Genomic DNA, 60,130 nt, shown 5'->3' with positions numbered 1-60,130 from the left:
TTCTATCAAGATTGAAATTTCAAAATTCGAAAAGTATAGAGACTTAAAATGATCCAATTGGAGAATATGGACTAAATCTACAACTATACGCATATATAGTACAATACTAGTAATTGAATTTAACCAAAATGGCTTAATTGTTACTGTCTGAGTCAGGACTAAAATTTCAAAACTTGAAAAGTAAAGGGACTAAAATTCATCCATTCAAAAATTATAAAGACTAAAATTGATGAAGTTAAAGTATAGGGAATAATAGCACAATTTAATCTATATTCTTTTAGTATATGTGTTCTTATATATGTGATTAATACTTACTATACTTTTTTCCCTCACAATCATCCTTAAAAAATTGTTACATGGTTTGGATGAGTGATACGGTGCGATGCGTTTAGCTTTCTTTTTGTCTCACGCTACAATATCACTATAGTATCTAATCTCACAGTCACCACTGTTTTTACACTAACCGCACGTAAACGCACCTACCATCCAAACCCACCATTAATCCAATTAGTTCTAGTTTGTTGGCTTTAGCCCGTTTGTGCGATAATAATGTGGTTAATCAAACTTGTATTTGTAATTGTACTATATTTGTTATACATAAAAAAAAAATACATAATAAAATATCTTAATTCGGCCCTAAAGTCTGAGTGGGAAGATCCGTCATCGATTAATGGGCTTCTTCCATTGCAGCCTGCACATCCCTATGTTTCCTTGGCAGCAGCATTCATTAATACGTACGGATCCAGCCCAAATGTATGTCAACAAGAACTGGCAACGTAATCATCACCATTCATTACACTATAATCACGAAAAATGGACGATCCAGAATGCCTGTGATTGAAGATTATTATTAGCATCATTATATTTTTTTTCCCCGTGAAAGTTTCCACGAAAACGAGCGATCTGTTATTATTTGTTTTCATCTCCATAAACTGACATCCAATCTCAGAAAAACTCTTGGGAGTAAAAAGGTTCTTTGTTTTCTGTGATTTGTTTAATTTAATCACTTTAGTTTAATCTTGAAAACACCCACCAGACATGCCTTCACGTTGCGAAATTTGCTGCGAACTGTTGATCGCCATTTTGCTCCCTCCTTTAGGAGTTTGCTTAAGGCACGGTTGTTGCACTGTAAGTAATTAAATTATATTTGTTGGATTCAAAATAAAATCTGGGTTTTGATGTTGTTTTGTTGTTTTTTTTGGTGGGGGTTTGCAGGCAGAGTTCTGCATTTGTCTAGTGTTAACGATACTGGGATATATACCAGGGATAATCTATGCTCTTTACGCCATTGTTTATGTGGATCGGGATGAGTACTTCGACGAGTACCGGCGTCCACTTTATTATTCCAATGCTTAGCTACCACCCCAACAACCCTTCTTCAATTATCTCTCTCTTTTTTGTTCTTTGTTGGATTTTAAAAGTGCTTGTTTTTAATTTAATTTCACTTTTGCTGGTTTTGCTTTAATCATGTGTGTGTGTGAAATGATGTATAATAGCAACATGTCACTGTTTTTCCTTGGATTTTGAGTTTAAGCCTTGGGATGAGATAAAAACAGAGATATCAGTGAAATCAATTGTTGTTGATTCAAACTAAACTATAGTTATGAGGTTTCATTTTGTAGCTGACATTTTAAACTTGATATAGATATTATTGATGTGCAGGAAGAAGAGAGAATGTGGGAGAGGCGAGGGTAAGGGTAAAAAGAGGATTGAGGTTCACACTAATATTGCAGAGAGTCTCTGATGAGTAGGAGTTCTAAACACATATATTAGTATATGCGGATATAATGCCTAGAATTACTGATAATTTTTTCTTAGGACTCAAGTTTCATTATTGTGAGCCAGTAGACTTCACGTGTATCGCATGAAGTCAGGGAGGATCTTAACTTATAGCTAAGTAGTAAGTCATGGTCAGATGATGAGGTCTCCAATAGGGTGAGGTGGAGCCTGGTCAGTTCCGGTAGGAATGTATATAACAGATATATATATATATATATATATACACTTTAAACACGACCGGTAATATATGAATATTATATCTTTCCTCATTGAGAAAAATATATGAATAACTTGAACATAAGCAAGATACAAACCCGATGCATGGAAGCATTATACTTCAATAAAAACCAAAGCTGGAATCAAAAGAAGAAGATAGTGGCGAGGTGGAAGCCAATTAGCAAGAGGTATCTAAGCATAAGTGGTGAGGATTTGAGAAGTAAAGAGTTGGCTCCACTCTTTCTGGCACGAGGCCGAAGAAGGTCCCCGCCGCCGTAGGTTCCTTTCCCTTTTTTGTTTTCTTCACCTGCATCCTCCCTAGCGTTAATTTCTTCATTATGTAATGTCTTCAACATTCTTCCATGCCTTTTAAGAACATCTGCATTTAAAAAAAAAAAAATCATAATCATTACTATTTTATATTATTATGAATGAAATATATCATTTATTTGGAGTCAACCAAACCCTTAATAGGTCGATATTATTTTCAAATCGAGTCGAGATTTTGTCATCCAACTTCATCTAGAGCTCAAATTTAAAATAAGATGTGCAAAGTAATAATACCTCGTCGGATTTGCTCGATAGGGTTTGAACCCTTAATAGGTTGACTCAAATATATGAATGTGAGATGGATAACGTACTTTTGTTGAGTTGTTTTCCCTCCATCAATGGGTTGACATAATGATGACCTGAAACTTTTGATGATGAGATGAACGGCACAGCTTCACTCGAGGAGTGTACGAGAGAATTGTTAGAACAAATGACGACGACGACGAAGAAGAAGAGCAGCCATTTAACAACTCTTCTCTTCATGTTTTAGAATATAAAATCTCAAGTCCTTGGTGGCTCTTGCAAATTTTTTGGCTACTTGTTTCTTATTTTGCTTTGGACTGATTATTTATAGGCATTCATAAAGGAAAAATTAAAGAACTTTTTTTTTCCTGATTAAAAGTCAAAAGAGATTATTCTCTTTGTTTTTCATTAAATCAAGGAATAATATATATATATACCTCAAGAAACTTTTAAATTCACACAAATGGAGATGGTATAATTCTATGGTTGGAAACCCAATTCTCACAAGTTGATTTAAATGATTCCATGAAAAGTAATTTGCAAATTTGTACTATCTATATTATTATTAGAATTTTGACTAAATGTCAAAAATAATCATTACCAATTAAATTTTAAAAAAAATGTAATTTTTTTTAAGAAGTGATAAATATTATTACAAGGATGTTTTAATTTTTTAAATAAAATTTATATAAAAAGTCAATCTAAAACACTAATATATATATATATATATATATATAAGAAATTATTTTTGGACTCTTTCCACCACATCATCCTAGTCCTTCCCAATTATTTAATGACATTCTAGTAAATTTTTTCATATTATTGACATATAATTTTGGGGTTTTTTTTTTTACTAGAACCCTAAAACATGAACCACAAACCTTAAACATAAAATCTTGAACTCGAACCTTGAATCCCAAGTTATGGGTTTAAGGTTTGGGATCGAGGTTTAGTGATCGAGTTTAGAGTTTGGAATTTGAGTTCAGGGTTTAAGGTTTGGAGTTTGAAGTTCAAAGTTCAGGTTAAAAAAATTATGAAAATTATATGTCAATTACATGACAAAATTTGTTGAAATGCCATTAAATAATTAGAAAGAGACCATGAATAATGTGATTGGAAAAATCCATAAAATAATTTCTCATATATATTCATACACTCACATTACTACAAAATCTAGTGTAACACAAAATAAAGTTTATTAAATTGATAAATATTTTTATTAATGTTAACCATATATTTATGATTTGTTTGATATTAAAATAGAATCATTCAATCAATGAACCAAAATTTTTGAAAAATAAAGAAGAGATATCCATTTTTTCTCAATAAAAAATAAATAAGTTAAAAAATAGCAGCAAAGATGCTACTACAGTCGCGAATGTTGAAAAGCAGAAATATGAATTTGAGCTCTGAATGTTTCAAATAAAAGCTTGCTTGAGAATTTTGAAAATTTCTCCTCCTTTCTTTGATTTTGTCCATTAAATATTAAGCAAGGCTTAAAGAGGATTTCATTTCAGCCCTTTCAAATAAAAGCTTGCTTGAGATGAATGCCAAATAAAAGTGAAAGAATAAAGGAAACTTTATTTATTTTCATCTCAAAGAATCTAATAAATCCACTTTAATAATTTAAAAACTATTTTTCGTTTTATTTATTTTTAATTTTTCCGTTAAAAATATCGATTAAAAATATTTATGATTTCTTAACAGTTATTTATAAAATCAAAATAATCTATCGTTAATATATCAAATAATTATTCTTATTTAATGAACTGTGTTATTTTTAAACTTGAAAACAAAATCATCATCATATGTGTATATATATATAGGCAAACTAATGTAGCAAATAATATCTTTATTTGATTTATTATTATTTAATTAGCGAAAGATCTAAGCGAATCAGATGCTTATCTAATTGCTTAGTCACTCTGGGAAAGAGTTTTTCTTTTCTTTTATATATGAACAATTATAATTGGAATTAAGTATTATAAAGCACAATTCAATTAATCTGGACCGGAATAAATCTATTAAGTTAATTACGGGAGTTCAAAAATAAGATTAATGTTTTTTAAAGTTGGGATTAGTGTTATACTAACAATTAATTAATAAACACTTTTACGACATTTTTGAAAAACACTTTTCAATTGTAACAGCAACGGAGAATTAGGCCTTAGTTGATTAGAGATGTTGTCTACACTGACTTTTAGTTGAAATAGATTTTAGAATTTTAACCCAACTTAATGCTTATTGGCATTGGGTGAGGATTCTGAAGTCTAAGTGCGAAATCATGATCACCAACTGTCTATTTTGAGACAGAATTCTCTTTCGAAAGTATGGACTGGCTTTACCACAACACAATTGTTAGTCTATAGGAGACGCAAGTGAGTTAGATTGTAGGAGGACCCTTGGATACTGAAATTGGGGCTTTTGCATGATCATGCTGTGGACGATACTCGAGTGTGTGATGTGATTGATGAATGATGATAATGGTTGCCTTTTCGCACATTGCTGTGGATTGTGTTGCAAGAGTGACTTCTTACCAATTTCGGACGGTGTTGCCATTTATGTGGAGCTGCCATGGAGACTAACTTGCATCCTCTTTGGGAATGTATTTGTGTAAGGTCTGCACGGCAGCACGGGTTAAGGTTGATTCTAATAAAGGTACAAAATAGTTTCATCTCTAGTTCACTTTGCAAATTGGTTGATAAGAGAACAATGAAAATGAATTCAATCTAAACATTGCATCGGGAACCAATTTTTGCCATCACTTGTTGGAAGCAACGTAACTTGATGCTATTCCGTCCAACAAGACAGCTGGTGTGCCAATGCTATGTTGAGAGATGTTGGGAGCCGGCATGCATGTAGCGGTCTTGGTATTCAATACAAATTAGAATGTTTCAGTACTAGTTGGTTGGGGTATTTTGGCCCTTGGATGGGTGAAAATGAATACTAATGGAAGGATTGGCATGGCTACCGGCTATGCAGCTGTTGGGGGTATTTCAAGAAACTAACGACTAGTTTATCATTGAGATTGAAAAATATGGTAATAAGAAGTAAAAAAAGTTAATTTTATTGAAAAGTACTTTTTAAAAAAATGAAAAGTTAAACATTTTGATCTTTTGACTTGACTTAAAATCTAAATTTAAAAAGAAGTTCGTTATTATTTACTTTATTAACAAATAACCTTAAAACAAAGTTCACACGATTTAATTTATCAATAGCATTAAAAATTAGAAAGACCTCATTATAATTAACAACCACACAAGTGGGATTCATTAATTCATACCGAATCATGTACTTACATTGTATGAATTGCTTATCTAATTTATACCCCAATCATACTATTTCTCTAACTCTTGGTTGTCTTTTGAAGTGTGAGAAATACTATCACCACCATCAATAACCTGACTCTGATACCTAAATGATGTGATCCAAAAATTGTTCACGAAAGAGAAGAGCGAATCAAGAGGAGATGGAGAAAGAGGAAAGAATTTGAAGAATGATTTTTTCTGTGAATCACTAAGGTGAAATGCATCATTTCACTTAATAATTTGAAAACAGAAAAATAATAGAATTCAACAAAAAAGTAATAACCAAAGCAAAATATGAGAAATCTTATACCTTCCTTTGCTAGCTTATCTACTTCTTCATTCAGGCACTTTGAGGTTTTTGCTGAAATATTATATGAAAATAAGTAAAATATTGAAGGGTGTTTGGGTAAGAAAATTCTTCTGTTTAGAGGGTAAAGATGAGAATGTCATTCCACGATTTTGTTGAATATGGCTTATTCCGCTGAATACCAATCCCATGAACCAAACTATGCAATAAGAAAATGTGTCGAATAGAGTGCGATTCAGTTGGCTATTATAGCCAATCAAACACACTGTTAATGAATAAGCAATGTTTTTTAGGTTTGGCAATTTTTTAACAGATTTCAAGGGTATTCTTGAGCGTCTTCATAATATTAACCAAGCACACAAGTGTATTTTCATTATCTTTTGAATAGTATATTACGGACCCAAATTAGAATTTTATAAATTAAGATATAATCAAAATATTGAAGCAAAATCAAGTTGAAATCTCTAAACACATCCAAATCATAAAAATTTAAAATGTAAGTCGAAATTAAATAATTAAGTACTTAAATTGCAAAATAAATTAAAATTATAAAACATATCAATAGGAAGGGCATCTAGCTGATTGGCTATGGTCGGAACTTCGGCACTGCCTCAGTCATACAAGCAGAATTGAAAGCCATATCAGTCCTACGAAATGAAAGAGCTAGAAAGCGACTAGCATAGAAAATAAATAATTTGGCGGCGGCCTAGTTTAGCTTAGCTAATAGCCAGTAACAAATTAAATTGCATATTAATCTTTGGTTTCTTATCTTAGACTTAGTGGCTGAATAGTTATCTCATTACCCATCGATTGGAACACATCATCAACCTTTAAAATGTGTTTATCTGTTAATTATATTTTTATATTTTTTAATATATTTTTATAAAGCGTCGATTATTTAGAGTTAATTAAATTTAATATTATCTTCGTTAGAAAATTTGCCTCTCAATTTCATTGAAGTAAAAATATTTTGAGGACTGCCTTAATTAAAGAGGCCGCGATCGATGAAATTTAAACCCGTACCTTAAATAAATTTTATGCATCATCCGAATCCAAAATAATTTTATTTTATATGATGAAGTTTACATTCGCCATGCGCAAATAAAAGCCATCATGTAATTGGATTAGCTTCATGGCTAGCTTTTGCTTATATATAAATTTTATGTGCATACTCGTGCTTTATTTTATATTTAAAGACAAGGTGGTGTCAGAAAAACATAGGAGATAAAGGAGAAAGTAGAGTTAAAAAGGTTATAGGGTTTAGGGTTTTTCACACGTAGCTGTTTTTCTTAGGTGTCTATCTTCATCAAATATATAATACGCACTCATCATCATCATCATCACCATAGATTATATATAATATATCTATGTATCCTCTGGTTTATCACATTGTGACTCCAAAACCAGCATGTGAAACTCTTGAAAGAAAGAAACATCCAATATCATTTATATATATATATATATTCTCAAATAACCTATAATTTCAGTAGTAAAATAATGAAAACCAGTTTTAGCAGCCATAAGCTTCCGAAACCTATACCCTACCACTCCAGGATGCTCATCACCTCACCACCATGCATAATGGAAAAATTAATGGAAAACCAGCAATGCAAGTATGCTCGTGCAACCCAATACCTTCTGTTAATCTGTATATATATATATCAGTGTGTGACAGCCGCCCCACGACCACCCACATTAAAAAAAAAAGAGTCAAATGGGCTAAACTCAAGCATGCTGCTTCGATCTAAAGTATAAATAGGGTTGGAACAGAGAAGTTTATCGCAAGAAGACATGATAAAGGTGGGGAAACCAAAAGGACAGCAAGTTATGAGGACAAGCTCAATGTCGGCAACATTTTTGGTAATGTATTGCGTACTACTATTTGATGTAGTCGGTGTCTTAGGAGATGTCGGGACGGCAGCCTCCTATGGTCCTCCTTACTTGCGTAAGTTACGGTTTTATTCTTTCTATTTTAATTTAGTTATTTTTAATTTCATATTTTTTAAAATTTAATATTTTAATTTTCACATAAACCATAATTGTTAAATACATTAAATTTAATTCTGTTATTTCTTAATTAATTTTTATGTCCCAAGCTTATTATTGCATGCCTAATTTTATATAAATTTATTATTTTTACATAATACTAATAAAATGTCACATTATTTTAATTAATGGAGTTAATGGTTACGGAATTAAATTGATATTTTATTTATCACGACTGAAATTTGAATATTTTAAATATATATTTATTAAAATTAATCAAATTAAAGTATCAATACTTAAATTTATGCATAAGAACCTTAACTTCTTTTCCGGTGATATTGGTGTTCACTCCAGAACCTATGTAGAAATAATCTTATTTGTGATGTGTGAGTTCTCTTATCCGAATTTGGGTAGAATTAAAAACAAACAAAGTCAACTCTTAAATCATATTCATAATCATGTATTTATATGAACTGATTTGTAAAGAATTGAATAATGAAGCGACAAGATGCGGTGGATACAGCGAAGACCAATTCCCTCCGGGAGAGTTGTTTGCTGCAGTGAGTGATGGGTTATGGGATAATGGAGCATCATGTGGGAGGAAATATAGGGTAAGGTGCATCAGTGGCCCAAAGAGGCCGTGCAAGGGTAGATCCATAGTCGTGCAGGTAGTTGATCTTTGCTCACATGACCCTTGCCCCGCCACTTTGCAGTTGTCTAACAAAGCCTTTGATGCCATCTCAAAGATAGATACTAAAGTTAATGTTGAATATGCACAGTAATCATCTTTCACAATATTTTTATTTATTTCATTTATATAATACATCGAAAATTAGTATATTAAGCTCTTTTTTTTTTTAATTCTTTGCAGGATATGAAGGAGTTTCGTGTATATATTTCGAGTTTTCGAAGAGTATCTTCTTTAGGATCCTTAGCAGCCATTAACATAGAACTGTTGAGAGTTTATGATAGTGTAATATTACTTGAATAAAGTGAAATATTAAATGTTTTTCTATACAAAGCTTATTTTTATTCATAACCCTTTATTCAGCTTTAAATAAAACGGAAGAAAAGATTGCAAAAACAACAATACTGATTGAATATGAAATTATTCTAGATTTATTTTAATACATAAGTAAAACATAAAGAAATGATTCTCACCTCAAGAAAATGGAAACCTTTATCTAAGTTTAACTACTCCATCAATGGCATATTATGAAACATTTATGAACAGATATACTAATGAAACAGTTAAATTTTGCTTGATATATAAATAGATATACGAATAGTTGTAATTGGGGCAACTAATTAGTGAAGAACAGCAACACCAAAAGTTCGGTTATGGAGTTTGATTTCTACCTACGCATGCAAGGTTTTACTTAGAGAGTTAATCCACTATCTTCAAACACGTACACATGATGATTCAAATTCCATTACTCTCCATTTAGCAACCTCACACTCAAACAAAGATCTAGATTACTCTTCACTATGTTTTTCCCTTGAAAACTCAAATGTAAAATCAAGTATCTCACTTGTGTTTTATTTACAGAATGAACTTTTGAACAAGTTCCTTACTGAACAAAATATAAGTACTAACTGTCATACTTTCTAACTAAACAAGCCTAAGATTGTATAGGAGTTTAAGGCTTGCCAAGATACATATTAATTAACAATCAATTTCCATTCCCTAAAGTAGCCATATTAAAAGGTCTTCAATTATATTCATAAAGGCTAAAATAGAGATCGAAATCTTCAAGATATCCAAAAGTCAATATGATACAATCTTCACATTCAAGAGAACCTGAATTGCATCAAAAGACTTGATTCAATCCTTGTTGATTTGATTCTACATATTTAAGCATCATTGGCCAAAGACACTTTTCAGAGCTCATCTCAAAAGATTGCCAACTTAAATAATGCAAGTTATGGTTTGGGACTAGCTACAGCTCAAGTTGCAATTGTCTTTATAGTGAGAACCATAACTACTACAACAATCTCTTCCGATAGTTGAATAAGACTTTCATATAAAAAGTGAGAATCCAATTTCACTAACTAAGCCTTTGATCTACCCAAATCTTATCAAATCAATTAGCTTAATATAGGAATATAAAAGATTGAAACAAATCTTCATGAAGTGAGCTTATATCTTTTTGTGATTTCATATCTCATATATAAGATATGTAGATCATATAAGGATCCGTAGTGATTTTATATCTTTTTTGTGATTTTATATCTCATATATAAGATATGTAAATTGTAACGCCCCAATTTTCGGGAATCCTGTGAATGTTGGCATAGGTTTAATTATGTTAGTGGGCTCTAGAAAGCCCAAACTTAAGATAGAACCCGACAATTTTAGTTAATTTTTGTTCCATAACAAAAAGGGGGTGAAATTATGAAATAGGACCTATGTGAAAATGTTTGAAAATGCTATAGGTTAAATTGAAGTGACCAAATAAATAGGAGTGCAAAATAGGAGTATTTGCATGACAAACCTCCCATTTACATGAAGTGGCCAGCCATCATGTTGTTGTAGACAAAATGTACACTTGATATCCATAATTTATGAGACAAATTGATACAAATTGATAATAGGTTAGGTAAATGTTCCATGATAATAGGTTAGGTAAATGTTCCATGATAATGGGTTAGGTAAATGTTTCATGATAATGGGTTAGGTAAATGTTTCATGATAAGAATTTCATGTCTTTTGTATTAAAGAATTAAATGGATGAAATATGAAGTTTTATTAAAAGAAAAGGGTAAAAGAACAAAGTTTTGTCCATCTTTGTTCATCATAGCTGAAAGTTAGAGAAGAGAAAGGAGAGGAGAAAGCTCTTGAGTATTCGGTCATTAGGAGGAGGAAAATTGAAGGTAAGTTCTTGGTACCTTGCTTCTATTTTGAGGTTCATGAGTTCTTCTTGATTCTACCTTAACTCTTGAAGTATATTTTGATTTTTAGTTGTGTTGTGAGCATTTGGTCATGAATTAAAATGAAGGAAATGGTTGTTGTTTCATGTTCTTTTGATGAAAAATGGAAGATATGTGAAGTTGAGCCAAACAAATGAGCATGCATGTGCCTTAGATGCTAAAGGGAAAAATCGGCTAACATGTTGTGCTTTAAAATGATGAAATGGAGATTATGCTTAAGTAAAAATCATAGATATGTGATGATTGATTGGTGATATACATGTTTAAATAACATGCATGCAAGATAGGTGTATGAAAGAGTGATTTGGTAATAAATCTGCTTGGGACAGCAGCAGTAACGTGACTTTGGAAAAGTACCATAAATTGTGGGAGATGAATTAGAAGCTGAATAAATTATGTAATTAAAGCTTATTGAGTCTAGTTTCTAATGAAATAAACAAGAATATATTTTGAATTCTGTACAATGAGAAATTTGATTCGTAATGAAGAGTGGTCAGATTAGTCAAACAGTGAAACATGGGAAACTTTGAGAAAAATCTGGTATTGATTGGCTAAACCAAAAATTCTGAAAATTTTATGGATAGAAGATATATGAGTCTATTTTCAGGGAAAATTAACGGCACTTTATTTAGAGTTTCGTAGCTCCAGTTATAAATGATTTAGTGACTGTTGCTCAGGAAAACAGCTTGCAGTGAAATTATGATTATATGGTAAACATTGACAAAAATTTGTTAATGAGTTGCTTATTGATTTCTTATAAGCTTACTATGATCTGTAGGTGTGGTTGGCGAATATTGTAAGGGGTTAATCGTAGTTTGTATTTGAATAGTTAGATTAACGTGTTAGTAATCAATTGTAGGCGGTTCGTGTGTGGATCTCACAAGATATTGTCGCAAATGTGTGTAACTAACACCTCTTTCTTAGTCTAGATCGGCAAAAGTCGAAAATCCGAAATGCCGAAAACCGGTATTTTGTAGATTTGCGAAAAGAATGCTCGTGAGGTAAATCGATTAATGTTTTTGGTAAGCTGCAATGTTTGGACTGCAAAGTGCACGATTTCTGTGCCCTCGATATTTTTGGGCTTAATGGGCCAAAATTGGAATGATGGGCCAACGGGCCCAATTCGGTAAGAACCCTCGGTAGTGATTCTGTTAGTACGTGAAAGGTAGGAATATGCATGAAAAATCCTAAAATAGATAAATTACTGAAATACCTTTAAAAGTGAAAAATTTACGTTTACCCTAGGAGATAAATTACAAAATACCTCTAGGGTTAAATTGACTTAAATGCATGTTTGATCGTTATTATTTACTGCATGCCATGTTGTTATTATCGATGCATGGGATTGGGATATTGACGGAGGAAGTCTCGAAAGTGGCTTGTCCACGATCTTGGAGGCTTTGCCTCAATTTATCGTTAATCGAGCAAAGAATCTTTTAATCTGTGGAGTGTTAGGTGGGTGGGTTGAGCTATTCCCACATGGAGTATATGGCTGGTACGGTGGAGTGTAGTGGTTGGTGGGTTGAGTAGTCTCCCAAATGGGCTTGCATATGTTTATTGATGTTGCATGTAATTTTGAAATGGGCCTATGGGGCATCTTGTTATCTGAATAAGGGGCTAAGGCCTAGTTTATTGTAATCTGAAAGGGCTCGCCCAGACCATCATTACTGAATGGGCTTAGGCGAATAGGCTTGAGTGACTTGGGCTTTGAATGGGTTTTCCTTACACATGAGTTTCCCAAACTCACCCCTTTTATTTTCATCCACGCAGAAATCCCCAACCATAGTGGGCTTGGAGTCGTGAGGGAATTCGGAGTGGCCACCCGCTCGAAAGTTTGATTTTCTTCCGTGAACTGGACATCCTTTTAATTACGTTTGAGGTTTTGGGCTTTTAAATGTAATAAGGCCGCTTATTTATTTTGATGGTTTTAATATGTATTACTAAGGTAGGTAATACTTATTTTAACTGTTGAAATTGAATAGCTTTAGGCGCGCTTTTCAAAAACAACAGTTGATTTCAAAATAACACGACAATAAGCAAAGCTTCCGCAATGAAAGTATTTTCCAAAATTAATCACTTTTCCTAAAATGACTTAATCAAATCGGTTTCCTAGAAATATCCATGACGTTAAGGTGTGGCAATGGCGGTATGCATGTCTAGGATTGGATCCGAAGGAGCTTGGTATTAGCGATCCGATGGACTCACCACCTCTTTTCCTGGTTTCCTACGGTGCATGACTTCCATTCACTTTAACCCTTAATGAATTAATCTTTTGAACATCAAGTACGATTTTCGGACTTAGAATGGAAAATTTTTTTTTAACGTTTTTGATGTGGCATGCCGAATCCGGCCATAACTTCTGGGCCGGGTTTGGGGTACTACATAAATCATATAAGGATCCGTGAAAAGTAACATAGCTTGATTCAATCTCTTTTCAATTATAACCTTATAATTGACTACACAAAATTCTCAAAAAGACGTAAGCGAATAATCAAGATACATTAGTCAGACACTTCTTTATATACATTCAATTCATTTAATCAAATGAAAAAAACTATCCCACCATTGAAACTAAGAACATCAAAATTCAAAAGTAAAATGGGGCACCAATTCATGCTTTGAATAGAAAATTTGCAACCGGGCACGTAATTATGAGAGGGAAGAATTATGAACGGTCGATTAAATTTGAGTTTTATAAATTTGAGTTTTATAGAATTTTAAGATTTTAAATTCGAATTAGTATAAATATATGAATTTTACTTAATATTTATTTTAATTATTGAATTAACTATTTAATTTAGTGTTTTTAATGATTAATTCTATCAAAAACAGTATAATAAGTTAAAGAATCATAGCTCTATTATAAATGTGTTCATGAGTCAGGTTCGGGTCAAGTCTAAGTATGATATTAACATACTTTATATGCTTGTTTAAATCCGGCCTGACTTGAAATCAAGGCCTAACATTTTATCTAAATCCGCCCATATTTGTAAAATACTAACCCAATCCCATTTTAGGTCCGCCCATATTATTTTTAATTTTTTTAAAAAAATTATATTGTTTTATTTTAATATTTAATAATGTTATGCATTTTTATTTATTGAAAATTTTGTATAGTCATCTTAATATTTTTAAAATTTTACATTAAAGCGTTATTATATATATAATATAAGTTTATTTTTTTTAATGTGTTCTAAATTACATAATATATAAAAATAACATAATATAAAGTATTATAAACTTAAAACAGATCGGGTCGGGCCAGGCTAGAGCCTTAAATGTTCAAGCCCGAGCTCAGTCCATATTTTAAATGGGCCTAATATTTTTACCTAAATCCTTCCTAATTTCTAGATAAGTCTTCGAGCCTAAACAGATAACCCAACCCATAAATAGATCTACTTTCCCTAAGCATATTTATTTAGCATACATTTATCCAATTATTAGTATTTAATAATTTTTGTAGTTTTTTTGAGCAGGTTTAAACAAAGTGATAGTGTGAGACACATGTAATACATAAGGATCCAAGTGAGTGGTTAACAAGCCTGGCCCAATCTATAGTAACATGATAGTTGACTGATGAAAACTAAAGAATGCTAAAAAGTTGTCTGATGTTGCAATTACTTGAACTAAAATCCTAAATTTTCAGACCAAGCACTAGACATTGCATGTGAAATCATAAGGGGGTGGTTGGTTGGTTGATAAGCTAAGCTGGAAAGTTTTGCCCATCACTACCCAATCTTTTTCACTTCATTATATTATGACCTGTAAAATCATGTGACTTCAAATACCTTCCATTTATCTCATGCAGAGACTCCCATGGAAAAAGCGTCCTATTTGAGTCCTGGTCCCTTCATAAAATAGAATGTTAGATGTCAAATTTACCCCAAAAACTAAAAATAATCATGTCACTTATAATCCATATCTTTAAAGTATAATGCTATGTTCGGTCGGAGTATTATTTTTTACGCATCTTTTAGTAAATAAGTTAGCAATAAATTAATTCAATAAGTAATATTTAGTCATTCCCATTATTTATTTTTAGTAAAGAGAATGAAAAATTTCGTTCATTTCAAAGAAGTCTTATTTTTTTTACTTAACTATACAAATTTGTTATATTATTTTAAATAATATTAATATAAATATATAAAATTAATTATTCCAAATATATGTATTCTTCATTCTCATTAATCATACTTTTTCAACTTCGTCCCTCAATAAAAACATTAAAACTCGTAACATTTCCCACAAATATTATGACTTTTGCAAGTGAATTATTTTTTAAATAATTTCATTATAAATTTTAATTATATCTATTCTTTTGACGCAATATTTAAAATTATTTATAGTCCCTCCTCAACCCATAAATAAGAGGATAATACGCTTCAACGCACTCAAACCCATATTTTCTTATATTAACAATAATACTCGTGCAAATGAATTATTAATAAAGATAAAACTCTAATTTATATTTATAGGATTTATTATTCGAACTGCAATAAATTTTAACCATTAAAAGTTATTATATAATAAAAATATTTAGTTAATTAATAAAATTTTAAATAAGTTTTAACCACTAAATTTAAATACAAGATTAATAAATGTTCGAGTTTTTTATGGATACACGTGTCTAGCATAAATGTCCATGATCATCATTACTTTCACGTGGGAATGCTTACATTAAGATGAGACATTCAAAACAGTTTACCCAATTCAGGCCACACGTCTGAGCATCCCACAAATACCGTTAGGAGGCTAGTTTAAAATTAACAGCAGGGTGAATTCAGAATTTTTTTTAGAATTTAGAATTAAGTTATATATTTTTAAATTTTAAAACATTAAATTAAATTTTAAATTATTTTTTGAAAAGTTAAAATATAATTTTATTATTATTAATTTAATTTTTATAAATTATAAAAATTTAAATAAAAAATTCATTTGAGAGGAATCGAATCTTGGAAGCCCTAGATCCGTCCCTACTACCACTGATACTCTCTTTTTGGGTCAAACACTATTAGTCTTCTTACCTCTTACAGTATTCGACTTATACAAAAATAACATAAAATTGTGAGATTTTCATGTCAAAATCAAGACTCCGTTGGTGCAAAAATTGTGATTTTTCTCTTTTTGTTTCTTCACTTCAATTTTCTTTAAGAATTTGGTCCAAAAATTTTGCCAAAATTTAATTTTTTACATATATTTAAGAATTAGAGGATTTATGGATATCGTGAAAAAATTAAAGTAGTTTTACATATTTTCATAATTATTTATATAATTAATATTTTAATAATTTAATTATTATATTTTATGACTTTTTCATATAAATAATGCATGTTAAATTCGATGTAAATTTAAATTTTTAACCATTTATTTTATGTAAAAAATTCAATCGTTGAATTTATATATTAATATATAGAGTATTTTAGATTAGTATGATAAAGATATTGTATTGGCTTGAAAATTTATATGCATGACGAGTACAATTATATTAATAAATTCAACAGGTTAGGTAATTAAAATATTAATCAAGTAAGTCGGTACGGAAGTGTGTAAAACTACTTCAATTTTTACATTTAGTTTTTACACAGTGTAAATGGATCCCTCCCTATTTTAAAGAAAGGATTGTATGAAACAGTGATGCCACGTCATTTGTATCTCTTTCCAATAGTTTTATGTCACATCAGTATTCTTATCCTGAATTTCAAGATTTTATCTGAATTTTAGTATTTTAATTTGGATTTGGTTTTTTTCAAGATAAAATCCTGAAATTCAGGATAAGAGTACTGATGTAGCATAAAACTATTAGAAAGGGATATAGATGACGCGGCGTCACTGTTTTATACAATCCTTTTCCCCCTATTTTAATTTAAGCATATTTATTTTCTATCAATTATATATCAGTCATATAAAAGGACTTTTTACTAAACTAACCCAAAAAAATTAAATATCTACAAAAATGACTCAACTTCAAAAATAATTACTGGAATGACCTGAAATGAATAGTGTAAGGCGGTGTCGACACCCCCATGATCGGCACCCAAATCAGTCAGACACAAATTATTACCTGATGATTATTGGGGGTTATAGAATTAAGTCTCAAAATAATTTTATTATAATAGAATAAATAAAAATACTAGAATTAGACCCCTTAAAGTATTTGTGGAGTATGCTTCGCATTTCAGAATAAATAGTGTGTGACGTCACAACTAGGAAGGGCTCTTCATCCGATCGAGCAGCCAACGTCATGACGAGAAAACAAGCTTCAGCCCAACGACGTGACCATACTTCGTCACGACGAGAAGAAAGCCACATCACGACATAGTAAAGTGTTTCTTAATTTTCTCAGCTTTACTTCTTTTAATTACATACTGTTTTAGTTTCTCATTAAACTCTAATTAATGTAGATTATTTTACTATTATTTGACTTATGAATTAGCCTATAAATAAGCTTTTTACAACCCTAGAAAGAATAACTCGTTTAAGTTTTGAGGGTTATTATTTTTAGGTTTTGGGATTTAATTTTTATCTCCATCTTTGTACTCTTCATTTTTGTCGATTTAGTGAAATTATCTTTACTCGTGACTTTTTATCTTCTTCGAAAACATAAAATTTATTTATATATTCGATTTTTCCAATTTCATCATTATTTTACTTATTCATCGAGTATTATCCACTAAACTTTATTAGAAAAACTTGCATATAAATTGAAGTGATTAAGAGAATGAATAGAGATAAGAGACCTAACAAGGCTTGATTAAGCAAAATGATGTGGAGGTTAATGATCCCACATCACCTCACTCAAAACCATTAATTTCTTGCCGACTCTTCTTCACATGAATTTCCCATTTTTTCACTGTGGAATTTTCCCTTCTCACCTTTCTCAATCATTACAAATGTTTTTCCCTTGGATTCTTTCGACTACATTACCACCACTTTTCATGTGCAAGTTTCCAATTAAATAGATTATATATATCCATACTCCGCATTTAAATCATTTAAAAATACAAATATCAAACAAGTGGAATTTTATTATCAATTAAAAAAAACGAGTAATTAAATTTCACATACATGAAATTAAGAGTGAAGTCAGATTTTTTAGGCGAAACTAATTTGTATACGTGAGTAAAATTATAATTTTACCAATTTAATATTCGATATTTTTATAATTTTAAATAATTAAATTAAATTTTTATTATTCATAAGAAATTAAAATATAATTTTACCATTATTAATTTAAAATTTTATAAATTATAAATCACGTAAATGAAACTAACTAAATACCTATATTTGTAATATAAAAATAACAAGTTATCTTTTTGTTGTTTATTGATAAGATTTTTGTTAAATAAAATTATTTTATAATGAATTTAAAAAGTTAAAAATTATGTTGAATTATTTTATTTTTGTTAATTTGAAAAACTAATAAAACTCTTAATTATTTATTTATACAATAAATAATTTTAGATTAAATATTTAAAAGAAAATAAGTTGTTTATAATATAAATGTCTTTATTATATTATTGTTATTAGTAGCAGTAGTAGTAGTAATAATAAGATTTATTTCGTTTTTTCTTTCAAAAATTATTTAATTTTTATTTATGATTCTTTATTATAAATATTAATCAAATTTATCAATTTGAAAAATTCAATAACGTTTTTTCAATAAAATAATAAACTATTAATTTATTTTGTTATAATAAAATAATTTATAATACATCTACTTTTAATATAATACAAATATTTTAATTATTTATAATATTTGAATTATTCAAATAATTTATATAAATTTAGCAAAAACCATTCAATTTTATTATTTTGAATAAGATTATCTTTATACTATTTAGAAATTCTTTTATTATTATATTATTTTATATATTTTAATTACGTTAAATGATTTGAGTAATAATTCATTCACATTAATTTTACAAAGTAAGAATAAATCATTGAATAAACTAAAAGATTGATTGGATAAAGTAGAAATAAATTATTTAATAAATTAAAAGATTCACACCTAGTATAATAAAGTGGCTCTCTTGGCACAGGAATATGGTAAAAGTATGATAGGGTGTAATTGCATTTTGTTTCTTCTACATAAAAAAGAGTAAATTTGTATTTATATATTAGATTAAAGAGTAAATCGGTCTTTTTTGTTAAAAATTTCATTCAGTTGTACTGTTGAAAAACTGACATTATTGATGGAATAATCAAACAATGATATATACGAGTGCCACGTGTACCTCATGCTAACTTACAAGAATCAGTTTTTAATAGCAAAAATGGATGAAATTTTTAATCAGAATGATCAATTTGCTCTTTGTTCTAATCTACAGTGACTATTTTGCCTTTTTTTTAGTAGAGGTAGCAAAATGCAATCTGACTCTTATTACAGGGTCCTCCATGGTACTTTTACCATGGGAATATCTATATGTTGAAGACAAGACAGATTGATGTAAGCAACACAATTTTTACCTTTAGAACAACATTTGTCTTTGCTAAAAAGCAAAAGGTGTTTCATATTTGCATTTCAGATCATAATCTTAATGCTCTATTTTCATATATTTGTTTGTCCTTGCCATGAAATCAGTGAAAAAAAGCTATGGCTATGCTGTAAGTGGAAGCGAATAAGGTCCCCTAAATTATTTTTGCTTGCAATATCATCCATCCATCTAGTTAAATTCAAACTCATGTCGTATCATAAAGCTTTGGTTCACATATTTCTTCAATGATTTAACCTTTTTAATCCCATTAATCATCATTAAATCATTGATTAAATGACCCTAAATCAATTTCTCTTTGCAACATTATCATATATTATTCTATGAATTTTCCTTGTTGCTGCAATCTGTAAGATCTAAATCATTGTGTTATTAATATTATTATATTCAATCCGAACATGCTAAAATAGATCATGAATATAAGTGAAATAAAATAAATACAAGCTTGCAGACAATGACAAAGAAAATGGCAGCTTTTGCTTGTGGGGTTTGCAAAAGCTTTTTGCATTCATGGTTCACAGGCAAACTCAATCAACGCTATCATGATTCAATTTTAGCCAACAAAGAAATATTAATTAGTTTTTTTAATACAGCTATATCATCCAATGTCAATCCACCACCTGTAATTTTCTGTGTTTATAGATTATATTCCGTGTAAAGAAAAGTGGGGAGCATATTTATTGTATATATATGTGTGTGTGTACCTATTATATATATATATACTGCTAGCTAGGAATTAATGTAATATATATTGTGGGATAAAGGATAATAGAAACAAAGACGTTTCATAAATGGTGGAGGTCGTTGTAAGGGATTGTAGTGAGTGGTGCCTTGCTTGTTTAAATAGAGCTTGGCTACTCATCTTCTTTAACAGCTTATAGTTGTTCCCTTCATATTGTAGAGAGAGGAGGCTTCTTTGCTTGCCACCTCTCTTTTATCTCTTCAAACACTTCTAAAATCATGGTTAGTGTCTTTTGCTGCTTTCAGTTTTGCTTTATCTTGCCTAATATAAAATGGGGTTTTACCATTAGAAATGTTGTTTTAACTGTGAGTCTTTGTTGCAGGATGAGAAGATGAGTTTGACTGTTGCTGATGCAGTGGACTACAAGGGTCACCCTGCTGACAAGTCTAGAACTGGTGGCTGGGTACCTGCTGCTCTCAGCTTAGGTACACCAAAAAAATGATATTTTCATTCTTTTTTACAACCAAATAATGCTCATGTTTGTGTTATGGATCTTGATTTATGCAAATATTGCATGGTATGGTCATGATATAGAGCTAATGACTGAATTCCAGGACCTGCCCTTAGTTTTGTTGTAGATAAACAGTTTGAAGTTGTTTTTCAGGAATTGAAATATGTGAGAGGCTGTCAACAATGGGAATAGCAGTGAACCTTGTGACTTACTTGGGTGGAACCATGCACCTTCCAAGTGCTACTTCTGCAAATGTTGTGACAGACTTCATGGGGACATCATTTCTACTATGTTTACTGGGCGGCTTCCTAGCCGATTCATACTTGGGCAGATACCGAACGATCGCTATATTCGCCATGGTTCAGATGCTTGTAAGTTGAGAAAGTCGCTCGATTTTCATCTTATGTAGCTATTTTTAACTGAAACAGTTTCTATATGCCTAATAATACTTGTGAATCAGGGGACTTGCCTGCTAGCAGTATCTACGAAACTCCCACAACTGCGGCCACCTCTGTGCAAGTATACCGACGTAACACAATGCGAACAAGCTAACAGCTTTCAAATGGGAATTCTTTATCTTTCATTATATCTAATAGCATTAGGGACCGGTGGCCTGAAATCAAGTGTTTCAGGATTTGGAACCGACCAGTTTGATGAGAAAAATGAAAAGGAGAAAGCCCAGATGGCTTATTTTTTCAACAGGTTTTTCTTTGTCATCAGCACAGGGACTTTGATGGCAGTCACAGTGCTTGTTTACATCCAAGATGAAGTTGGTCGAAGTTGGGGTTATGGAATCTGTTCAGCTTCAATGTTCATTGCACTCTTGATATTCTTTTCGGGAACAAAACGATACCGATACAAGAAATGTTCGGGAAGCCCCATTGTACATATTTGCCAAGTTGTTTCTGCTGCATCTGGGAAAAAGACGGCTAAACTCCCTTCTGATATTTCCTTGTTGTATGAAGATCTCCCTGAGGCATCACGAATCCATCACACGGATCAGTTTCGGTATGCGATCTGCGATACCAAAATATGTCAACTTTTTTTACCGCATCAATCAGTTCAATGTCATATCAGTTCTTAACTACTACCATTTGCTGTTTTTGATTCTTTAGCTTCCTGGACAAGGCATCTGTTGTGACAGAAGATGATTACAGACAAGGTTCCTTCATGATGAACCCTTGGAAGCTTTGTCCAGTTACAAGGGTAGAGGAGGTAAAGAAGATGATCAGGCTACTCCCGATTTGGGCAACAACGATTATATTTTGGACGACATATGCACAGATGATCACTTTCTCGGTGGAACAAGCAACCACCATGGACAGAACCATAGGACATTTCCAAATTCCAGCTGGTTCACTTACTGTCTTTTTTGTGGGAGCCATATTGATCAGTTTAGCTGTTTATGATCGTTTTATTATTCCACTTTGTAAAAAATGGAGAGGTGAACCAGGTAAGATGACTATCATGTCAGCATCATTTGTCGAAACAACAAATGATTCACATTAATCGAGTAATGTTTTTGATCATTTTCTGTCTACAGGGTTTACAAATCTGCAACTGATAGGCATAGGTCTGTTCCTGTCAGCCATGGGAATGGCAGCTGCAGCAGTGGTAGAGGTGAAACGGCTATCGGTGGCAAAGAAATACAATGAAACAACCACACTACCGATAACCGTTTTCTACCTGATTCCGCAATTCTTCTTGGTGGGTGCAGGAGAAGGATTTATATACACTGGTCAACTGGATTTCTTCATCACTCAATCCCCAAAAGGAATGAAAACAATGAGCACTGGCCTCTTCCTCACCACTCTTTCACTCGGTTTCTTCTTTAGTAGCTTGCTAGTTTCCATTGTGAAGGCCACAACCGGAAGCAGCGACAAACAAGGATGGTTGGGAGAACACATAAACAAAGGAAGATTAGATTGTTTCTATGGGCTCCTAGCTGCATTAAGCTTCCTTAACTTTGGATTATTCCTTCTTTCTGCAGTATGGTTCAGGAAGAAAACAGTTAAACAAGCTCCCAAAATGGAGATCGTTGTTAAAGAATCAACGATCGAGGAGAAATGCTAGTTTTCCATACTGAATGTTACTTGAAATCTTCTTTAATAACCAAATTATTACTATATATATATATATATATATAGCTAGCAAAGTTTCTGCAATATGGGAACTTTAAGCTCTTGTCTGTAACATGGTTTTCCTTTTGGCTTAAGATGCAAGAAATAAAACATTTCCACTGCAATTTGCATTTTCTGACATATTCATAACTTGTTTCAACCCACATCTTAATAAGTTCCATTGATTGAACTAAGACTAACACAAATCCCTTGGATTTCCTGTTCCTTTTTTGAGTGTCTCTGTCATGTTTTGATTCTCCATCATTTGGAAAATGAAGCAAGTGAAGAACATTTTTGTTTAACTTGGATCTATGGACATGCATGATTCCTAGTTTATACAACTGGCTAAATGGTTCTCCTTCAGCAATAACAAAGTTTATGCTACATCAGTCTTTTAAAGTGGTAAATGCATCACTACCAGGTCAAATCATTATAAAAGTTGGAATAGAACAAATAACTAATTTGGGATAAATTCTGATATAGAAAGCTCACTTTAACTATCATATCAAAATACGATACGGACATAACATAACACGCTTAATACGCGTATTTTATTTGTATTTATCATTGATAAAAATGAAGATGAAGACAAAAAAATTAGACATGAAATGTCTAATCTTATCCAACTTAGGAATATTGGACTGGTAGTCCCAACATCAGGGGAAGTAGGGAACACTTTTTTGGGTATCCAATGCCTTTTCTTTTTTTTTTTGTCCCTTAAATTTGAGATGGATTTCCACTTTTCACAATGACAAGATCAAGCATTTTCTAAGTGCACAAGCTTTACAGAGGTGAGAAAAGATTATATTTTATATATATTATATATACACATGTATAGACTATCCTACCAACCACAAGCAAATAGGTTCCCTCAATAAACAAAATGGGAAAAATCAGTAAGGCAACCTGGAAAGCTACCTGAAGGAGAAAAAATCTTTTATAATAGGAATATAATGCCAATTTCTCAGCAGGGAAGATCTCATCAATCTGAATATAAAAGCCTATAGATATATATATATCCTGAATCCAAATGCTATTTTGTCCATGATTTTCAACACAATAGCTTTTTATCATGTTTGATTTTCATTCTATTTGAAACTGTTAACTCATATTAGGATCAAATTCTAGGAAGAAATCTGTCTTACTCGAATTCTTGGACTCAAGTGTGAGTGTTTAATACGAGAATATGTACAACATGGGAATGTTCGAGTTTTTCGTGTATTTCAAGGGTAATATTCCATGCCTATGTCTGGACATGCCAACATCACATTACTATAAAAGCAAAACAAAGAAACCTGATGAGAAGAAAGAAACATATATCAATAAATAAGAATAAAAACTCCAACAATGGAAGGAGTACTTACAGAAACATTTTGTCAACATCTGAAAGCAGAAGAGACAAAAAAATAAATAATAAACAAATAAATAAATAAAAACAAAATACAAGGAGTTTGAGATTCTTCTTCCTCTCCTAACATATATTAATGGATGCAAAAAGCAACAGATGTGAATCTCAACCCCTTGATAGTTTATATTACTAAAGAAAATTACCATAATAACTAGCTTATGGAAACGGAGACCTAAGAGCAGCATACCCCATAACTCAAATGCAGCCAAAAGAGCAAAAGAAATCTTTATCCTGTCCTTTTTGCCCATTAGAAAAACACCTTTTTGATTATCATCCATCCACACCTCTCTATCTCCCTTTAGTCCTTATTTTGCAACCTCACTTCCCATATTTCATATCCTAAAAAAATCAACTGCCCCATTTGTTTCTAAATTATGGGATTGTTTAGTTTCACTTAACAGATCCCTCACCTTGCCTTTCCTCAATCAACCTCTCTCCTTCCTCATCAGCCTGTCCAACTTTCTTCTCTGCTTCTTTAGCCTTCAAAGCCTGTAACTTGGCATGGTTATAGTAAGCAACACCCAAAAATGCAACCCCATAACCAAATAAGTTGATGGGTGTGACGGTATCCTTAATGACAGACCATGAGAATGCAATTAATAACCAGTCCTTAACAACCCCAGCTACATTCATGGTCAAAGCAGATGTTTTTCCAACGAGAAGGAAAACAGCTAGATTCAGAGCAAAAGCGCAGAAAGAATTGGTTCCGAAAATGATGAAATCGAAATCGAAGCTCGACGTGTCTTTCAAAACTGGGTACTCAACAAAAATCCATGGCACCAACAAGAAAACCAAACAGCATGGGGCAACGTAATACAGAGAAGTAATGGGATTCAAGGTGATCCCTTTAGAAGTAAGCAAGATTTGGATCATAACCAACCTGGTAGCCTCGAAAGCAACGGCTCCCAACTGCAACATCACACCCCATGAATCAAATCTAGCTTCCCCATAAGCAGCAATGGCGACCCCGAAAGAGATGGAAATCATGTTAACCATGGTATCAGTCTTAAAGGTCTCTTTTTTAAAGAGAACCCCAATAGAATAAACAGCCACCGGCATAAGGGCCTTGAGCATTTGAATGAAGGAAACAGACAAGTATATGTAGGCGGAATTGGAAAGCCAGAGGCTGAGAGAATAAAGAGCACCAATGGGAACAACGGAGGATAGGTAAAGCTCACGAGACATGGAAACAGGCTCGACAAATTTGAAGACTTTGATGAGGAGGAAAGCGAGGGTGGCACAAAAGGACATGTGGATCATGGTGAGGGAGATTGGGAAAGGCCAATTGTAAAGCTTCTTATCGAGGATGTATTTATTGTAAACGATGACGGTGAAGCTGAGGAATATCCAGATGCAGACGTAGGTGTAAGAGAGGATGATGTTCTTGATGACATTGTCGCTCAAAGAACCACCTTTGCCCATTGTTGTGTTGTGGTGTTGTTTCTTTCTGGTTTTTGGGAAGATCGAGAGATGAGGGAAATGGTGAATGAAGAGGAAGAAGAGGAGGAAGGGGTCAGAGCGGATTGTGGGGAAGTGGGGGAGCGAAATGAAAATATAGAATTGGTTTTTGTGAATGTATGGCGAAAACATATTAGATCATATGGGTACCTTTCGCTTGGTTTTGTTGTTTTTTTGTGGGTGGATTGAATAGACCATTTCTTCTTGGGCCTTTTCCACGTTTCTTTCCTAAAAAAATTATTACTTACAAAGCAAGCAAGCCCAAATAAAAGGATAAACTATCTGTTAGTTACTTTAAAATAAAGTCATTTCTATTTCGATCGTTCTAAATTCTTTTTAATATAGTCATTATTGTTAGAAAATTTGTTCAAAATAATCACTCGATCGTTGTCTCATTAATGGATTTCTAAATAAATCTACCATTTCAACATTTTTTTTCACCTAACATTCTATTGTAAAAAATACAAAATGACAAAATGAAAACTTGTTCTTTTAATCCCTTTGAAAATCACAAAATTTAAAGTTAATTCTTTTATCCAAATTCATAACCAATGAATTATCGGCTTCCAGGTCATAGTCCACCACTTCCTCCATCACCTATCTAAATGTTTTGACCCAAATGTTGACATCAATGCCTTTCTCTTATTGGGTTTCGCCGTAGAAGACCCAGCATTTGTGGATAGCGTCTCGTGGTAATTGTATAATGTTAGAGCTTGAAGAGTTGATCAGAAAACTCACACCCATTGAAGTACCCAATGTAGTGCTTCTATCATGGAAAACGATCCTATCGACTTCATTCACACACAAAAAAGAATTTACACGAACAAAGGATTAAACTGAAAAACAAAAATCAAAACATGGGTATTTAAGAAATTTACCTCAGTGTCAAGATCGAAGAAGGAAATGGAGGAGATAGTGGGGGAAGACGACAGAAGCATATCAAAGGCTAGATCTGACATCTTTTTATGTTATTTAATGAGTTTTTTATGGACATTTAAAAGATTAACTTAAATTTTGTATTTTTAAATGAGATAAAAGAAATAAAAATTCATCTTATAATTTCTTTTCAACAAAACGTAATGTATATTAGGTAAAAATACTAACGTGGCAAGTCCAATCAATAACCTGTTAATGAGATAATGGTTGGATGACCATTTCGAACTATTTTTCCAACAATAATGACTAAATTGATAAAAAAATTAAACTAATCAAAATAAGAACAACTTCATTTTAGTGTGAATAACATATAGTTCACCCATTTATAAAACATATAAAAACTACCCTTCTATCTAGGTCAATATTTAATTAGATTATTACAGGTGTGTGTGAATAATTATATAGATATATATTTATTAAAAGTTTATACAAGAATGATAAAGCTGAAATTTTTAAAAAAATTTGTGTTATTTTCAAATCTCATTGTGTAGGTTTTATAATTTTATATAAAAGTGTAAAAATATAAACCTCATAATAATTTAACTTTATTAAAAATAATTTTTTAATCATTTGAGTTAGAACTCGATTAATGAAAGATTAAACAATAAAAGATTCAAAGACGGGTAGATATCAATAGCAATGCTTTCTTCACCTTTATTATACCACCAAACATAAGCTTCAAGCCCAAAAGAATCGGTGGCTTTGGTGCATACCCAATGTAGATTGTAAGACATAATTAACAAAGGCTAAGAACACGTCTTAGCCAATCACATGAGATCAATTGCCTTCGGTTCATGCAATTAACGCCCCTAAGAAACTGAGAGGTTTCGAGATAAAGCATCTTCACAGATCATATGGGTGGCATTGTCTTCATAGGATGCTTGCATTCATTCAAACAATGTCTACATTAATGGCTTGTAGTGTGGAGCTCAACTCTACAGTTAATGGTTGAATCTCTCACATTGTCCGATCCAACAAAACCTTCCAGAAAATCAATGTTACCTTAAAACCCAATCCACATTATTCAGACCTAAAATCACTCAATTGATAAATCTAATAAACAATCCAAGCTTAATCATTTAAATAAATTTAATATAAAAATAATATGTATCATAATCGACAAAAACAATTATTTTAACCATCCTTTTATTTTACTGGGAAAATAATTAATACACAAATCAGTCGCTGTCCATGCAAATGATGGCCTTCATCATTAGCACAACTTCAATGAAACCCTGGGTAAGTTACACCACAGACCGCTACATACAACATGATAAGGAAATGCGTGAAGAAACAACCACAACACACAATGAAATCTAAACCTTAAATGAGTAAATCATGGCTCAAATATTTGACCAAAAATCAGATTTAAGAGGTCATGCTCCAAATTCAATATAAAAGATGATATAACATGCAACTCTAAAGAATTGTGAAAAAACAAATGTCCTTAAAAGGGAAGTTTTACCTATCGATATAGCTAAATCCTCAATTGAGTTTTTATAAGGCTACAATACTCTTTTAAGCAGCAGTTCAAAACCACGTGATAGTGCATCTGCCGCTCCCTCCCAAGCAACTGATTTAAAAGGCGTTACACATTAGTTTACAAACAGATACACATCCGCAACCACACTAACCGATTCATGATTTGGGGCCCGAGACTGGTATTGTTGAATGAACCTTCATTTATGATGGCACTACATAAACAAATTGTTCAGCATTAGAAATTTTTTATTAAGGCTGGTGGCAATGAGTACAACAAAACACACAATTGTCAACAAAAGGTGATTTCGAGCATTCTAATCATGCATTTAAATCATTTACAAGAAATAAATGTTTTACTACTTATATCAATAGCAGATGGAAGGCATAAAAAGGAACATACTGTACGTAGATGTATCAATCTGCTCAGGAAGCTCCTTTATATCAACCTCAAACCTCTCTTGGACCTGCAGCAGATTTGAGTAAAATTGGTCAGAGGATGACAAATAATGGGACAATACAATGTTTGGAAGTTCAGACTCAAACCTGATTGAGCACATCAGAATCTGAAGCGGATGAAACAAATGTAATTGCAAGACCCTTGGTGCCAAACCGACCAGCTCTACCAACCTACCACCAATGAACAAAGAAACATCAGTCAGCACAGGCAGAAAAAAGAATTCTTGAATGCAATTGAAACAAACCCTACCCTGTGCAGGTATGTATCAGCAGAATCTGGCATGTCATAGTTGATGACAATGTTAACTCGTTCAATGTCGATTCCCCTTCCAACCAAATCTGTTGCCACAAGAATTCTTTTATGCCCCTCCTTGAAACCCTTGTAGCGAGTTAATCTATATATCATCAATTAGAATTACAACCAAGGGTAAGGTTATATACTTCATTATCAACCAAATATGATTGGAAAAGCCAAACCAAACATCATATTTATGCAAGGAACATTAAGAAAACAGGAAATAATGTGAATAAATATTCCACAGTTCTGATCTACAACATCCACCATAGCAGAATACACAAATTCAACAACTGAACCACCAATACATTAAGAAAACATGATGCATAAAAGACTGCCCTGAAAACTTTAAACAGGGTTCGTTATACAAGAAAAGGACATTAAGTCACCTGTTTTACAAGAATATAAAGTACACAAGTCAAGGTAGCAAGATTGATGCATGATATGTACAAACCTTTCTTCCTGAGACATGCCAGAGTGGATGCATATGGAAGGAAAATTGCACTCCACAAGTAACTTGTTCAACTCAGCTGCTCGGCTCACACTTTTGACAAAGATAACAACTTGATTGAAGTCCAATGCATCAAGGAGGTCATTCAACTTTCGGTTTTTCTCCAGTTCACTCAATTTGATGTAGTGCTGTGATAGAAATCATTTTGGTGATTAGATTAAAACAAACAAATGAGAGGGTGTAAATAAGCCAGCTTTGTGGAACATACCTGCACAAGACCATGAAGGGTCAACTTGGCCTCGTCGTCAACGTAAATTTCCATAGGCTGAAAGGAAGAAATGTCACAGTAAATCATATTAGGTAGCTTCTTCAAGCAAATGGAATCCAGTGCGAAATGAATTTTGGATGCAGATCACTTGAATTGAGATTCCAGTCCATTTGCCTTGCCTCCTCGCAGATTGTTACTTAGTCACAACAAGTGCTATTCTCCCTCAAAAACAAAGATTCTATTACATTATTACACTGCCCCCCAAGTAAGGAAATTCGCAACCCTCCTTTACTACCCAAGTCTTACTTCGCAACCCTCCTTTACTACCCCAGTCTTACTCTAAAGGCCCAAACCTATAGCATAAATAGAAAACAACTAAAAATTTAAGCCAAGGTAACAACCAGCTCACACCAATACACTACACCACTATGAAAACCTAAAGACTGAAAGCCTAGGACTTCAATCTGCAAAACCCATAAATGACTAGCTGAAGCCACTGCATCTGAGCAAAACCAATGGCAAGTATGCAGTGATGGAGCCACCAGATGTAAAATTTTAAGAACTCTCTGAGAAATCTGTGTATAAATTAAAAAGATACTTCTAAATTCAAGTAGTATTGACCATGGGACATTACATCTTGCATGAATTTCTTGCAAACCGGGCGTATTTCTTTGCTGAGTGTGGCTGAAAACATCATAACTTGCTTATCATGAGGGGTCATCTTGAAAATCTCCTGCACATCTCTCCTCATGTCTGCAGAAGGTAAGCAGAATAAATACCAGAGGCAATAACAAAAACTTAAAAACTTATATACACTTATCCAGGTTTACCAAGTGATTCCAGCATCTTGTCACATTCATCGAGAATGAAATGCCTCACATTCTTCAAGGAAAGGTCCTTGTCTCTGGTCAGAGCCAAAATCCTTCCAGGTGTCCCAACAACAATGTGAGGGCATTCATTTTTCAGCAAATCTTTATGAACTTTGATGTTGACACCACCATAGAAGACAGCAACCTTGATATCAGGCAGATAAGTACTGAACCTCTCGAACTCATGACAAATCTAGAGGTTAAAGAGATGACTAAAATGAGATGAAATATATCATTTATGATATAGCTTCAAGAATAAAAAAGGATAATTTTATGGCCAGAAAGCCTCCATAGAAATGTAGAACAAATTCTTACCTGGTAAGCTAACTCCCTTGTATGGCATAAAACGAGGGCAATAACTTGCCCAGGACTTGGTTCAATTTGCTGTAATGAAGATAGAACAAAAACTGCAGTCTTCCCCATTCCTGATTTAGCTTGGCAAATAACATCCATACCCAGTATAGCTTGGGGAATACATTCATGTTGCACTGCCGAAGAACCAAATCAAATTGTATTCTAAGGAATCCGAGGTAAGTAAATATAATCTCAGTGATCCTTTTAATTGAAACCTTATGATAGTGGTATTTTACCTGTAAAAAAATTGCATCAAACAAAAATTTTAGACTGAACAAATGAAAAAGCCCCCATTAAACATACAAAAAAGAAGAGCATACGCAAAAATTGAACATTTTTGCATACAAGTCCCAAGCATGGAGAATCATAACATAACTTCATAAACTCGAATGAACAAGCCATATATGAAATTTAACTTAAATTTGTGGCTTTCAGGGATAGAACTGTATATATTTATGTAATATGTCAGAGAGAGAGAGAGAGAAATGAAACGAGTAAGAAATTTGCCTTCGGAAGGGTGCTCGAATCCAGAATCGACAATGGCCCGAAGAAGCTCTGGTTTCAAAAGGAAGTCTCTGAATCCAGAACTGTGAATCCCAACATAGCCCCTGCAAAGACAAATAAAAGGACAAAATTAGACTTGCTCTCAAAAAGACAAAATTGTATCAAAATTCTTCGCAAAGAATTATTTAGCACCATATACAAAAGAAAAATTAAATCATTTCTGGCAAAATTATTCATATTTATCCAGTGCCCCCCCCCCCTTCTCCTACCAGAGGAAAATGAATACTATTTCATAAACTAAGAAATATCTTAATTTAAAAAAAAACTAAAATGAATAGATAAAAATACAAAAAAAAAAGTCAAGCTCACTTCTTGCCGGCCTCGCCATTGACCTTAGCAGTGACAGAGTCAGGGGCTTTCTCTTCTTCTTCCTCGTAATCGAGGAGCTCTTCCTCGTAGGCATCGTTGTCTCTTGTTTCTCCCATTTGTCTACAAACTCTACATCAAGCAGAAAATATTAGGGTTTTAAATAGGATAGCAACTCGAAACAATTAGGGTTTTAGGGTTTTCAAAGAAAAAAACAGAGAGATTTGGGAGGTTTACTTTAGGGAGAGAATTGAAGTTCTAGAGCTGGGATCTGAGAGTGCGTCTGCAAATGAAAAGGTTAGATCTTAATATGCAAAAATTAAATTTGAAAATTTTTAAACAAAGAGCTTCGAAGAGAGGGAGAAATAGAGGCTGCGAGTTGGACGACTGATCTCTTTTATAAATAGCGAAAAGTTTTTGTTCCCGAAAATGCCATAGCTTATCTAATTATTTTACCTTTTTCAGCCACAATGCGTAACCCAATTTTGGCCCAAAAAGTTTATCTAATTGGGGGAACAATTTATTTTAGGGTAAATTTCATCAATAGTCATTCAACTTTGAGGTAATTGACAAATTAGTTACTTTGATTTTATTCTAGTCATCTAATTTTAGAAAAATAATAAAATATTTTTTTAACCATTTTTCGTTATAGACGTAATGGTAAAGTGACATGGTAGATGACGGATTGTTTGGTGGCATTAACCGTCCAACTACTCCGTTAGCATCAATTTTAATAACCCCTTTAGCACTAAATTAGGGTTTATGCAATAGAAAAAGAAGAGAAAAAGGAGAAGAGAAAAAATGGAAATGCTTCTAGTTTTCAAATCAATCTCATACTGCATCTTTGCAAGTGAGTTTTCCAAACTCCAAAGGTAACGAATTGTCATCCCTATCCCCCAACGTTTATCCTCCATTCTAAAATCAACTTTCTCTCATCTAATTTTTGAAGATTCAGTCTCTAGTTTGTGTTGGTTCAACTTAGCATCCCATTTGATTCCTCGTGAACTCAAATTCATTGTGTTGCTTTATTATTATTTCTCTCCCCAAACCTTTTCTCACTTTTTATGTCAACTGTATTTTCAATCATTATCTATATCAATTAAAAAAATCAGCTTTTTGGGCTTTAAAAAACAGCGGTTTGGTACAAGTTAAGGTTAAGCCAGTCACTGTTTCTCTTGGAGAAAAGGTTGCAGGTTCCTTGTTGTCAAGTAGCTTACCTACTATTGAAAAGGCTAGGTCCCTCAAACCTTCAATTCCAACTAGCAATATTAGCTTATCTCAAGCTCAAAGGGACTTGGATCCTTGTCGAGGGAGCATTGTACAACAGCCAAAACCCGAAACTAAGGCTTAGTTTGGATAGGTGGTGTGTTTACCTCCGGTGAGATTAGAAACAATAGTGGAGTGTGTGTTTGGATTCAAACGTAGCTGTAGCGGTGAGGTGAGAATAAAAAATGACTATTAAGGACATCAGATTAGAATTGATATATAATAGAAGTTTTAAATTATTTTACTTTTTAAAATTATTAAAATATGCGAATTTATAAATTCGCTTTAATAAAATATTAAAATGTATCTTCCAATATTTTATTATAAATATTTTAATGAATTATATAATCAATTTAAATTATTTATTAGATAAAATGATAATTATTTTAAATCAAAATAATTAAAAATATGTGAATTTATAAATTCATTTAATAAATATTAAAATGTATCTTTCGATATTTTACTATAGAAAGTAAAAAATTAACATTTTAAATCAAAATAATTAAAATTTAAAATAAATAATCTAAAAGTAGTTAATTCAATGAATGGTAAATTAAAATTTCTTTTGATAATAATGTATATTAGTTTGTTATAAAATAATGGGGAAAATGTTTATTATTTTAAATTAATAAAATTATCTCACAATGAAAATACAAAATTATTGAAGTAGAATGTAAAATAAAGAAAGAGACAAAAAAAAAAAGAAGAAGAGTAAAATGGAGAAAAAATAAGAGTAAGGGTGTAAAAGGAAAAATAACCACCACCAATGGGATGTTGGAACATTTGACTGGAGCATAATGCTCCAGTGGAGAAATTGGTGTCCAGTGTGTTGAGTAATGCTCCAATCGTTTTGTTCTTTACAATCCAAACGGTTTGGTACGGTGCGATTTAGTCAAAAAGTACTCCAAACGCACTGAAATGAGATCAAAAGGGCATCCAAAGGTAGCCTCAATCTTTAACATCCGAGTCATTATCAGCTGTAGCTAAACATTCCAAGGTGGTTCCAGCAACTAACTTGGATGAAAGCCTGCCATCTAACTTCGTACCCTCTGTCCAAGCTGCCACATTTGAAGAGTCTATGCCAGTTATTGCTAGTAAAGAAAGCAGGAAGGAAAGTTTCGTTAAGTCCATCTCCATAAAAGATCATTAGAAGAAAACGAGCAAGAAAGGACTTATTCAGCCAGCAAATTTTCTTACAGTTGTTTTTTAACCACTTGTAAGTTTTGTTTGCATGTATTTATCTGCTCTTTCACAAACTGGTGTAGATAAGCTCCAAGTTATTCAAAGGTACTTGGATGCTTGTCCAATGTGGCTTTCTCTTGCAAAAATAGCTCCAGGTTCAATGGTCTGCTTTTGCAATAGAGATAAGCTCCTTCCATTTTCCTTTCTCCTTCTCTTTTTTCTTTTCTTCTTCTTCTTCTCCATTTATTTTATTTTTCCCTTTACCTTAACCAATTACCTTCTCTTTTCTTTTTGACTCTTTGACTACTTGTCCAACGTAGCAAGTTAACTATCCACATCAGCAGTTCCATTAAGACAATAATGAAAATGTTAATAACTGACTGATTTGTTATTTTTTGATAACGTTAGTGACTATTTTGTTATTTTTCTAAAATTAAGTGACTGAAATGAAACTAATGTGACTGAGTTGTCAACTACTCTAAAGTTGAGTGATTGTTGGTGTAATTTATCCTTTTATTTTAATTGAAATAAACTTTTTAGGATAGATTTAATTGAAATAATTGTTCAAACCAAATTCACTTTGATTCAAGTTGATATAGTTATATATTTATTATATATTATAAAATATATAATTTTAAATAATATAAAATAAATTATTTCGATTTCAAGATTTAAATATCTATAATCAACTGAATTAATCGATTAAACCAATGTGTAAACCAACCAACCTACCCCACCAAACTAAACCAAAACTGAAAAATAAAAAATAAAAAAAAAACAAATGGGTCAATTCTTTTTACTAAAATTGAAAATTACTTTTACCACATCTTCGGGCTCATATCTTTTTTGATCCCTCCTAACTTACCCTTCCCTTGCCATTTTGACATGTCCATGAGCAACTCAACTCAACGACAACAGTTGTTAGTCTTTTTTGTCTTTCTCTTTGGCAAAATTACCCAATGCGCCATCATTGTTGGTAATGCAAAGTGGGTAATCCCACGTTGGTTGATGAATGACTTCTAAGAGGGTTTAAATATAGTCTTGCATTTTATCTTCATTTAGCAATTAAGGGCTAAAGGCTTAACATATGCTTGTGGTTGTCGTTACTTGACCCAATTCGTGTTTGTATATATGACATGTACCACGCGTGTGTTTTTTTGAATAAAAATTTTGTTCCCTTTATTAGAAATCTTCTAACTGTTGCAGAGTATTTTCAATTGATAAAAATATTCTGCTATTTTTGAAAACTGACACTACCATTTTACCATTTAATCCCTTCAAAAAACAATATAAATAGCAGGTCATTCTTTTCATTTTTCACAGCAACAAGCAAACAACAATCTCTTCTTTGCCTTTCTTAGCTTACCCGTTTTCTGTTCAGAAAATTTCTTCGGTCAAATTTTTTACCAAGTTTTCAACTTTAGTTTCTGGTCTATTTTTTCGAATACTTTTGAGAAGAATAATATCAATTGTATTCCACATTTTTTATTTGGGTGTACAAATATTGAAGTACTATGTTAACCTTAAAGGGTAATGTCCACTACAAGATTAATTTGGTATAATGATTTATTTGGCCTTCCAACTTTATATAAAAAAGTTATTTTAGCCTTCTGTTTTATTTTTCGCCTCTTTTAGCCATTAAACTAGCATTCTTTGTTAAATCACCCAAAAATGGATGAGAAAGTTAAATGTTCGTTAACTTTGATAATGTGGCATCCACGTGGTGGTACACATATATGCCACATTAGAAATTAATTGTTTTTTAAACAAATTAAAATTATAAAATATATATTTTTAATATTTTTAATAAAACTTTTTTAAAAATTAAAAATTAAAATATTAATTAATTATTGATGTGACATTCATATGATAATCCACGTACATGTCGCATTAACAAAGTTAACTGACATTTTTCCATTCATTTTAGGGTGATTTGACAAATAATTCAAGTTTAAGAGTTAAAAAATGCGAAAATTTAAATGGAATGCTAAAATGCAATTTTTTTTTTAAGTTAGAGGCAAAAAAAATCACTATGCCTTTGTTTTTTTGGCTTAATTCACATTTCGCCGTTGAAGTTTACTAATTTTCCCACTTTGGTAGCTAAATTTGTTTTTACACAATTTGGTACCTAAAGTATTGTTCTATTATTGTTTTTAACCCATTTTTTAACCCTTTTTTTTTTAAAAATTAGTGGCCAATCAAATTAGCCTATCTTTGTTTTTTCATTTCATAATATAATTTTAACTTAAATTCATTTTTATTGAAAATAAATATTATATTATCAACTATTAATTTTCTTGAATTCATTTTCTTAGTAACTCTAATGAAAACCACAGAAGACGTAATGAAACCATGGCTTTTTTTGTAGCGCTCTTCTCCCACTTTGATAACAAGAGAAATGAAAATGTCAAAACCCCATATCTAAATTGAAGACAAATTTTAGTCATCGAAGGAAGAACAATTGAAAAAAATTAGGGAAAGGGACCGTAGAAATACTAATAGTGTAAGTGATTGGAAAAATATAAGGATTAACTACTCCAATACTAGAACCCAACAATTTAGCCAAGTAGACATTATTGAACCAACCTTGACCAATCAAAATAGAGAAAATTCTTAGTCAAATCCTTAATCTAATCTCATTATTGACACACAATTTCCCTTTGATGTTTAAATCTTTTCCACTCTCTTTATTAGCCCGACCAATAGCTGTCGTGGGTTTACATTGATTGGGGAAGGAAGTAGCAAAAGTGAATGGAGATCCCATTCTAACTAAGGATTCTCCTAGTTCCGGAGGATCCTACTACAGGAAAACTAGGAACGGCGGAGAGCTTTCCTCCTTTTAACTCTTTGGTATTAAGAAGGGTGGTTTTAAGAACTAGTGATTGCCCTTCTCCGACCCTTACTACCAACCTGAAAGCAGACATCTAATGCATTCCACTTATTGAACAAGGCTCTATGGTCGATCTGCGACCCCTGGACACCAAAGGCATCCTTGGGGTGATATCGTAGTTCTTACGGGGTGGAGATGATGGGGTTGGTCCATTGATTTTCCTTCCTTTAGCCGCATTTCGCTCAAAGGGTTGAAGGAAGATAGTGCACCAAGTTGTTCGAAAGGGCCAACTTGATCCTCTTCCCTAGGGATCCCAGATAGGGGAACCTAGAGGAGCCACTGACTCCAACTACCATCCATGTAAGATCCAAACAAGATCTGACCAACCGCCCATCCTACATCTTCTACGTTCTTGACAATCGATATTTTTCTTAGTAGAGTTTTTCATTAGCATGTTTTGGTCCTCTTCCCCATTGCTTAGAAAAAGTGAGCCACCGGTTTAGGTACAAGATACTATCATTAACACTTGGACAATTAGACATCCAACCCGTAATCACAACGACCCAATTGCAAGAGCGGAGCTCACCAGTTAAAAATATTTAATTATAACTTTTGCATTTTTAGAGATTATTTATTTTATAAAAGTTTAAAGTTTATATGTGTAATAAAATATATATTTTTATAAAATACAGTGTACGATTTGATTGGTTATCAATTTTTTAACATTTATTAGAAAATGGACTAAAAATTATAACGTAATCGATATTTTAAGTCTGATTGAACTTAAAAATTAAGTACCAAAATGATAAAACATGTAAATTTTAAAGATTAAATCATAAATTAAGCCTTATTTTTTAATAAACTATTTTTTAACAATGTCATTATAAGTTCAATCATATCCACTATTTTTGATACAATACTTAAAATTACTCATAACCTAATCCATAACTAAGAGTATAATGTGCTTCAATGCACTCGAACTCATACTTTCCTCTATTAACAGTAATACTCAGACCAATCGAACTAGTAATCAATCAACTTAATAAAATCTCTTATCATACAAATTAATAAAAAATGAATTTTATTGGACCAACATTTACTATGCACTTCTAGAAAAAAAGCTGTGCAGAACAAGCTGCTCTTGGCTGAAATTTTTAGCTTTTCAGAAGTGCTTTTGAAAAACACTTCTAAAAAGTAGAAGCTAAAATTTTTAGTTTTTCCTCTCCCAAAAGTACTTTTAATGCTTAATTACTTTTTCATCCATCCAATTACATAGTACTTTCTCTTTTTTTTCTTGGTACTTAATTACAAATGTGTTAAAATCATTAATTAAAAATAAAAAAATAAATTTTAAAATACTAATTACAAATATTTAATAGTTATATTTAAATATTTAAAATATAGTTTATATATTCTAATTAAATTTTATAAATAATTAATATTTATTGCTTAAAATAGTTAAAATTTATATTTTATATATTAAAATATTAATAAGAAGTTATAATAATTTTTTATATTCTTACTAAAATATAATAATATTAACTAATTTAAATATTATTTAAATATATATTTATTATTTTATAATAACATGTCTAAAATTGACATTTTATTTTTTAAAAGATCTTTTTAACAAAATGCTAAACACTCAAATTTTAAATTAAACTTTTCAAAAATACTTTTCAAAAGTATTACATTGCCAAACTAGCCGGTAGTCTACCAATGTTTTCCTTTTCCTTTATTTTCTTTTCCCCCAAACAAATTTTAATTCAGTAAAAACTTGAAGACAGATTAATTTAGAAAAAAAGAAAAGAAAAGGAAAATAGAAAACAGAGAGAGAAAGGCCCTTTGGTCGAATCAGTGACCGAAGGAAGGCCAAAATCAATCTGTTTCCAGTATCAATAAAATATCCATATCCATTTCTAAATATGCCGTTTCCAAGGTATTCATTTTCATTTTCTTTCATTCCTGGAAAACCCCTTTTCTCTCCTTTGTTTCTTCTTACCAAGAATCGAAGGGGAAACAGTTGGGAAGAAAGGAATTGGAAGGGAAGTTATTAACTTTTTTATTTTTAATTATTGTTCTCTCAGGAATTTTAGTCTTCTCCTTTCTGGAATTAGGGTTTTGCTTTGGGGATTTTAGATGCTATCTTCTGGTTACCTTCCACGTTGGATCTCTGCTCTTTTTGCCTCCATGGGGTCAGTGTTTTTTCTTCATCTCTTCTTATATTGTTTATTTGAGTTGGATATTTATCACATCAGTCCTCTTACTCTTAGCCTTCTTGGATTATAAGACGGGAGTTTTAATGCTTTGTTTGTGTAGCTTTTTAAGTTTGCTTTTGTTATTCGATTTTGGGTTTTTTTTTTTTTTTTTTTTTGGTGCTTACTTGTGTGATCAAAGTATGAGATGAGATGTATGTGGGAGTTTTCGATTTTGGATCACTCTTTACCTTCCCCTTGGTGGGAACATTCAAGGCTAAGTACAAAGCACTTTTCGGTGCTGCCTAGTTACAATTTTGAGGCAGTTTCTTTTATCTACTATGATTGGATATGGATATGCAAAATATAGTGGTTAGATATGTACAACATGTCGTGTAGATTCGGCAATATATATTGGTTTGAGGGCTCATAAGGTTTCTGCAATTAAGCTGTAGGTTAAGGGGTTGGACTGGTACTTGTGGCTTGCGGTTGCTTTTAGAGCCCAAACAAATTCAATCCTTGACATGCTGGTTCTTGTGGCTTGTGGTTTACTTTTAGTGCCAAAACAAATTTAACCCTTGACATGCTGGTGGTTGTGGCTTGCGGTTGCTTTTAGTGCCAAAACATAGCAACTTTTCTGTAGTTGTGTTCAACGTCACACATTTTGAAGCTTCATTTTCTTTGATTATTTCGAACCTCAGTTTCATATGCTTATTTCAGATGTATGGTTGCCAAGTTAATGGCTTTGTTTTCCTTGTACAAGATCCAGCATTGAGTTGTTATAGTTGATTCCAATCATACATGCGATTAATCCTGGTTTTTAACAGAGCAGTGGTTGTCTTGGATGCTTTCAGTCATCTAAGGGTCTAACTACTCAACACTGGAAATTGAAGAGATCTAGCTTTTCTGAAGATTTCTGGAGTAGCAGTGCATGTGAAATCGAAAATAGTCCACTCAAGCCCCAAAGAAGCATTTCATCAATCAGCATATCAAGTCATTCCCTTGACCTTTCTGGCAGCACTAGCCGTCCTTCTGAATTTGTAAATCATGGCAAGTTCATATGTCTTAGACAATCAACCTCTTTTTTTGGTAATCATATCAAAGTAAAATTTCTCAATGGAATTTTTGTATTTGCAGGCCTTCTTCTTTGGAACCAAACAAGGCAACAATGGGTTGGAAATAAAAAGTCTGAGAAGTGGACACAACCTCGAGAATCCATGTTAAGGTTAGAAATTTTCATTGTTTTTCATAATTTTAAAGTAGAGAACAGATTAATTAGGATAAAGAGAATGCAAAAATCCTCTAGAATACCCTGATTGACAAACTTTTTACACGATCTTGTTTTGCATTTCATATTTGTCACAGTTACAGTTGCAATTGGAATGCTGTCGATGATAGTTTGCATGGGAGCACTAAGCATTTCCCGAAGCCACTTCCACTTTCTGTAAGTTTTTCACTGCCGACCAAACCGTTTCCTGTTAGAAACATCATTTCCGCCTTGTATGGTTCCTCAGGTCTTGTTCGGTTTCACTGACAGGAATTGGTGGATTTTCTAGACGATGTTTGGGAACAAGAGGGCTTATATGACTGAGCAGAATGATGTAAAAAAATAGGGAAACATTTTTCCAGGAATTTATCGAGATCGTCCTGATCCGTTGGATTCTTCCACTGTATATTATTTGTACTATAGTTTACAAATCCTTTTGGATTGAGATGAAAATTTAATATCAATGATCCAAAAGAAAAAAAGGGGATGCAATATTCTAGTATTTCTCTATCAGTTTATTGGACCCTTTTCTCTGTGATTAAAAATACAGTCATTTGTGGATGCATATACATACAGGGAAACAAAAATATTCCATTCGTAAGTTGCAAAAGACTAATCCGATTAGAAGGGGGCCATGCCATAAATATTTGGCCAAACATGACAGTGAAATAGTGTCTCTTTTCTGATATTTCTTGATAACCAGACAACGAGATAGATAGTGATTATCCAACTAAAGTAAATTGACTAATGAATGATGGAACCATGTCATGCATATGTTAAATGTTTCAGGATAATATCCTTAAAATATAAGCTTTATTATTGTTGTTGTTGTAACTGATTAGTATTAGTAGTGATGATAATTATGGTTGAAAATAAAACAAACGTGATTCAACATAATGGAATGATTAATGAGTCACTATTTGGAAGCACTCATGGAATTTGACTATAAAGATGGCTTTGGCTTAACACTGAAAACCGGGGGCAGTAGGGACCTACACCACACCATGCTTTAATGGTAAAAATTTCTTTTGAAACAAATGGTGAGGTTTGCTTTTTTCTCTTTAGACCATATATATCTGTACTGAGGCGGCAACAACCTGTACTTTGAGAAAATTCTGCACTTAATCCTTATATTTTAATTAAATTAATTTTAATCTCTTTATTTTTAAAATTTTAAATTTTTAGTCCTCTTGCAACGATAATTATTAAATTCATTAACTTAAGGTTTGCTATTTCTAAAATCTGATATGACAAACATATTATCATATATGTAATGCTATGTCGGCTAGTTATTTTCACATACTACTCACTAAAAATTCAATTGATGGATTAACAACCGTCATTTGCGTTAAAATTGAAATTTTAAAATTCGAAAAGTATAATGACTTGGAATGATTCAATTGGAGAATAAAGACTAATTCTACAACTGTACACACAGTACAAGACTAGTAATTGAATTTAATCAAATAAATTTAACTGTTGTTGTTTGAGTTAAGACTGAAATTAACTAATTTGAAAAGTACAGGAACTAAATTTGATCAAATTATAGCATAGAGATAGAATTCAACTATACAATTATATATAAGGCCTTCTTTTAGGGGTGAGATTCGTTCGATTTTTTTTTTTCATTTTTTGAATTGGTGGGCATAAGAAACCAGTTATTACCAAACCATACTAAACTAATTCGGTTCGAGTTTGTGGTTGCCATATTATTTTTGGGCTTTGAGCTTTTGGACTTTATTTAGACAAAATTGATCTTTAAATTTGGACTTTTTAACTTTAATTAGATAAAATTATCTTTGTTTTGTGTTTCTTAGACATTATTTGACCATTTTATTTTTCAATTATTCATAAAATCTCAATAGTATATTTATCTAAAAGATAAATTTTAAAATCTATAATTAAAAATATTTATTAAAATTTTAATTAAATATTAATTTAATAACTCTCAATCTTCACGATAATAATCAAATGTTAAATTATTTATATTAAATAATGTGTGACGACAACAAAAAGCATCCAACTTGAAAATGTTAATAATGATAACCAAAATTTTATAAGTTTTAACAACAATAATAATAGAAAAGAACATAGTACATAATACATAAAAGAAAAAAAAGAGATAAACACTTCAATTATCGGAAGTTTTAACAACAACAATAAATTAGCAATAAATTAGTGAGAGACTGATGTTGAAATTAGATTTAGGGTTTATTTTTCATTTCATTATAGAATTAAGTGTAATAAAAGTATATTTACAATTCGAAACAATGAGTTCTGTTTCGAGATTTAAATAGGTTTATATTTGGGATTATATGTTCAAAAATATTAGAATTTTTTTAAAATTTTAGACATGTTTTGGGACTTTTCGATATCCAATATAATAAACTAAAACCGAATCGAATTGATATAATTTAATACAGTTCAATGACATTGTCTAATTCAAAACGAACTAAATTATAAAAACCCTAATCAATTAGTATAATTTTTATGATTAAACTGGCGGCTTATTAGTCATTGAATGATTAGTCCCTTTAGACTTTGATGCCTACGTAAACAACTTTTTATATATATATATATATATACATATAAATGAAAACAAGAGTCTAATAGATAACCCACTAATCTAACGAGGTTGCCACTTAATTCAATTTGTCTAAATTATTAAAATAATTTTATTTAAATAATTTACATAACCATCTTATAAAGTAATTATTTTCGTATTCTATTTAAAATTTATCAAATCACGTTAAAATAGATGTAAAAGTGAATATTTGTTAATTTTGATGACGTGACATCCACGTGGTAGTTAACAATTAATTATTATTATTTAAAATTTAAAGAAAGTAAGTTAAGTCTTGAATTTTGTCAATTTCTTCCACATTGAGGCTTGAATTTTTTTTTATTCGAGTTAGATACATATAATATTCCAAGTAATCTGATTCTTCTTTCTCTTGAATGATTAAGCAAATCAAGATTAGATTTATGTTTTTGGGTTTTTCTTTAATAATCTTGTTATAGATTCTGATTATATATGTTCTTTTTGACACAATGCTTATAACTACCCATAGTTTCTCTCTAAACCATAAATAAAAAGATAATGCGTTTCAGTGCACTCAAACCTACGTTATCTTACATTAACAATAATATTTATGTCAATCGAGTTAAGACTCAATCTGTCTACGAAGATAATTAAAATAGGTGATGAATTTACCTAACTTGGGGATGACTTTTATTATACCCCACCAAAACAAAAATAAAAACTTAGCTAAGACAAAAGATTCAAGAAGCTTCCCCCACTCAATTAAATATACCCAAATCACTATAAATTCAATATGCATTCCAATACAATTTCCATTCTTCTTCCTAGCTTAACCGATAATTAATGTTGAAAATTATAACCTATGTTTATATTTCGAAAAGGAAAAAGATTCGAGGGGTGAAGTTAGTTTGGGTCAAGCCAATTTGAATAAGGATTGAGAAAAAAATGGATTAAATTGAAAATAGATTTAAATTAAGATATTTGAATAATTTATGGAATGTACTTGAAATTAAATTAAAATTTATTTTATTTAATATATACTTAATTTTATTTTTATGATATAAAATAAATATTTTATATTTGAAACAGAAAAATAATTTAAAAGTTCTTAAAAATTATTATTTTTAGAAATATTTATGAAAAGGATTTTGAAAATTTGTCAAATAATATTTAAAAGGCATAAAATAAAATTTATTTTATTAAAATAAGTCTAAAAATTAATATGGAGAAATTGAGAATTAAAGCGAATTATGATGAATGATTCAATAAATTTAGAAAACTTGATCGAACCAACATCACCTTGGGTCAATTTTAAATCCGTATTATTATCAGTCAAAGTCATTCAATTTTGAGATTTCAGTTTGTTAGGGTTGATGATTTTAAATTTAAATATTTTAGGTTAAAATTATTTAGGGTTTAATTTACATACTAAGTTTTTGGGTTAAAATTAGAATTATTGTCATATAGCTAAGTTAAGAGTCGCTTATTCCACCGCTGGATTTTACTGGCAACTTAAAGCTTAGCTTAATCGAGTGTCCAAACAAACACTCACGAGGATAACAAAGCGGGAATCGAAAACCAGCAACGGCAAAAGCGGTTAGCGGTATTGAAATGGTAGGGGGGAGAGAGAAAGAAGAGAGAGAATATCAACAAAGAAACGAAGCCCCAAAAAATTGGGGGGTCAAGTTCATTGCATTTGGGTTCCTTTCATCTTATGTGCATTGTCGCACATACCCTAACCCGTCTCCTCTTCCTAATAAAACCAACCCCCTTACCCCTCCCCTCACTATCTTTCGTTCCTTTTCCTTTTCTTACTCCCTTTATCTCTCCTTTTTTTTTTTGCCCTATCTGATAGGGTTTCCACGTCCTTCTACCTTCAATCTTTCTCATGCATTCCTGTTTTCAAGCTACACACGTTGAAGTTTCGGTTTTCTTCCTTGTTGGGTCTCTCTTTTTTGCTCTCTTTGGAGGGTTTTGGGGCGAGGAACGGTGCAGATTTGACCTCCCGGGGTTTTTTGAGTTGTACTCATGTCAAAGCTATTTTCTTTTAGTGGTAACCTCTTCTTGCTAAAATTCAGCTTTTTCTTCTATTTGGGTATCTTTGATTTTCGTTTATGTTGAACTTTGGTTTATGGATCACACCCTTTTTGTTGTGAACAAATTTTAGAAATTTTGGGAGTACATTCGGTAACTTAGTGTATTGATCAAAGATCATGGATGATTAATGGCTTTCACACACACATACATACACACATATTTCAATTTTGGTGTTATCATGTTTTTCAATGGTACTTGGTTTTGAAGTCTTGGTTGTGAGTTACTTGAATTCATGTTGATATAGGGAAATAAATTTAGTTGGTTTTTGTGAAGACTTGGTGGGGCAGTGAAGTAGTCTAGTGGTAGATCAGGTTTCCTTAGAACTTATCTGTTTTTTGTTTCCTTTTTTGTGTGTGTCATTAGTTTTCGGCTCATGGGTTTACCTGTACAAATCTGATATATTGAATAGCTTGATCTTCTAGCGGAGAGCTTGGTTAGTTTTTAGTTGAATCTGTTAGTGGTTTTACTCATCTTTCAACTTGAAAGCTATAGAGGTGTGCTGGTTGTAGATCAGTCTATTTTGAATGACTTGTAATCGTTTGTTCTGAAATATATGGTTCTTTTGGTCTATATCTGAGATGGAATTATGTATTTGTTATGGATTCAGAGCTCCTTCTTGTTCATGGATCTTATCCTTATTGTTTCTTTATATTTGTTGGACATGATATTAGTAGAGATGTGGTTTTTGAGAGCTGCATACTGTCAACAATATCCTTTACAACTTGTATTTAAATGGAAATATCTGTCAAGTTCTTTAATCCGGTTTCCTTATGGTATTTTGCTAGATTGCTTTGTTCTCATAAACCCTTCTGATATTGTTTTTCAGGAAGTGATAATTTTTTCCCCGGGGGGTCAATTTACCCAAACCCCAAGGAGTCAAGTCTCTTTTTCTCCCTTGGACACCATGTGGATGTATATTTTCCTCATCACAAGAGGTCCCGCTTCAGTCCCCCCATTGTTTTCTCTGGAGAAAGGGTTGAGAAGAAGAATCCATCAATTGAGATTCTCCCTGATGAATGCTTATTTGAAATCTTCAGACGGTTACCTGGAGGCCAAGAGAGGAGTTCCTGTGCTTGTGTTTCCAAGCGCTGGCTTACGCTTCTAAGCAACATCCACAGAGATGAAATCAATGATAACAACAAGAGTGGAGTTGTTTCTAAGGTTGAAGATCAAGATGTTGAGGGTGATGGATACCTCTCTAGGGTTTTGGAAGGGAAGAAAGCAACAAATGTTAGACTTGCTGCTATTGCTGTAGGAACTGCAAGCCGTGGAGGATTGGGTAAGCTTTCTATTAGAGGAAGCAACTCGACATGTGGAGTGACTAACGTTGGGCTCAGGGCCATTTCCCGTGGATGCCCTTCTCTAAGGGTTCTTTCGTTGTGGGATTCGTCTTCTGTTGGAGATCAAGGTCTGTGTGAGATTGCTGATGGGTGTCACCAGCTAGAGAAGCTTGACCTTTGCCACTGCCCTGCAATTACTGATAAGTCTTTGCTTGCTGTTGCTAAGGGCTGTCCTAATTTGAAGGATCTGACCATTGAGGGTTGTGCAAACATTGGAAATGAAGGCCTCCAAGCTCTTGCTCGCTGTTGTCCGAATCTAAAGGCTATTTCGATCAAAGACTGTCCCCTTATAAGAGATCAAGGAATTGTGAGCATGTTGTCTTCAGCTTCATTTACCCTCACAAAAATAAAGCTCCAGGCCTTGAATATCACCGATGTCTCTCTTGCTGTTATAGGTCACTATGGCAAGGCTGTGACTGATCTTTCTCTCATTAGTCTTCCAAATGTGAGTGAGAAGGGCTTCTGGGTAATGGGTAATGGTCATGGGCTACAGAAATTGAAATCTTTTGCAGTTACATCCTGCCGTGGTGTAACGGACTTGGGACTTGAAGCTGTCGGAAAGGGTTGCCCAAATTTGAAACAGTTATGCCTCCATAAATGTGCTTTCTTATCTGATAAAGGGTTGGTGTCTTTCGCCAAAACAGCTAGTTCACTAGAGAGCTTGCAACTTGAGGAGTGCCACAGGATCACCCAATTTGGGTTTTTCGGTTTCCTTCTTAACTGTGGTGCAAAGTTGAAGGCTTTTTCTCTCGTGAACTGCTATGGTATAAAGGACCTAAACCTGGGATTGCCTTCTGTATTGCCTTGCAAATCCCTTCGATCACTATCCATCCGTAACTGCCCTGGTTTTGGTGATGCCAGCTTGGCTGCATTAGGGAAGTTGTGCCCTCAGTTGGAGCATGTAGAGTTGAGCGGGCTTCATGGGATATCAGACGCTGGGTTTCTTCCATTGCTTGAGACTCGTGAGGCAGATTTGGTGAAGGTTAATCTCAGCGGTTGTGTTAATTTAAGTGACAAAGCTGTCTGTATCATGGCTGATTTGCATGGGTGGACTCTAGAAATGCTGAATCTTGAAGGTTGTAAGATCAGCGATGTTAGTTTGGTTGCAATTGCAAAGAACTGTCAGTTACTCAGTGATCTTGATGTCTCCAAATGTGCAATCACTGATTCTGGAATTGCAGCTCTGGCTCGTTCTAATCAGATCAAACTGCAGATCCTTTCTATGTCTGGTTGCTCTAAGGTCTCTGACAAAAGCATGCCTTCACTTCTAAAACTGGGTCAGACCCTGTTGGGGTTAAACCTACAACAATGCAAGGCAATCAGCAGCAGCGCAGTTGACCTACTCGTTGAGCAGCTCTGGAGGTGTGATATCCTTTTCTGAACTAAATTATCAACAAAACAAGGTTTGATCAAATCAAGAAGCCTATAGATACCCTTTGTGAGTAGCAACAGTTTGTTTAATTTTTAGGTGCCTCAGTTGCGAGTCCTCTATTTTCCCGAACTCAGTCCCTTTTCCATTTTCCAGGGAATACGGCTATTCTCCCCTTTTTTTTTTTTGCAGGTTCCCTTTCATCAAAGACCTGTTACTAGATTTTGAATCCCGATAACGGGTGTTGGTTTCTCGATGGCCGAATTTCCCCGAGAATACAGTTGCCTAGTTCTGGAATTTAGAGTATCTTTCCAGTTTGTTATGGTGTTTTTGCTTAGCCTTTTGGCTAAGCTTTCATTACTGTCGTAGTTTGTTCATTGTGGGTTTTACCCAGTCTTCCACGTTTTTGAACTCAATGTTCTGCACGTGATGGTTGGGTTTTGGAGTCATTGGTTGCTTTTGGCAGTTCAAAGTTTGGTGACCAGCTTTCATTATGGGTTTTGGCCATGGCAGCAAGGAATTTAGATACTCTGTCATGACAACTCTTGTAGTTGTTTTTTTAATTACCAAAACCCTACTTTTACTGGTTTCATTTGGCTTTGAACTGTTGTAATCTACGACAACCTGTCAACTATAATGAAATGTTAAACCTGGAATTGGAGGTCATCTATGTTTATGTTCCCCATTATGATAAATAAAAATGATCAAACTTTTTATGTATGTAGAAATGATGTGAAGTAGGAATATGATTGTGGTAATGGGAGTTTTGCTGTTGATTTGAGGTGAGGTTGGTATTTGTGGCTGCATTCAACAAAAAATCAAAGGGTTGTCGGGAAGAGCATCAAATGAAAGGTTACTAATAGATTCGTATTTGAAAATCATCTGAATAATCACCAAAATATCCATTATTATATGTGGTAGCATTATCCCCAAAAATACTATTGAGAAAGCAATCAATAATTGCTCTTTGATCACCATCTAGTTTGCCTCACCCTTGAAATTGGGCTTTTTAATTGATATTAATAATTGAATAAATCAACCAAATTAATTGAACAGATCTTCGGTTTTGTTTAATTGATTTTTGTGATTAAAAGAAAAAAATTACAAATTATGAAATTGATTGAATTTTATTATGGTTTGATTATGGTTAGGGCAACGAATTTGACAAAGGAAATGTATTGATGGTTTTATAAAAAAAAAAAAGGTTAATGAGAAAAATTATTTATCTTTTAATTGAATTTTTAACCTCGAACTTGTATTTTTTATTAAATTATCTCAAAATGAATAGAATAATCTACATTTGTTAACTTTGTTATACTTGTAGATTATCATGTCAATATTTAATTAATTTTTAAAATTTAAAAATATAAAATAATATTTTTATATTGCTTAATAATTTTAACGATTTTAAAATTTTAAAATAGTTTTATAATTTTTAAATTTTAAAAATTAATTAAATGTTAACACGTCATTCATGTAACAATCCACGTGTATGTAATGTTAGTAGAGTTAAAATGATAACATTTTCATCTATTTTAAGGTAAATTGATAAAAAAACGTAAGTTTAATAATTAAAAATAACGAAAATTTAAATGATTTTTCTATAAAGTTGGGAGCCAAATAAATCATTATAAAATAAGCATATATTACATTTGATGCTTATTTACAATATTTTATATTTAAAGTTTAACATAAATTTTTTTATTAATTTGAACTAATTAAGTGGATAGTTTGGTTCAGTTATTTAGATATTTAATTATTTGAGTTTTTATTTTGAGAATTGTTGGCAAGTAAATATTTACTATTAAATTCACTGTCCGCATTAAGGGGTAGGCAGGGGAGTAAAAGAACTTTAGTCCCTATAAAAGAATTGAAATTTTAAATTAATATCATGATTAAATTGCACTTCAACTCCTTTAATATAATAAAATTTTTTATAATTCCTTTAAAAACTATAAAATAATATATTAATACAGTGATAAAATTATACTTTCACCTTCCTTAAAAAATATAATTTAATCTTAACCCTCCTAAAATAAATTTCTGAATTTATCCTCACTATTTTAATATTGGATCAAAATATTAAGTAATTATTATCTAAAAACAATCAATTGACCTAAATAAACTGTCTAACCCAATAAATCGAATAAATTTGACTGATTTTTTTTGTCTACTCATATGGTCCCCACACCATAAAACAAACACGAAAAAATACCAAAAAAAAAAAAAATCTAACAAAAAGTAGAAAAAAACAATAAAAGAATGTGAAATTAAATAGATAATCAATCTCTGCAAGTAGCAAGACACTAATTTCATAGAGCAAACAGAGCAATTTACACAATATAAATGGACTTAAGCAGGTTTGGCCAACAGCAGACAACTTTAGAAACAAAATAAGCCATCCTTGAACAACATAAATTAGGACATACAATGCTGCAAACAACCTCAGCAACCTTTGCAAACCTACCGAAGCTGCTGGATATCGGAGAAGACAAAAGACGACATCATCATCACTCATAATGTAGAAGTTTCCAGTTTCCATGCCTTTGATCATCAAATAATTCAGTCTCAGTCGTCCTTATTTATGCAATATGAGGTCGAGAACTTTATATACTAGTGTCCACTTAAAACCATTGCCATACTTAATGCTCCACCGCAATTGACTCTTGTTCCAAGTCTCCAATCACTGGCCCTAGATCTAAGTCAGGCTGACTTCCACCTGAATTAGCTCCGGAAAATGCTTCCAGTTGTTGAATTGGAGATGATTCTTCATTTGTCAAATAAGATGATGCGGTACTCTCCTCCCTTGTTGCTTTAGATGTTGCTTTTGGTTTAGTTGTCGTTTCCTGATCAGACACCTTGGATTTCTGTTCCTCATTTTTTGCACCGGACAAACTTGTCTTCTGAGAAGGCAGTTTGGGAAGTGATTTCCTCTGTGACTTCTTCGCATGGACAGGAGAAATCACTTTGGCAGAGATTCTCTGAGATGCTTTCTCATCCAGACTTAGCCGGCCTGATTGGTGACTGTTATTGCTGTTACCATCAATGTCTGAAGGAGTTGAGCTTTTCCTCCGACCAAGCTTTGGAGATTTAGCTCTTGTAGGTGGTATCTGAACCCAAGTAATAGACAAACATTAATGTTGCAAATCTTGAGAAAGTCACTGTGGCCATATATATATTCGAAGGACCAGCTACGAGAACATTCAACTAACCTTCTTTAATTCCACCTTTGGAGGTGTAGGTTCCTGATAGAAGCTTGGCATTGGAGTCGCTTTGAATTTCAAAGTCTTCCTAAGCATCTTAATCTCTGCTTCTTGAGTTTCCTGCAGAGAATCAAAATTTCGTTATGATAAGAAACGAATCTGGAGCATAAGCTGTTACGATCACAAAAGAACACCTTAGACTTGGCTTGCAAATTGCTCTTTTCTACTTCCCTTGCATGAATTTTTTCCTCGAGTTTATTGTAGAACTGCACAACACAATAGCAAAGACTTAAAAGTTGAGCAAAATTGCTGCAAGAATAGACAATGTAGAATCCAAAGGATATATAATATAAAGCACCAACCTCTTTCCTTTTCTCAGCCCGTTCATCGCACTTGAAACTGAAACCATAATTTGGAAGAGTTCCGATCTTATGAACTTTAGCATCAGCTGCCGTCGGGCTTCCATGATGCGATTAAGGATAAACAGAAACATGTCAATTAGAAAAAAAAAAAAAAAAGAAAAAGAAACCTATAAGCAACATTGCAAAGAAAACTTAAATCGCAACATGTTTCAACACCCATAATCCCAGATAGAAAGTATAACAAAACATTGAAACCGAAAAGGATACGATGATTCTGTGTCTCCTTCAACTTTATTCAGAGGCTTTAGCTTCGGTTTCTCCCTGTAATATACAATAGAACAGTTGAGAAAAAGCAGAAGCATAGATCAGTCATCATGCAGCACATTAAGCCCAGTTAGAGCTTGAGAGATTCAAACAAAAGAACAAGCAGTACATACGCATTGCCTGCATCTGGTTTTTCAGAATGCTGTCGGAAGCACAGAGAGAAGAGGAAAATAAATTATCAAAAAGCGCAGGAACAATGGTAACAATAAAAAGGGGGAAAATGCGCTGAAAAAGAAACTAGTACAATCAACTCAAACCTTGGATACATTGGCTTGTCTTTCATTCAATGATCTACTTTTAAGAGGCTGTTTCATACGTGGATTTGTAGCAACAGAACCACCATTCGGAGCTGGCACTGTTGCCTTTGTAATCTTTCCATCTTTATGTTTCTTCACTAAAGCTGGAGAAACTTTTTTGGGAACAGAGGGCTTTTCATTCTTGGTCTTGCCTTGAACCTTACCAGGTTCGGATTGTTTCGAATTATCTTTGACTCCCCCTTCCTACATGCGCACAGAATCAGTCTAATGGTAATTAATAAAAGACTCAAAAACAGAATGTACGTCCTACTACCTTAGAATCAATCAATCCACTGCTTTCCACACACTCATTTGACCCTTCTCTAGCTTGTTCAGTTGCTCCATTGTCATCCATTTCATTATATAAACAAGTCTCGAAACTTTCCGCAACGGTCCCGTTCACATTATCTGTAACACAACTGTCATACGCATCCCCGGACGGATAAACACCATTTTGATGGGCAACCTCAAGCCCACCCGTGGACGATACGGTATCGGAATCCATCACACACTGTATCAGGAACAAAACAAACTAAAATGCAAGGCTAATTACACTAAGAAACAAGCAATGAAAAGGGATTAACACTTAAAACACCATTTTGTTGGGCATTTTCAAGCCAACCCAAATCAGATCCCACACTATAGCAGGAATAAAACAAAAGTAAACTGCAAGCCTAATTACAGGTATAACCAATTAAAAGGAATTAAACTTCCAATAAATTAAAATTCTCAAACCTACCAGTTCGAAAAAACACAAATTTCCCAGAAAAAAAGAATATATATTTATCGCATTTGTAATATTCTCTGTTGCTATAATTTAAGAAAGAAACGAACAAGAAACATTAATGTCCTTCATATTGGCAGATAAACAGCAAAAAAAAAAATCGAGTTAAAAAAATCAAGAGTTGCTTTCAAGATATAAAAAAAAGGGGATCGAAACAGTGAAAAACCGAGTAAAATCGATGCTTTTTAAGTATAGCGTAAAGCTCCAGTGACTGAGTACAGAGATCTTCAACGCCACCAAACAAAAAGATTTTTTTGTTGTTGTTGAAAATTTCAGTAATTTCCTTGTTACCTTGTAAAGCGTGCGACAAATCAAAACTCCATGGGAAAGAAGCCTAGAAGGAAGTAGCGAAGGAAAATGGAAAGGATCTGATAAAAAGGAAGATGGTAAGATAAATAAACAGTGAAGATACAAGATCCAAGCACTACTTCAAAATTAATAAAATAATCGGAATTTTTTGATGGATGTAAGTTGAAATGTCATTTTATGCTGAAATCCATTTGCATTCCAGGTCACACTCTCTTACAAGACAACAAAATGATAGATGTCCGAAAATCTCCCCCAAAATACGGTTTTTAAAATAAAATACTATTTTTTTTTACTAAAATAGAGAAGATACAGTATATTTTTTAAATCAATAAAATTATAACCGTTCAAGTAACTAATTGAATGTAAAAAATTAGAAATTTAATTTTTTAATTTAAAATTTATTATACATTTTGAAAATTAAAGTACTTAATTGAATGTAAAAAATATTAGGGTTTAATTTTTAAAACTTTTTAAATTTTTATGCATTTTAAAAAATTAAATTTAAATTTATAATCGAGAAATTAATCTGTTTACTTAATTTTTCTTGGAATTGTTTACTTAATTTGTTAGAATCTCATTATCATATTCAACGAAATAGAAATTTTAGTCAAATTCAGAGTTACTTTAAAATTACTTTGGTGGAATAAGTTTTAACTCGATTAGTATAAGTATTCTTGTCAATGTAAGAGAATATGGGTTCAAGTGCGTTGAAGCGCATTATCCTCTTATTTATAGGTTGGGAGGGGTTATGGGTAGTTTTAGGTATTATATAAAAAAGAACAAATATAATCAGAACTTATAATGAGATTTTTTTAGAAAAAAAAAGCATTGCTTTGGAAATGTGTTTTTGAAAATTTTCATTTAAGATTTGAGTGTTTAGCAATGGCATGATTGTTTGAATCGGACCAGATCATAACGGTCAATTAAATTAGTTGGATTGGAAAAAGATCGTGATATTGATTTAGAGACTAAATCAATTGACCTGGGAACTGATATGGGCCGGTTGAACTGAATATTTTTTATTCTTTTATGAATTTCTAATGATTTATTTAATTGAATCGGATGGATTAGTTAGACCAATGAACTGACGGTCTAACAAGTTCGACATCAGGCCAGTTCTCAAAACCTTGATTTTTAGTCCTTATAGTTTTCCATTTTATTTAGTTTAACCCCTATCTTGAGTTTTCAGCTCATTTCAATACATATCCATATCACATCCGTAAAAATATTTCTTCAAAATTTTCCGTTCCCAAGATGGTAAATTTTCACTTTTAGCCCTTCAACTTTAAAAAATTTGTAATTTAATCATTACTAAATTTCATTATTCATACTTTCTCTCCTAATAATTAATTCACCTTTTAAACATTTATCCTTTCTCAAATATTAAAAATTTGGGGTATTACATTCTCATAGTGATAATTGTATGCATGATCGTTAGACTTGAGATCACCATTGTTTCAACATTATGAGTTCTATGCTTTGACACAGTTAAATGTCTTCCGTAGATGGATGAGTTATAAAGACTGTTTATGGGTATGGCATAATCCATGTAGTGGGATGAGAATGACCAATATAAGATTTTTTTCTTACATAATAGGAGCGATATCTTGAGTCCTTTGATCGGGTGAGACGAGAAATGCATGACCATACTTAAATGAGTTAATATAAGATATCGTACTCATTTTATTTATCTTAGTCTACTCAAAATTTAGAAGTAAAATATTAGACTAATGTGTCTGTTCCATGACTCGTACAAAAAAAAAGGGATATACTACATGATAATATTATCATAGAAGGTTATGTCGAACCACAACTTTCTGCAACTTGGGTAGCAGTGATGCATTCCTAGATTCATTCATTGTTTGTAACATTAGAATTGTTTTAATGTTACTACTAATGTTACAGGATCCTATAGGGTCACACTCTATGTTTAAATCAATTAGAATTAAATGATAGTTGGGGTTATTTTTAACTATCACACGGGTTAAATTATTATAAAAGTGTTCTCATGATTAATTTAATCTGATAGATTTAAATGTTAGACACAATACTGAGTACATACTTGATGCATACACATAGATAATCTAGCTAAAATAAATATGAATTGGGTTTCATATAATTTTAACTAGTATATCTTTATTGCAATTATTAAATAAGGATTTAATAAATCTCATCAAAGAAATATTTTAGGGAATGATATAAATTGTTATCCTTTATGGAAAAGATATCATGTTTTTACAGAACTCACTTAAATCACTCTATGAGAAATATTCTATTCAATAAGATATTTTGAATAAAAGGTATGTTTTTATCCCTTATTTGAGGGTTACTTGAAATTCATTTGTCTCGCAGTAAAAAGTATTTTCAAAATTTTCTAAAGAAGTATGTAGAGTTTTTCTGATCGTTATTCTTCCAAGTGCGTACCGTAAAAGCTAGAGCGAAACTAGTTGCAACTATGTTCAATTGAGGATTTCAACGCTTTTATCAAGATGTACATTGTTTACTCATATTGATTTAGGTATTGTTTAATAGTTTTCTCAATTTAGATCTGTTCCTTAGACATGGATCCATAGGTTGTGATCACTAGAATATATTTTTGTTGTGTCGCGAGGTATGTTGGCGTTCCAACAGGTTAAGTATAGAAGTGAGGTTGCAACTTGGTAAGTGGGTTGGACTTAAATATGTCTTGTACTTGTTGATTTATAGTGGGTTACTCTTTAAGTAAAGACCCCATAGATGTATAAAGTTCTCAAACAGTGTATAACTAAACTTTAGTGTTCATCTCTTAATTTATAACTATTAGTAAGATAGTCTACTTGACATTGAATGAAAGTCTGAAAAGTTTAATAAACAAATTCTCATTTGGTATCAGAGCTAGACACTTGACACATTAAATAGAGATCCAGTTGTTGAATTATTATTAAGATAGAGGGAACATCAATTCCAAGATCATTATGTTGAATGGCATGAATTATGCCTATTAGAGGGCAATGATAAGGGCTTTTATCAAGTCTACGGATGAAAGAACTTGGCATATGATTTTGATAGGTTAGGAACCCACCAACAAATGATGTAGTTGGTGTAAAACTCTTAAACTTGAAGTAACTTGGAAAAATGATGAAGAAAAATTGGCTAATGCAAATTTCAAGGCCTTTAATGCAATTTTTTGTAGAGTAGGTCCACATGAGTTCAAGTGCATTTCTAAGTGTACCCTTTCTAAGTGATGAAAACATTGTCTTTTCTCTTTCTTTTGTTTGGTAGTTAGGAACATATCTTAAACTCGACCATCGTTTGGGTGGCTAGTTATCGCTTGCGCAATTTGTAACGTCCCTCCTACCCGAGACCGTTGCCGGAGTCAAGCAGGAGACATTACAAAACTTATCTTAGCACTTAAACAGTTTTCGTAGTAAACTATCCATCTGCGTCACAGTGGCTAAAAAAATCATATCTCGAGTTACGAAACTCGAAATCCAATTCCGTAAATTTTCTCTGAAACTAGACTCATATATCTACTTACTAATTTTTTTCTAGAATTTTTGGTCAGGCCAATTAGTACAGTTTATTATAAGAAGTCTCCCCTGTTTCAGGGTTCAGCTACTCTGACCCTTGTGCACTACGAATCAAATTTCTTCCTGTACAGAAATCCAATGACTATTCCATTTGTTTCAATTAAAAATAGACTCAATAAGGAATCCATACAAATAAAGTTTGAGTCCTAATTCTTAATACACAATTTATGGTGAATTTCTAAAGTCAGAACAGGGAATTCAGAAATTGTTCTAACCCTGTTTCACCAAAACGTAAATATCTCATAAAATACAACTCTTTTACCAATTTTGTTTCTTCCATATAAAATAGATTCATTAAGCTTCAATTACATATTTTATTCATCATCTAATTCACTTTATACTATTTTTGGTATATTTTCAAAGTTGGACTACTGTTACTGTCCAAATCTGTTTTAGTATAAAATGTTGATAACTAAGTTTATAACATCTTCATTTCTTCTTTCTACAACATTTACCAACAATTCCTCTTATTACTCTTCACTAACATATCAAAACATACCATTCTTAAGGTTTTGGTAACATTTACAAAACATACCAAAATATCATTTAACAACTTAGATACTTTCAATATAACCAAAAGACATCCTAGGTACAATGCCATTTTCCAAAAGATAGAAACTTCACCAATTTGAGTTTGGGGATCGGCTTGTATCTTTGAGTCCTTATACTTTCGTACCTAGCTGCGCGAAAACAAACCGTCTGCGAGAATACTCTCGATGGTATTTCCATAAACAATAGCTTAATCAACTTTAAAACATGGTAATTCAAACACATTATTGCTATTATTCAATATCAATCAGTACTTTAATAACCTTTACTTTATTTACCCTTATTAACATAACTTCGGACACTAACGGATACACGGATCCAACCCACACTCCGGGATAAGCACATAGTGCTTCATCGAACAAATCCGAACTTTAACATTATAGTACACAAAGTACTTCATCGGAACAAATCCGAACTTTAACGATGAGTCGACACATAGTGTCTCATCGACTCAATGTCGGAATATCCCAATACTTCCAATTCCTATGACATGTCAACTATATCCGACTAGCCCGACACTGTTAATAGGGTATTCAAAATCACATTCATTTCAATATGGTAAAAATACTTACCTCATTCACATTTTCATACAATATAAATATCAAATATAGCAATAACGATTAAGCTCGGTTTATAGAAATACAAACCACTATTTATCGAATTTAATCGATATCTTCGTTCACTTTCTCTTTTCCCTTCTTTGATGACGTATCCGGTGCTACGTTTTAAAATTCATCAATATACTAATTCATAAAACACATTTTCACTTTCTATCAAACTTTTACAAAAATTCCAATTTCGTCCTTTTTCCATTACTAATCTTTTTTTTCTTTAACTTAAGCTTCATATTCTCTTTTAATCAACTCATTAACAATTTCTAACTCATAAAATTCATTATAAAACATAAATTTTGAGCTCTATTCAACTTAATCCCTATTTAAACCTAACTTAGAATTCTTTTAATAAATCACTCAATTTTCACTTCTAACTTCAATTCCTATCAATTTAACCCATAAAACCTCAATTTATTCAACTAAATCAATATCTAAAAATTTTCTATTTTTCTTCATTTTAACCTCATACATGTAGAACTTTGAATTAGGCATCCATAAACATAAAAATCATAAGAAAATGAGCTAAAACAACTTACCAATTAAACTTTAGGGCCTTAATCCTCAAATTTCCCTTTTCTTTTCTTTCTTTCTTTCCTTCTTTCTTTCTCACGTTTGCTCTCTGTAACTCTTTCTATGTTTCTTTACTCATTATTATTTATTCATTATACTATATTATATTATTATTAACCTATAAAAATATAAATTAACATGTGTAATAGCTATAACATAAAATATCTTATAGCTATTACACATATATACCAACTATTACACATGTTATATCATACATTCACACACATGGCACTTAGGGTCTAATTGCTAGATTAGTCCCTTTTACTTCTTTAATCTATAATTAAACTTTTATTCCTTATGCAATTTAATCCTTTAAACTAAATTCAAGCTACTTCACTTAATTAAACACTAAATAACCATTCAACTATAATTCATAAATATTTCTAATAAATATTCATGAATAAATTTCACGGAAACAGTACTCAAGACTCAATTTCCGATACCGTAACTTTCGGTTCATTACACAATTGATTTGTCTTTATCTTTCATCTGCTACGCCTCTGTCACTCATCGCTCTTCTATCCTCCTTTTTCTCTCATTCTTCTTTTTCTTCCCATTCAATAGAATAATGCTCCAGCCATTATGGCGTTTCTCAACCCCCAGTTGTTCGAATGGGGTGTTTGTCTCCTTCCTTTTGGAGAAGAGCTTAGTAAAAGTCCTCTCCCATCTATTCCTTGTAGGAGCTTCCTACGTTTTAATGGAACTTTATTTACTCTCCTTACTTGAGGTTTGTGTTTGGGCATTTCTTGAGGATTTCAAGTAGGGACTTATGGTATTATGGTGTTTGTCGAGCTACCTCCACTACATTGACTTGTTGTTGAATGGGAAGAAATAGAGATTTAGTGTCAACATGCCATATTTGTTTCGAGAAGTTGATGCTTCGCATGATAGTTTGACTCTTGCCCTTTTGAAGTCTATTAAGCTTTCAAGGTGGTTGTTGGTGGTTGCTGTTAGGGCCTTTGATGTGATATAGCCTCCCTCATAGAAGGCAAGCATGCCAAAAATGATAAGATGAGGTTATTAGGCTACGATGCGTATTCGAGCATACGCACAAAAAGGCATACACAATTTAACTTCTAGATATACGACTCTTCAATTAAACAAAATGATCTAATCAAGCTTTGTTACAATGGTTAAAATTTTGAAAAAAAATATTTCCTTTCTTAAAATCATAAAATTTCAACTAATTCAACTTTTATGAATTAATTTGATTTGATTTTATATTTTTTATCAAAAGAAATTTCATGTTGAAAATGGTACTTATTTCTTTGATTCTTAATTGTTAAGGCTCATCCACTCCCTCCACATGGTTGTGTTCATTTTATTTTATTTTTATTTTATTTTTTTCTAAATTATCATTCAATAATTGGGTATATACTAGAAACTAGCAGCCTCTTAAAACCATCAATTTAATTCATGGAAAAAAACAACATTGGGTGGTAAATGATTTCTATTTCTATTTTTTTAGCTGGATTTTAGACAATTTTACCCTATAAAAATAGGATGAAAACATAATTTCAAGAAAATAATAATGAAAAAGAACCCTCAAGTTTCAAAGGCAAGGTATAACCAATGTTAGAAAAGCTTGGAGAAGTCACTGTCAAAGAGGAGACATCAAACATTAGGAGTTTGTTCGTATATAAACTGTCCTGTACATATTAAAATTGGAAGGGGACCATAGCAGATAATTACAAGGCAGAATTATCATGC

The 60,130-nt window shown here is 32.2% G+C and overlaps 9 protein-coding genes across 17 annotated transcripts; 5 read left to right on the top strand and 4 right to left on the bottom strand.

Moving 5' to 3' along the window:
• The first annotated feature begins 801 nt into the window (after nt 1–801).
• Nucleotides 802–1,553, top strand: LOC108463921 (UPF0057 membrane protein At4g30660-like). The gene is made up of 2 exons (XM_017763925.2): nt 802–1,128; nt 1,216–1,553. Exons 1-2 carry the CDS (start codon nt 1,039–1,041, stop codon nt 1,354–1,356), a joined length of 231 nt encoding a protein of 76 aa, XP_017619414.1. The 5' UTR covers nt 802–1,038; the 3' UTR covers nt 1,357–1,553.
• A 467-nt stretch (nt 1,554–2,020) lies between these two features.
• On the bottom strand, nt 2,021–2,865 carry LOC108463609 (uncharacterized). 2 transcript variants are annotated; one of them, XR_001868097.2, is made up of 2 exons: nt 2,560–2,865; nt 2,021–2,374 (listed from the first exon to the last, which is right to left on the bottom strand). XR_001868097.2 is itself a non-coding variant. In XM_017763529.2 (2 exons), the coding sequence occupies exons 1-2, from the start codon at nt 2,806–2,808 to the stop codon at nt 2,139–2,141; spliced, it is 408 nt and encodes a 135-aa protein (XP_017619018.1). In that variant the 5' UTR covers nt 2,809–2,865; the 3' UTR covers nt 2,021–2,138. The 2 variants fall into 2 exon arrangements, 1 of the variants encoding a protein (XP_017619018.1); XM_017763529.2 differs by having other exon boundaries at nt 2,637–2,865.
• Nucleotides 2,866–7,846: 4,981 nt separating this feature from the next.
• Nucleotides 7,847–9,190, top strand: LOC108463635 (EG45-like domain containing protein). Its single transcript, XM_017763546.2, has 3 exons — nt 7,847–8,128; nt 8,671–8,947; nt 9,041–9,190. Exons 1-3 carry the CDS (start codon nt 7,975–7,977, stop codon nt 9,045–9,047), a joined length of 438 nt encoding a protein of 145 aa, XP_017619035.2. The 5' UTR covers nt 7,847–7,974; the 3' UTR covers nt 9,048–9,190.
• An 11,123-nt stretch (nt 9,191–20,313) lies between these two features.
• On the top strand, nt 20,314–23,046 carry LOC108461900 (protein NRT1/ PTR FAMILY 6.2-like). Its single transcript, XM_017761877.2, has 6 exons — nt 20,314–20,555; nt 20,657–20,759; nt 20,939–21,156; nt 21,246–21,793; nt 21,901–22,238; nt 22,329–23,046. The coding sequence occupies exons 1-6, from the start codon at nt 20,553–20,555 to the stop codon at nt 22,856–22,858; spliced, it is 1,740 nt and encodes a 579-aa protein (XP_017617366.1). The 5' UTR covers nt 20,314–20,552; the 3' UTR covers nt 22,859–23,046.
• A 1,158-nt stretch (nt 23,047–24,204) lies between these two features.
• On the bottom strand, nt 24,205–26,019 carry LOC108461818 (probable sugar phosphate/phosphate translocator At5g25400). Its single transcript, XM_017761764.2, has one exon. It carries the CDS (start codon nt 25,901–25,903, stop codon nt 24,704–24,706), a length of 1,200 nt encoding a protein of 399 aa, XP_017617253.1. The 5' UTR covers nt 25,904–26,019; the 3' UTR covers nt 24,205–24,703.
• Nucleotides 26,020–27,331: 1,312 nt separating this feature from the next.
• On the bottom strand, nt 27,332–32,173 carry LOC108464310 (DEAD-box ATP-dependent RNA helicase 15-like). 3 transcript variants are annotated; one of them, XR_001868271.2, is made up of 13 exons: nt 31,990–32,173; nt 31,756–31,884; nt 31,390–31,490; nt 30,844–31,016; nt 30,490–30,721; nt 30,294–30,412; nt 29,660–29,716; nt 29,395–29,579; nt 28,896–29,040; nt 28,733–28,816; nt 28,590–28,653; nt 28,173–28,401; nt 27,332–27,688 (listed from the first exon to the last, which is right to left on the bottom strand). XR_001868271.2 is itself a non-coding variant. In XM_017764541.2 (12 exons), exons 2-12 carry the CDS (start codon nt 31,869–31,871, stop codon nt 28,391–28,393), a joined length of 1,287 nt encoding a protein of 428 aa, XP_017620030.1. In that variant the 5' UTR covers nt 31,872–31,884; nt 31,990–32,173; the 3' UTR covers nt 27,837–28,390. The 3 variants fall into 3 exon arrangements, 1 of the variants encoding a protein (XP_017620030.1); XR_001868270.2 differs by lacking the exon at nt 27,332–27,688 and adding an exon at nt 27,837–27,966; XM_017764541.2 differs by lacking the exon at nt 27,332–27,688 and having other exon boundaries at nt 27,837–28,401.
• Nucleotides 32,174–38,784: 6,611 nt separating this feature from the next.
• On the top strand, nt 38,785–41,037 carry LOC108461931 (uncharacterized). 3 transcript variants are annotated; one of them, XM_017761917.2, is made up of 6 exons: nt 38,785–38,969; nt 39,148–39,225; nt 40,058–40,275; nt 40,363–40,450; nt 40,591–40,669; nt 40,763–41,037. In XM_017761917.2, exons 2-6 carry the CDS (start codon nt 39,170–39,172, stop codon nt 40,814–40,816), a joined length of 495 nt encoding a protein of 164 aa, XP_017617406.1. In that variant the 5' UTR covers nt 38,785–38,969; nt 39,148–39,169; the 3' UTR covers nt 40,817–41,037. The 3 variants fall into 3 exon arrangements, with proteins under 3 accessions (XP_017617406.1, XP_017617405.1, XP_017617404.1); XM_017761916.2 differs by having other exon boundaries at nt 39,118–39,225; XM_017761915.2 differs by having other exon boundaries at nt 38,785–39,225.
• Nucleotides 41,038–44,576: 3,539 nt separating this feature from the next.
• LOC108464051 (EIN3-binding F-box protein 1-like) lies at nt 44,577–48,568 on the top strand. Its single transcript, XM_017764130.2, has 2 exons — nt 44,577–45,087; nt 45,958–48,568. Exons 1-2 carry the CDS (start codon nt 45,063–45,065, stop codon nt 47,850–47,852), a joined length of 1,920 nt encoding a protein of 639 aa, XP_017619619.1. The 5' UTR covers nt 44,577–45,062; the 3' UTR covers nt 47,853–48,568.
• A 1,527-nt stretch (nt 48,569–50,095) lies between these two features.
• Nucleotides 50,096–53,373, bottom strand: LOC108464313 (protein WVD2-like 6). Of its 4 annotated transcripts, none has more exons than XM_053024298.1 (9): nt 53,101–53,373; nt 52,300–52,557; nt 51,987–52,229; nt 51,843–51,871; nt 51,673–51,726; nt 51,406–51,505; nt 51,238–51,309; nt 51,053–51,163; nt 50,096–50,950 (listed from the first exon to the last, which is right to left on the bottom strand). In XM_053024298.1, the coding sequence occupies exons 2-9, from the start codon at nt 52,528–52,530 to the stop codon at nt 50,483–50,485; spliced, it is 1,308 nt and encodes a 435-aa protein (XP_052880258.1). In that variant the 5' UTR covers nt 52,531–52,557; nt 53,101–53,373; the 3' UTR covers nt 50,096–50,482. The 4 variants fall into 4 exon arrangements, with proteins under 4 accessions (XP_052880258.1, XP_017620035.1, XP_017620036.1 ...); XM_017764546.2 differs by having other exon boundaries at nt 52,300–52,536; XM_017764547.2 differs by having other exon boundaries at nt 51,406–51,502; nt 52,300–52,536.
• Between the last annotated feature and the right edge of the window lie 6,757 nt (nt 53,374–60,130).

Source organism: Gossypium arboreum, chromosome 13 (genome assembly GCF_025698485.1).
Source record: "Gossypium arboreum isolate Shixiya-1 chromosome 13, ASM2569848v2, whole genome shotgun sequence".
Taxonomy (NCBI): Eukaryota; Viridiplantae; Streptophyta; class Magnoliopsida; order Malvales; family Malvaceae; genus Gossypium; species Gossypium arboreum.
Note: the sequence above shows the minus strand (reverse complement) of the source record. Positions and strands in the feature narration are given on the sequence as shown.

Coding starts and splice junctions, on each gene's coding strand:
- LOC108464310 (XM_017764541.2), bottom strand. CDS start 31,871: ATGGGAGAAACAAGAGACAACGATGCCTACGAGGAAGAGCTCCTCGAT. Junction 29,717..30,293: donor GCAAGAAATTCATGCAAGAT/GTAATGTCCCAT, acceptor TCTTCCTTTCAG/CCTATGGAAATTTACGTTGA. Junction 28,654..28,732: donor ATTCTGATGTGCTCAATCAG/GTTTGAGTCTGA, acceptor AATCTGCTGCAG/GTCCAAGAGAGGTTTGAGGT.
- LOC108464313 (XM_053024298.1), bottom strand. CDS start 52,530: ATGGATTCCGATACCGTATCGTCCACGGGTGGGCTTGAGGTTGCCCAT. Junction 51,727..51,842: donor AAACCAGATGCAGGCAATGC/GTATGTACTGCT, acceptor TGTATATTACAG/GGAGAAACCGAAGCTAAAGC. Junction 50,951..51,052: donor CAAAGGTGGAATTAAAGAAG/GTTAGTTGAATG, acceptor ACTTGGGTTCAG/ATACCACCTACAAGAGCTAA.
- LOC108463921 (XM_017763925.2), top strand. CDS start 1,039: ATGCCTTCACGTTGCGAAATTTGCTGCGAACTGTTGATCGCCATTTTG. Junction 1,129..1,215: donor TAAGGCACGGTTGTTGCACT/GTAAGTAATTAA, acceptor GGGGGTTTGCAG/GCAGAGTTCTGCATTTGTCT.
- LOC108461931 (XM_017761917.2), top strand. CDS start 39,170: ATGCTATCTTCTGGTTACCTTCCACGTTGGATCTCTGCTCTTTTTGCC. Junction 40,451..40,590: donor CCTCGAGAATCCATGTTAAG/GTTAGAAATTTT, acceptor TATTTGTCACAG/TTACAGTTGCAATTGGAATG. Junction 40,670..40,762: donor CGAAGCCACTTCCACTTTCT/GTAAGTTTTTCA, acceptor TTTCACTGACAG/GAATTGGTGGATTTTCTAGA.
- LOC108463609 (XM_017763529.2), bottom strand. CDS start 2,808: ATGAAGAGAAGAGTTGTTAAATGGCTGCTCTTCTTCTTCGTCGTCGTC. Junction 2,375..2,636: donor GGGAAAACAACTCAACAAAA/GTACGTTATCCA, acceptor TTTTAAATGCAG/ATGTTCTTAAAAGGCATGGA.
- LOC108461900 (XM_017761877.2), top strand. Junction 21,157..21,245: donor TCGCCATGGTTCAGATGCTT/GTAAGTTGAGAA, acceptor CTTGTGAATCAG/GGGACTTGCCTGCTAGCAGT. Junction 21,794..21,900: donor CATCACACGGATCAGTTTCG/GTATGCGATCTG, acceptor TTGATTCTTTAG/CTTCCTGGACAAGGCATCTG.
- LOC108461818 (XM_017761764.2), bottom strand. CDS start 25,903: ATGTTTTCGCCATACATTCACAAAAACCAATTCTATATTTTCATTTCG.
- LOC108464051 (XM_017764130.2), top strand. CDS start 45,063: ATGTCAAAGCTATTTTCTTTTAGTG. Junction 45,088..45,957: donor AAAGCTATTTTCTTTTAGTG/GTAACCTCTTCT, acceptor ATTGTTTTTCAG/GAAGTGATAATTTTTTCCCC.
- LOC108463635 (XM_017763546.2), top strand. CDS start 7,975: ATGATAAAGGTGGGGAAACCAAAAGGACAGCAAGTTATGAGGACAAGC. Junction 8,129..8,670: donor CTATGGTCCTCCTTACTTGC/GTAAGTTACGGT, acceptor TGAATAATGAAG/CGACAAGATGCGGTGGATAC.